General features: G+C 49.7%; 4 protein-coding genes across 5 annotated transcripts; 2 read left to right on the top strand and 2 right to left on the bottom strand.

The window, feature by feature from the left end:
- Window positions 1-2,689: 2,689 nt before the first annotated feature.
- Window positions 2,690-19,203, top strand: Lrrc59 (leucine rich repeat containing 59). The gene is made up of 7 exons (XM_075991039.1): window positions 2,690-3,049; window positions 4,872-4,931; window positions 7,439-7,597; window positions 7,809-7,913; window positions 12,612-12,684; window positions 15,756-15,929; window positions 17,300-19,203. Exons 1-7 carry the CDS (start codon window positions 2,945-2,947, stop codon window positions 17,545-17,547), a joined length of 924 nt encoding a protein of 307 aa, XP_075847154.1. The 5' UTR covers window positions 2,690-2,944; the 3' UTR covers window positions 17,548-19,203.
- A 144-nt stretch (window positions 19,204-19,347) lies between these two features.
- Eme1 (essential meiotic structure-specific endonuclease 1) lies at window positions 19,348-27,166 on the bottom strand. Of its 2 annotated transcripts, XM_075991037.1 has the most exons (9): window positions 26,905-27,164; window positions 25,195-25,978; window positions 24,981-25,108; window positions 22,374-22,460; window positions 22,175-22,293; window positions 21,874-21,994; window positions 21,455-21,570; window positions 19,773-19,962; window positions 19,348-19,581 (listed from the first exon to the last, which is right to left on the bottom strand). In XM_075991037.1, exons 2-9 carry the CDS (start codon window positions 25,964-25,966, stop codon window positions 19,405-19,407), a joined length of 1,710 nt encoding a protein of 569 aa, XP_075847152.1. In that variant the 5' UTR covers window positions 25,967-25,978; window positions 26,905-27,164; the 3' UTR covers window positions 19,348-19,404. The 2 variants fall into 2 exon arrangements, with proteins under 2 accessions (XP_075847152.1, XP_075847153.1); XM_075991038.1 differs by lacking the exon at window positions 19,348-19,581 and having other exon boundaries at window positions 19,811-19,962; window positions 21,890-21,994; window positions 26,905-27,166.
- On the top strand, window positions 26,975-36,338 carry Mrpl27 (mitochondrial ribosomal protein L27). The gene is made up of 4 exons (XM_075991040.1): window positions 26,975-27,051; window positions 29,902-30,027; window positions 30,417-30,484; window positions 32,878-36,338. The coding sequence occupies exons 1-4, from the start codon at window positions 27,012-27,014 to the stop codon at window positions 33,082-33,084; spliced, it is 441 nt and encodes a 146-aa protein (XP_075847155.1). The 5' UTR covers window positions 26,975-27,011; the 3' UTR covers window positions 33,085-36,338.
- On the bottom strand, window positions 36,284-51,997 carry Xylt2 (xylosyltransferase 2). The gene is made up of 11 exons (XM_075991036.1): window positions 51,780-51,997; window positions 44,375-44,867; window positions 43,984-44,159; window positions 43,568-43,770; window positions 43,136-43,216; window positions 42,745-42,961; window positions 42,481-42,657; window positions 41,996-42,258; window positions 41,523-41,718; window positions 40,621-40,954; window positions 36,284-38,943 (listed from the first exon to the last, which is right to left on the bottom strand). The coding sequence occupies exons 1-11, from the start codon at window positions 51,912-51,914 to the stop codon at window positions 38,621-38,623; spliced, it is 2,598 nt and encodes an 865-aa protein (XP_075847151.1). The 5' UTR covers window positions 51,915-51,997; the 3' UTR covers window positions 36,284-38,620.
- Between the last annotated feature and the right edge of the window lie 8,951 nt (window positions 51,998-60,948).

The following is a 60,948-nucleotide window of genomic DNA, read 5'->3' as shown; positions in this document are numbered from 1 at the left end:
TGCCTGCCAATACCCTTAGAAAAAAATTTCATATTTCCAGACAGATAGCCAGAGAAATAGTTAAAGCCTGTTCTTCATGTGTGACCTTTTTATACCCCCCTAATGTTGGGGTCAACCCTAGAGGGCTGCAACCTAACGCGTTGTGGCAAATGGATGTTACCCATCTGCCTGATTTTGGCAAATTAAAATATTTACATGTATCAGTGGATACCTTTTCGGGCATTATTCATGCCACGCCCCTAGCGGGAGAAAAGGTAACTCATGTAAAAACACATTGCCTGGAGGCCTGGGCCGCCTGGGGAAAACCCCTACGCCTGAAGACAGACAATGGCCCGGCATATACCTCCCATGGATTTCGTGCCTTTTGTGCACAGCTCCAAGTGACCCACATTACGGGTCTTCCATACAATCCACAAGGACAAGGTATTGTGGAGAGAGCCAACAGAAATATTAAAGAAATTCTACAAAAACAAAAAGGGGGAATAGCTGAATCTGCTTCTCCCAGGGAAAGAATCTCCCTTGCTCTCTTCACACTTAACTTTTTAAACCTGAATGAGTCGGGTACTGCAGCAGCTGAAAAGCATGCAGCAGGCCCTATGGAACAAAAGGAATATGTGAAGTGGAAAGATGTATTGGATAACAAATGGTATGGACCGGATCTTGTGTTGGCAAGATCCAGGGGAGCTGTATGTGTTTTTCCACAGGGCCAAGAGGCTCCGCTTTGGGTTCCGAGCCGACTGACACGCATGATCAAGGAAGTTCCTAAGGATGGGGCTGAGTCTCTGGAGAAAGTTCCTACAGACATCCCTGATGACATGGATCCAGTGGAAGGCGGAGCACTGAAGGGGAATCCTGTCAGCCTTCCCAAAGGCGATGCCTGTTCGGCATGATGCCACAGTTCTCCCCAGATTTTAACCTTTTAGGAGAAGCACGTAACTTTACAGAGAAAGGGTCCCTGTGCTTTCAGTTGCGTGGGCATGTTTTTTTGGCAAGCTGCCTGGGTGGCCGTGTGTTGTGCCTGTGGTTGGTTTGCTGCCTTCGAGCCCAGACCAATAGGGATAAGGCTATATGGGAATAAAGTTATAATCTCTCAGGCATTAGCTACTCTGGAGTGTGGCTCCTTCCCCCAGATATGGTTGTCAGCACTAAGAGACGCTTAGGGCTTCCATCCTGCACAGCCTTGGCACCCCATGGGATCTGTTGATCCATTGCACTTGGGTAGGTGTGCGGATGTAGGCTCCTTCTGCACAGCCTTTGCACCCCATGGGATCTGTCGATCCATTGCACTTGGGTAGGTGTGCGGATGTAGACTCCTGCGACACAGCCTTTGCACCCCCGGGGTTTCTCGAATACCCATTGCACAGGGGAAGGTGTGTCCATGGAAAATATCTTCCATCCTCGATCGACCAACACATCATGAGGTGGGGGTCAGATTGGATGACGTTAGTCCTGTGCTCATTGCTTACAAACAATAAGGGGGAACTGTAGTGAGCCGGACAGGATCGCCATTACAAGATGGCGCCGACACCCTGTCTTGTTTGTTACAAACAACTCCATATTTGGCTATTCCACTGAGAGCTGCGCTTCCCAGCTTCCCGCATGCGCGGTGGATGTAGATTCTTGAGCCTATCCCGATGCGGTCTGGTGTCAGCTGTTGGTGGCAGCCAATCACAGGGCGACCCGTGTGCCAATTCCCTATTTAAGCGGCTGCCTAAGTGCACCCCCTTCCCTTCGCTTCCTACTCCCCCTTCGCTTCCTGCTTCCCCTTCGCTTCCTGCTGCCTCTCCCCTGTGCTCCCTGCCCCTTTGCTCCCTGTCCCTCGTTTTCCTGCCCCCTCGTTCCTTGCCCCCCATCAATCAAGGGCACTCCAGTAAAGCGTGATCTGAGTGGAATCCTGGTGTGGTGGTCGTTCTTCCGTCACCGGTCAAGAAGTCCGCCGCAGATATGCTTCCAGCCTCTAATCCCAGGATGTGGGAAGCGGAGACGGGAAACTTCTGGAGCAAGCTGCCTAGCCAGACTAGCTGTCCAGAGAACTCTAGGTTCTGTGAGAGACCCTCCTTCTGCATAAGGTGAGTGATCAAGAATACCAACCTGGGTCAGCCTTGGGCCCCCATACATGCACATGTGAGCATGTGAGCTCCACGTATGTGAGCATGCATACATGCACAGGCGCCACACTCATGGTAAAAGTGCTTCATTCATTCATTCATTCAACAGAAACTTGCCTTTTGTTTTTAAATTATATTATTTTGTGTGTGTACATACACGTGCATGCCATAGCACACGAACGGAGGTCGGGGACAGCTCGAGGAAGTCGGCTCTCTCCTTCTACCATATGGGCCCAAAGGATTGAACTGAAATCTGAAATTGGGCTAAAGGCTGTAGCAGTGAGGAGTAAAGAGGAAGTTTATAACAACCAGATTTAGTACAACACTAGGAGAAAATTTGGAGGACATACATAATTTGGCTCCTAATCCAGAGGATAGGGATGCTCTCATAAGGCTAACTTTGGATGCAAACCCAGGCCCTGTAACTTCCATCTCTGTTCTTTCAGTTTCAGACATCTCTGGACTGCCACGTCTAGCCACTCAACAACTACGGGCAAAGGCGGGGCCCTGCAGCTGCAGTACAGCAGCCTGGGCGGCAGTGGGCGCGCCGACATACGCTAGGGCCGCTCTGGCCCGGCCCTTCTCAGTGGCCGCGGAAGGTGACGTGGACACGGAAGTGGTCGTCGTCGCGGCGGCACCGGTGGGATCAGGGCCCGGGGCTGTGAGTGTGGCGGGCGAGCGGACGGGCAGCGGAGGCCTCGCAGCGGCTGCGGCGGCGGCTCAAGGCGCAGGCGTGGTCCGTTGGGTGCGAATCCGCTGAGTCCACGAGCAGCTTCTCAGCCCTCTCCCCTGCCCGTCGGAACCCGGGAACAAGGACCCGCTTAGCCGGCGTCACCATGACCAAGGCCGGCAGCAAGGGCGGGAACCTCCGCGACAAGCTGGACGGCAATGAGCTGGACCTGAGCCTCAGCGACCTGAATGAGGTCCCCGTGAAGGAGCTGGTCAGTACGACCCCACGAGCCCCGGGAGCCCACTTATACTCCTGACGCCTGCCCTACGCGGGCAGGCCCCTCTCTCAAGCCTCAGTTTCCCGATCCTTAAAAAACTAGGTCTCCGGGGAGGCTGCGATCGGCCCCAGTGTTCTTACTGCGGTGTACACGTGTCACTTTGGCACAGTTCCAGAAGATAGGGACCCTCTACCTACCCGACCCTGGGCTTCTTAGGGGCCAGGAGTGAATTTACCCTCGTTTCGGAAGCTCTCACAACGTCCAGCATCCTGCTGGGTCTTAAAATGAGAACCTGCGGTTGCTGGATGTGTTCGAGGATGAATGAATGACCTGGTCCTGGGAAGTAGGCCTTCAGATAGACCTGGGTGTGGCGCCGAACCCAGCTTCTCTAAGAAGCCTGCAATCCCAGCTGGCTGTCGTACCCCGGAAGCTGCCCTCCCTGAAGAAAGTGAAATCTCTCCGAAGGACTGACAAGGTCTCATCCCAGCTGCGCTGAAACTGTCGTGTATCGCACTTCACCCTCCATCCTCCTCCACCCCAACCCCTATTATTCCGGAGTCTGAGGCCCTGGGGACATCACACACCTAGTTGGTTGCCAATATGGAGCTATATCCTCCATCCGTGGGTTTCCTACTCTGTGCTCCCTAGCCCTAAAGTCTCCTGTTGGCTTCACTTTGGATGGCCACACCTTCATTATTGCCGTTAAGGGGCTACCTTTGCCCCTGTCATTTGGCCTAGTCGTCCTTCCACTGTGGCTGTGTAATATGATGGTTTGAATGACCTGCCCAGTTCATATCACAGCTCCATTGCTCAATAACCAAATTTCCAAGTTAACTAACCAGCCTTTATGTCTAGATTTCTTCGTTGATAAAATGGTGCTAACGGTTCCTGTCTCCTACGTTTATGAGTATTAAAATCAATGTCAAATACTTGGAAGGTAGCAAATACTGATAGATGTAGTTGGTGGTTTCCACTCTATGGTATCCAAAAGTTTTTTAGGTGGTCATTTGGACATTCAGGTTGACCTAGGATCCTTAACTGAATATTTGGTTCCTTTCCCACTCTCGGAAGAGGGCCAGACTTATGTGAGCCTGGCCCTAGGACATCCCTCTGAAACCATTTCCTCCAGGCATGTGGTCATTACAGCATTCTCCTTAGGGGAAGAGAGGGCCAGTTTTGCAGAGCTGCTCTTGCCCTGGACACATTTGGGAAGTAGAGACAGGCTGTGAGGGCCTTGCCCTCACTCTGGTGCTCCTTAGCCAGAGCCCTCCCCAGAGAAGGCACTCAGTACCGATACTGTTGGTGGATAGATGACTGAATGAGAAAATAAAATTGTGGAGCTTTATTAGATCCCGTTCCTGCCCTGAAACCTAATAGCAGGCACCAGAGGAAAATTCTCAAGTGCCCTGGGGTTTTTGAAGGATCAGTTTTCTCTGGGACATTCTATGGACAAATCCCTCTTTTGCAGTCCTCCCTGAATCCTGGTTGACTGGCATTTTTCTTCTTACCCCCAAGAACATTATACTTTCACACCTTTCCCTCCTGGGGTCTCACTCTGACCCCGGGCTAGTCTTCTATTTGACATCCCCTTGCCTTCCAAATCCTGGAATTACAGGCATGCGCCGTCCTGCCCACCCCTATCTATCTATCTATCTATCTATCTATCTATCTATCTATCTATCTATCTATCCATCCATCTATCTATCTATCTATGGGCCTTGCTAAGTGTGGAAACATTCTCTGGAAAATGCTTCATTAGCAGATGTCACTGAATCATTCCAGTTGTTGGTTTGACTTGTTTTTCTCTTCTTTTTAGGCTGCACTCCCAAAGGCCACTGTATTGGATTTGTCCTGCAATAAACTGAGCACTCTTCCGGTAAGTCTGGCAAACACCAGTGAATCCTGGAGCCCTAAATGTTCCTCATGTTGCTGGGAGTGAGGGGTGGCATAAAGTGTAATTTCAGGAAAGGTCTACAGACAGGGTCCCGCTAAATCTGAGGGTATTGGTGGGGACCGGTGGAGGAGGGTGGTTTGCCTCAGAAGTACATTCTTTCGAACAGCAGGAGAGGCAGGCTATAGGAAGTCAAGTCAGCAGGATGCTGCTGAATCACTTACGGGGCTCATCTTTTTTCTGCTTTATTTTAGTCTTTGACAAAAGTATTTTACTGCTCTTGCATAAAGGAGATAGAGACCACTGTGTCAGTTTGCTCTGTGTTCTATGGGAAAAAAGTGAATTTGCATCTTGATTTGTTTTGTGACAAGGTCCTAGATAGCCCAGGCTGGCCTTGAAACTCCTGACCTTGCTGCTTCCACCTCCTGAGTGTTGGGACTGTTGGTCTGTACCACCGTGTCTGACTTGTTTTGCGGTTTGTTTTGAGATTATATAAACTGTGTTGTGCAGCCTGGCTTCAAATCAGTGGCAGTCCTCTCATGTTAGCTTCCCAAGAGCTGGGATTTCAGGTCCCAGCACCATGCTGGGTGTACACATCTTTTGATGAGGTTTGATGAGACTCTCCTGCCTTTATCCCCCAAACCTGGACTTGAATTACTTGAGACTTGCTTTCCTTGTTATGAACATACCCAATGTATATCAGGTCCTTTTGATGCTTTTGGTTTTTGGAGTCTTTTTTTGCATAGAAAACAATATGTCATTATAACACTTTGTACATATATAATTGTATCCTGCTCAGATGCCCACTCCCCCACTCTTCTCCCATCATTCCTCATGGTTTGATTTTTCTCACAACTTCTTCCAGTTCTCATTTTTCTGGAGACAGGGTTTCTCTGTGTACCCCAGGCTAGCCTCAGGCTCCTGAGTGCTGGGATTATTGGTATAACGGCACCCTGCTGTTACTTCACCCGTGTAGGCATTGATTCCTTCAGCCTCTCCTCTCCTGAGCAATGGCCTCCTCCTCTGTCGCGGTGCTCCTTTGTCGTCAGGCCGTTCCTTGCTGTCAGATGCCTCTTGCATCCTGTACCGTGGCCAGTCATACCTTGCTGGATTCTAGGGTACCCTCTTGTTGGCTCGGTCAGAAGTTAGCCGTTTCTTCATCGGATCATTAGTCAGTCCCTCTCAGTGTTCTCTTGGGCTTCTCTTATTGTCAACAGCATCTTCTTCCCATAGCTCATTAAAAATGGCTTCTGTTCCAGGAGGTATTGTATATCTAATTAAAGAAGGGTAGCAGCTCCTGGCAGCGTCACACCTGCTACCCACTGTGCCCGGCAGTCACTCAGCACCCGAGTGCACTCTTGAATCTGAGTCTGTCCCGTTGTCTGTCCTAAGAACTTTGCTTTGACTGTACAACATGAACCCCTTGGTGTTTATGAGTCCTCACAGAGCACCAACAGTGCTCGTTAGCCGAGTTGTAATGCCACTGTCAGATGGATGCTTAGCAAAGGTTAGTGTCAGGGACTAAGAATGAGCCTGGTTTGAATAGGACAGGTCCTAGGCATTGAGTTGCTTACCCTAAAACACATTAAGACCTGTTCAAAGTTACTGTGCTAGGTGTCACAAGAAATAGAGGCTAAAACTTAGTACTCAAGTATTGGCCATGTTTATAAAAAACAGGTGTGTATATGTGTGTTTCTTTTCTTGTAGAAGGATCTTGAGGATGGGAATTGAACCCATGGCCCCGTGGATAAGCTATGCACAGCTTTTGTGTGTATAGTGCTGGGAGGTAGACTTCGGGCGTTGCGTATGCTGGGCAAGCGCTCAACCACTGAGCTATCCCTGTGTTCCAATTTGTTGTTTGAGATGAGGTTTTGTTCTTCTGCCCAGACTAGCTTCCAACTGTGCCAGCCTCCCAAGTAGCTAGGAGTACAAGTTTGTCCTACAATGTCCAGTGAGAAATCTTATGAAAGATGGAGACAGGACATCATGGGAGGACAGGAAAAGCCCTGTATCACCTAGCAGCGGTGTAGAATAGGAGCTAATCAACAAGATGGGGAAAAAACAGCATATTATTTTTTGGTGTTTTGAGACAGTTTTTCTGTGTAACAGCCTTGGCTGTCCTGGAACTCACTCTGTAAACCAGACTGGCCTCAGACTCACAGAGATCCTCCTGCCTCTGCTTCCCGAGTGGGTTATATGTGTTTCTAATGCTGGTTTTGTGCTAATGCTGTCCTATAAGCTTGTCTAGGTAACTACTGTAATAGCAGTGTTCTTTCCGTTCCTTGTCATTTGGAGAGAAGTGGTACAAAGGTTGGGATTTACACAGGATACTCTTGACCTGGGGGTTCCTACACCTTTATATCAAAGTTTGTGAGCCTGACCTGGGGGTTCCTACACCTTTATATCAAAGTTTATGAGCCTGACTTGGGGTTCCTACACCTTTATATCAAAGTTTGTGAGCCCTGGGCCTGTCTTTTTTCTCCGGGTCCTAGTCGGATTTCTGTGGCCTCACACACCTGGTGAAGTTGGACCTCAGCAAGAACAAGCTGCAGCAGCTGCCCGCAGACTTTGGCCGCCTGGTCAACCTTCAGCATTTGGATCTCCTCAACAACAGGCTGGTCACCCTGCCTGTCAGCTTTGCTCAGCTCAAGGTAAAGGCACCGAGGTTGCCCAGCCAAGTGTGACCAAGGGCTCAGGGACTAGGGGAGCATAGCCCTGAGCAGGGGAGGGGACCAGAAATGGCCTGCTCAACTGACTGTTCTCTGAGGTGGAACATAGAGTTTTATTCTAGCTCCTTTTATTCCACTTTGAGGTACTGTGTGGAAACTCAGGCTTAGCCAGTCCCTTTTCCCATCTCTGTAGAATCTGAAGTGGCTGGATCTGAAAGACAATCCCCTGGATCCTGTCCTGGCCAAGGTGGCAGGAGATTGCTTGGATGAGAAACAATGTAAGCAGTGTGCAAACAAGGTAAGCATGAAGCTCCCAGGGGCCTTGCTCACATTCTCGCCTGGGACTTGACTCTCTCTCTTCTTGTTTACCCTCCCAGGGTACCAATAGTGCTGTATTATTAAAGCACCCAGGTCTCAGTGAGATGAGCCTGACACGCAGAGGTCTGTGTTGCTGTAGTTACCTAATATTTATTATTATTTAAAAAGACTTATGTATGTGTGCCTGCATGAGTATGTGTACCATATACTTGCAGGTGCTCACATAGGCCATAGAGGGTATTGGACCTAGAGTTACAAGCAGTTATGAGCTGCCTGTAATAGATGCTGGGAACTGAAGCCAGCTCCTGCAAGAGCAGCAAGTGCTCCTACCCACTCAGCTAGGCCTGGTGCATTTCTTTTTACAAGTAGTAGGGCCATCTTTTCTACTACATACAGTCCTTCTTCAGAAACCACTCATGCTCCAGTCTGACATTATGTTTATTTATATTAGTTTATTTTTTAAATGTTATCTTTTTTTAAGGATTTGTTTTTGTTTTATGTGTACATGTACATGCATATATACGTACCACATTGGAGGCCTGGTACCTGAAGAGCCTGCAGAAGGTATTGGGTTCCCCGGCATTGACCTTGAAGCCAGTTGTAAGATGCCTGAATTAGATGCTGGGAACTGAACCCTGCTCCTCTGCAAGAGTAACAAGCGGTCTTAACTATTGAGCCATCTCGCCAGCCTCTTAAATCCATGCATTTGTGGATGGTGGCCAGAGGATAATATTGGTTACATCCTCATGAATGCTGTTCACATCTTTTGAGAAGGGGTCTGTCAGTGACCAATTAGGCAAGATTATCTGGCCAGTGAGAACCAGAGATCCTCTTGTTCCCACTTCAGTAGCACTGGGATTACAAGTGTGTGCTACTAGGTGTTTTTACGTGAGTGCTGAGGATCAAACTGAGGGCCACATGCTTATAGTCAAGGGATTTTTTGTTTGTTTGTTTTTTTCTAACTAAACCATCTCTCAACTTGAAGAGTTGTTTTACTAGGACATAGTAACTCTGTCCTAGTTACTAAAACATGGCTTTATTAGGGTTAAAGCCATGACCTTTCTGAGGCAGCATTATAACCAGTAAAAAAGTCAAGATTGAAGGCCAGCAATTGGGTAAAGGCTCTTACCATCAAGCCTGATGACCATCACTAGGACCCACATGATGGAGGGAAAGAACTGACTCCCCTGGGTGGTCCTCTGACCTCCACGTGTACACCACCCCCTTGGCACATGCATGTCCCCTCTCTTCCCCTCACAAAATAAATAAACCTTTTGAAAGGGGGTTAAGAGGCTGGAGAGAGACTGAGATGACTGAGCAGTTAAGAGCACATGCTGGTCTTTCAGAACATTCAAGTTTGATTTTTAGCATCCACATTGGCTACTCGAGGAGTATCTGATACCTCTGGTCTCCTTAGGCACCTACTCTTTCTCCCTCCCTTCTGTCTGTCTCTCTCTCTCTCTCTCTCTCTCTCTCTCTCTCTCTCTCTCTGTATCTATCTCTATCTCACACACACACTTATTTTTCCCCAAGGTGGTTTCTCTATGCAGCCTTGGCTGTCCTGGAATTCACTATGTAGAGCAGGATGATCTCGAACTCATAGAGATCCGCCTGCCTCTGCTTCCCAAGTGCTGGGATTAAAGATGTGTACCACCACTGCCCGGCTTTGAATCTTTTGAAAAGGGGGTTAAGGTTTAGAAGTTTGTAGCTATAGATAGACATGTCCTGACAAGAGAGTGAGGAAGAAGGGGCATTTGTGCAAGGCTGCCCTTTCTGGTGACCAGGTTCCTTGATGATACCTTATCTTGCTCATTAGGAGCAGTGCTGTACCCTCAGTCATGCCCACTCTGCTAGGGGAACAGATTGCTGCTTCCGCAGCTGAGCACCAAATGGTTTGCCATGTCTGGATGCTGTGGGAGCAAGACAAACTTAGCCTTACCTCAGCTAATATAAGCTAAATGTGTGTGAGGGGTTCCTCTGAGCCTCAAAAGCAATGGCCTTTCCCCCTTAACTACTCAGGGTTTATATAATCTCACCATGATTGTTACAAGAAAGCAAGCTCAGAAGTAAGAACCAACCAGGCAAGGCAGCATAGGAAATCCTGTTGTGAAAACTTGGTGGGACCCTGGGAAGTGGGTGTTTCCCTTTTGTCTGACCTGTGATATCTCAGGGTACACGCACCAGTCATCTCCATTCAGCAGATACTGTTAGACTGTATGGAACCAGTCTCTCCAGAGGGGACTGTGGTAGGGTGCTTGCCTAGTGTGCTAGTGAGCTCTCTGGGACAGCATAAAACCAAGCCTGGTGGCCTAAGGCCATAATCCCAGCACTTGTGATGAGGCAGGAGGACAAATTCCACATCATTCTTGGCTATGTAGTGTGTTTGAAGCCAGCCTGAATGACACTTATTGATAATTCATAGCTTATGACCACAGAAGTAGCCTGTATTTAGTGCAGAGGCCCCTTCTGGTCATATATTTCTTCCGGACATGTTCCAGGTAGCACAGTGCATTATAGATGTGGTAATTAAAGCCACAGTCCTTGGTAGCACAGGCACTACTGCCTCTAGCTGCAGCACCTTCAGGCATTGTAGAGGAGTAGTTTGGCAAGTCAGAATAAGGTCAAAAGTTTCTAGAAAAGCATCTGTCCCTAGGAAGTTACCTTAGGGCATTCTCTCTCATTTCTGAGCTGCCTGTGTTAACAGATAATTTCTGATGGGACCTTGGAGCCAGGGTAAGAATGGACATGTCATAGCCAGCCACACACCTGCTGAAGCCAACTGTACACTTCTTACTTAGTATCCAGTTTGGAGTGAGACAGGAGCTTTGGACACTTTTGGACTCTGCTCACCATCATGTTCACCCATCTTCCAGTGCCTGCAGTTCTTTGTTGGGCTGTGATTTTTATAAATTGGATTCCCTTGAGAGGTACTGATAGGTCCAAGTCCTGGGTTAGCAGTTTGTGGCTTCAAACCAGGCTATGGAACCCCTCTTGTGATGAGTGTGTGTGTGTGTGCGTGCTTGAGGTTGCCAAGAACTAGGTGAGGCTTGAATGCTCAGATCTGTCCTCTGCTGTCTTACTTTAGAATAGATCAGTTTTCCTGTTGCTCCTTATGTCCACAGTGAAGATGGTGTGATTCAGCCGCAGTGTGTATTGAATCCCATCATGCTGCAGATGATGCCAAGTGGCCAGAGCAGGTTACTATAGTAGGTCAGAGAAACTTACGTTATCTCTGGCTTCCAGATCAGAAAATTGGCTTAAAAGAGCCAAATTGCTTGCTGAGATCACACAGAGTGATAGAATTTGGATTGCCAGAGGCTCTGAGTTACACTCAATGGAACACCAGCTTCTAAAAATTATAGGAACTTAAAAAACATGAAACAAAAAGCTGGGTGGTGGTGGCACATGCCTTTAATCCCAGCACTCAGAGGCAGGGACAGGTGAATCTTTGTGAGTTTGAGACCAGCCTTAGCTACAGAGTGAGTTCCAGGACAGGGACAGACAAAGGATGTGTAGAGAAACCTTGCCTTGGAAAAAAAAAAATCACAGGACTGAGAGGGAGAGGTAGCTCAGTAAATAGAGCATGTGTTTAGCATGTAGAAGCCCTATAAAAACAAACAGAAAAGATGAAAGGAATTTGGTTCCTCCTCCTGTGTCCACAGTGAGAACATTTGTGACTCTTTTGGGTAGTGGTCATTCATGAGTTGATCCTGAGAATTTGGAGCCCTGGGTACTGATTACAGGTGGGTGATATTTGGGCCTTTCTCTTAAAGCTGTCTTCTCCTTAGTGGGTCAGTACTCAGGTCTCAGTTTCTTACTTTCTGCGGTGCGCCCTGGGCACATCAGTTTGTCTTGATTTTTGCCCTTTTGTCATAGAAATTCCGTCATGGGTATCCATTGCCTCCAATCTGTCATACCTAGCAACTTGCTAGGAACAAGCAAGTGTTCCTGCCAGTGACTTAGCTGGTGTGCTAGCTCATGCCTGTCAGGACTGCCATACATGCGGGGCCAGGCTGGGATACTGATCACTACTTTATTTCAAGAAATTGAAACCAGGGGGCTGGAGAGATGGCTCAGTGGTTAAGAACATTGCCTGCTCTTCCAAAGGTCCTGAGTTCAATTCCCAGCAACCATATGGTGGCTCACAACCATCTGTAATGAGGTCTGGTGCCCTCTTCTAGCCTGGAGACATACACACAGACAGAATATTGTATACATAATAAATAAATAAATATTAAAAAAAAAGAAAGAAAGAAAAAAGAAACTGAAACCAAAGCCAGAGGGAATTACAGCATATGAACAGGAGCAGAAGGAGAAGGGTCAGGGGAGCATGTTCAAAGGAATGCTGTCTCCCTGGGGATAACCGGGAGCCACTGGGTGGATGATGTGAACTTGTCCCTGTGAGCGTGATGGGAATGACAGAACTTTTCATAGATTCTAGTTGGTGTTCCTTTTTCCTGGAAAGTTTTTTCTGGCAGTCTTAATGAACTGGAGTCACGTGACTCTTCTGCGATGAAGTATTTAAGATATAAAGATAGAATTATCTCCCCTGGTCCTGTCCCACCTTCAGGGCCCCTGATAGTCCAGGATCCTGACATGAACAGTCTCTTTCCTGAGACCTGAACGGCATGAGAACATGAGCTGTGAGGAGTAGCTCAGAGCCTCTTCTCTCCTGCAGGTCTTACAGCACATGAAGGCCGTGCAGGCGGATCAGGAACGGGAGCGGCAGCGCCGGCTGGAAGTAGAGCGAGGTGGGTGGCCATCCTTCTCCTCTTCCCTTTCCTTAATCAGCCAGCAGTCTTAGGTTTCCGGAACAGGATCTGTAGGAGGGTGCGAAGAGTGTGTGTATGTGGAGGCCTGGGCAGGGGGCACACAGGACGGGACAGTATATTGGCATCATGTTATCTGATGCCTTTCTCCATCCAGACCTCTCTGCAGGGCTCCACAGCCAGCAAGCAACTACTAATGTCTCTGCTTTGAGTTGGCCATCCTCTGATGGTAAAAAGGCACCTTCAGCATAGCTGGAGCTGGGCACATGGATGCATACCTATAATCTCACTATTTGGGAAGCCTGGGCTACAAAACAAGACCCTCATCTTAAAAAGCAAAATCCAAAATAAAGAACCAATGAAGTAAATACCAAAATTTCCCCACTACCTCTCAGCTCAGGATCTTTTTGAAACATAGATCAGATACTGCTACGGTGTGCTTAAAACTCTTTCTTGGCTTTCCACTGAATCTAGAGTGGCATCCCAAGTTAGTGGGGTGGCAGCCTCATCCTCCACACAGGCGAGCATGCCATTAAATTAGCTTGTGCGCACTTTCTTTGGCAGCACATAGACTACAACTTAGCCATTGCTTTTCCTGGACACATTAACTATAGTTCCAGGATGTTCAGAGTTATATAGAGAGACCCTGTATGAAACCAAACCAACCAAACAAACAAACAAACAAACAAACAAAAAAACCCAAACCAACTCCAGCAGCAAAAACAAAAAAAGGCAGTGAATGAGTGGAGGTAAGGCAGGTGGAGGCAGGTCTGTGAGGAGTTAGGAGTAGGGTGAATGTGATCTAAATACTTTGTATGAAATTATGAAGGAATTAATAAAAAATCACGGATTTATTTATTATGGGGTCCCTCAAACTCACAAAGATTTGCCTGCTCTGTCTCTGGAATGCTAGGATTAAAGTTAGGTGCCACCACACCTGTTCTAAAAATAGTATTTTTCAAAGATAGCAAGCAGGCTGGAGAAATGGCTCAGTGGTAGCAAGCACTGGCTGCCCTACTCAGGGAGCTGAGTTTCATTCCCAGCTCCCTGGGGTGGCTCAGAGCCATCTGTTATGTGGTTCCAGGGAACTTGACACCCTCTGGCTTCCACAAGCATTGTATGCACATGGTACACATGCATATGAAACTAAAACTAATCCTTAAAGAAAGAAAACAATGCAGCCATTAGAACGTGCCTGTCTTTTCCCCTCTGCATCTCAGCACTCTGATCTTGGCTGGCTGACTTGTAAGCTGCAGTGCGAGAAAGGACGTGCACAGTATTGACTACTGGCAGTTCCTGAGCTCACCGTACGGGAGTTACAGCTCTGCTTGCTATATGCATAGCTGCCGTGGCAACACAACTCACTCCTGCTTTTCCACTCCTTGCCAGCACCAGGTCCCTAGAGGCTGGGTGTGGTCTGCTCTTGGCATTCTCTGTGCCCAGCTGGACACTGGTTGTTTGCATGAAAAGGAGCTACTGTCCCGATGGTACAACTGTTCAGCTCCACTATGGATCCCCTAGGCTTTCAAGCCTTAAAAGGGCACTTAACCACCATTTTGTGGTATTCTGACTTTAGAAACATGTATTTTAGGCTTCTAAATCACTAATTTGAAAATGCATTTTTAGAACCAATAATTTGGAAGTGGGATACCTCATGAACTGTAAAGTCAACCTGAGCAAATCTTGTGTTGAGTTGATTCTTTCTGAATTAAGCTGGTGTAATTTTAGAAAAAGATTGCACTATAACCCTGACATGAGCTCCCCTCACCGTCTTCCTCTCTGTTCACGTTCATCCCACAGAATCAATATCTCCATTCTATCTTCTCTTTATAACCAGGAGGTTCAGCCCTCTGTGCACTTTGGTTCTTTTGGGGGAGGGAAGGTGTTCTCCAGGCTGGTTTTAAAACTCCCAGGCTTACAGTCGCCTACCCTCAGCCTTTTGACAACTTAGTTATTTACTCTGTGTGCCCACAGTATACATACAGTGGTAAGAGAACAACTTGTGGGAGTCTGTTCCCTCCTGTGTGGGACCTAGGGATAAAACCAGGTCATCAGGGGTTGGAGAGATGGCTCAGCAGTTAGCACTGGCTGCTCTTCCAGAGGTCCTGAGTTCAGTTCCCAGCAACTACATGGTAGTTCACAGCCATCTATAGTAGGATCTGATGCCCTCTTCTGGCATGCAGGCAGAACACTATATACATAATAAATAAATGAATATCTTTAAAAAAAAAAAACCCTCAGATCATCAGGCTTCATGGCAGGTGCCTACTGAGCCATCCTGTCTGTCCACCCATACCTTTCTTAGATTACCCTTGTAATACTCCCTAATTTTTCTATTGCTTGTAGCCAGTATTCAGTAATAAGACTCAGTAAACCCTGAGAGAAACTTTGGTTTTTCGAGATGTGATTTCTCTGTAGCTTTGGAGCCTGTACTGGAACTAGCTCTTATAGAGCTGGCTGACTCTGAACTCACAGAGATCCACCTGCCTCTGCCTCCTGAGTGCTGGGATTAAAGGCGCGCACCACCACTACCAGGCTTTTTTGTTTGTTTGTTTGTTTTTTTAGAGATAGAGTTTCTCTGTGTAGTCTTGGCTGTCCTAGAATTCACACTGTAGACCAAGCTGGCCCTGAACTCACAGAGACCTGCTTGCTTCTGCCTCCTGAGTGCTGGGATTAAAGGCATGCACCACCACCACCTGGTGAAACTTCATTTTTAAGGGTAACTTCCTTGACCCAGGCTGGTTTTCAACTCATTTAGCCGAGAGTAGCCTGGACCAGGCGATCCTCTGCCTCAGCTTCCTGAGTGCTGGGAGTACATTTTTCATAGATTCTCCCTTGATAGCCGAGTCTAGCCTGAAACTCAATCTTACACACCCCTCAGCATCTCTCCTACCCTAAGTGCTGGGATTACAGACCTGTGCTACTGTACCTGGATTCTCTGTTTCTGTGTGGCCCATAAAAGAAAAGGCAGATGAATCCACTTTAATCGCTCGCGTAGACAGCTGCTGGGGGTTGTGTGAGAGGAGTCATGTTTTGAATGCAAACTGTTGCAGAGGCAGAAAAGAAGCGGGAGGCCAAGCAGCAAGCTAAGGAAGCAAAGGAGCGCGAGTTGCGAAAGCGGGAGAAGGCAGAGGAGAAGGAGCGCCGACGGAAGGAGTACGATGCCCAGAAAGCTTCCAAGAAGGAGCAGGAGAAGAAGCCCAAGAAGGAAACAAATCAGGCCCCAAGTAGGTTTGCTTTCTGTTAGCAGCATGCAGGGGCGGAGTGGTGGTTTGTGTCCCTGAGCTTATTCTTCCTTGCCTTGAGCAAGACACCTAATGTCAATACTACTTGTTTGCTAAAGATAGGGGCTCTGCCTGTTTGCCAGCAGGTGAAGAGTAAGTGAGAAAAACACTTAAAGTTGCTGCCTAAATTGGGCACGGTGGTACTTGGGAGGTGGAGGTGGGAGGGTCACTGCACTCAAGGCTAGCTTGGTCCGCACAGTCAAGTTCCAGGACAGCTGGAGTGATGGAGTGAGACCCTGTTTCCAAACAAACAGGAACTCCCCCCCCTTTTTTTTTTTTGCCTAAAATTCTCAAGATATTTCTCATTAGAAATTGATGTGTGAAGCTGGGCATGTTGACACGTTTGTACCTTAACAAGTAAGGTTAACTTAGGCAAGTCGAGGTAGGAGGGTTGTTAAGTTTGAGCCTATGCTGTGTGTGTGTGATCTTAGAACAGCCGCCACACATGATCGTCCCGGGAGTGGTCACATTTATAATGTGGTATGTGTTTACCTTCTGAGCTTGTCTCTTTTTAGAGGGTGGATGAGGTTTGAAATAGGGTTTCTTCACATAGCCCAGACTGCCCTGGAACTCAGTTTGTTGACCAGGTTGTTGACCTTGAACCTGGAGATCCACCTGTCTCTGCCTCCCAAGGCTGGGATTAAAGCCCGTTAGCACCGTGGCCCGGCTCCTGAACTTGTCTTTTAGAAAAAGGTCTTGAAGTGTAGCCTAGGCTAGCTTTGAGTTTGTGATCCTCCTGTCTGAGCTCCCAGAGTGTTAACATTCCAGGCATGAGCTACCACCCTGGCCGATCTTTTTTTCTTTTTATAGAGACTGGCATTATTTTGCCAGACCTTGTGCAGTTTTTCCTTTGGAGACAGCGGCACTATAGCCCAGAGTGTCGTCAAACTTCTCGTAATGCTTCAGGCTCCTGAGTGCTGGGATTACAGACCTGTGCCCCAGTATATACTAGTTTATACTTTTTATGTAACAGTGACATTTTTGATATTAGTAATTTGGACCCACCCCCCTAAGTGGGTGGCGGTCTACCCTTTTTGAACACCCCTAATGAGCTTCCTATGCTCCCGAGGACCCCAGATCATCTCCCTGTTCCAAAGAGAATGGAAGACCCTGGGAACTGAGCTGCAGAAGGCAACAGAATGAATCCCATTGTATATAGCGCTTAGAGACCTTGGGGAAGACTGCATTTGCATCTCTGAATAGCAGGGGATTTTGCTCTCATTTCTAAAACATCTGCTAGGACTTAAGAAGGGAGTGGATCTGCATGGATTCTAGAATTGCGCTCTACAAACTGGCTTATTTTGTCCCTCCAGAATCTAAATCTGGCTCTCGCCCTCGCAAGCCACCACCCCGAAAACACACTCGCTCCTGGGTTGTGTTGAAGGTGTTGCTGCTGCTGCTGTTGCTGTGTGTGACAGGAGGGCTGGTTGCATGCCGGCTGACAGGGCTGCAGCAGCAACCCCTCTGCAACAGCGTGAACACCATCTACGACAATGCCGTCCAGGGCCTGCGTCATCACGAGATCCTCCAGTGGGTCCTCCAGACCGACTCCCAGCAGTGAGCTTGTCCTCAGCACCTCTGCCTCCCAGCCTTGGAGCTTGGATTCCTATGGAATTGGGTTCTGCTGGACACAACCTCTTTTTAGCGTCAGACCTACCTGCCATCATCAAATGGCTGCTGATTGGTACTTGCGATCTCCCCTTTATAGGACGTCTTTGTTCCTAGTCAGGGTTCCCTGGTGGAATGAGGAGAAATGGAGAGGGGAGGACGAGTTACCTGCATGCCTAAAGGGGTAGGCTTGGGGCGGGGAGGGAGAAGACATAGGCTTTTCTAATTACACAAGGCTGTGTAAGGCAAGGTTCCTTTCTACTAAATGGCCAACTGTCACTACATTTATAATTTTGTATGTCACAAACCCTTTCATTCCTCCCCGGGTAACCAGGACAAATTGGAGGACAGTGTGTTACTAGGGACTAGGAATACTTGGGTAAATCTAACCTAAGCTGGAAGGGTGGAGTAAAATGTTTCCTTAAAGATCTCAGACATGTGAGCATCTTAGTAACATACAAAATGCCTGGCTGTGGAGATGACTTCTTTGCCATAGGTCCAGTGTAGCACTTGAGGCAGAGCAGGAGAGGCTGTCCATGACTTGCCCACAGTATTCTAGCTAGTCTAAAGCAGAACTCAACTCTCACTCCAGTTTTCTTCCTTTCCCTTGATGTCATTTGGCCTCCTTTACATAATACCCAAGAGAATGGACTCCCACCAGAATCGTCCCAGCCGAAGTGAGTCTTTCATAATAGACAAGTCATGCCACCCGCAAATAGATCTCCTGCTATCAGGGTCCTGGGAAGATCCTGTGGAATTTTGCCTCAGCTTAAATGGCTTCCACAAAATGGCAGCAGGCCAGTCTCCCTGCCCCAATTTAGAGCATTAACTCCCCAATGGCCTGGAAGCACAGAGGCAGATCTCTACAAAAGCTGCACCGGGACAGCTCCACCACCAGGACTCGGTGTGATGAAATACCTCAGAGGCATTTGATTTCAAAGAGGCAGGTTTAGAGTTGACTCTGGGCCTGTAACAGCAGGGAAGGAGCAGGGAAGTGGGAGCCAAAGGGAAACAGTCACATGGTGGTGCTGCATAGTGGTACATACACATATCTAAGCATTAGCACAAACCAGGGCAGCACTGCCCACCTTCCTGCTGCTACAGAAAGCATTTTTGCCCCCTTCTCCTTGTCTTCACAGCAGCTGGATGAAGGGATCAGGAACAACTGTGTCTGGTGCTTATTTGCTAAAAACTCCTGATTGCAAGTTTCTCAACTCTCCCCTAGGGACCAAGTACCCGTCAGTTCAGAGTGGAGCCCTAGTGGCCCATCTGGACAGGCCTGACACTGGAAGAAAGGCCTTTGTCTTCTCCTCCTCCAGACAGCTCTGCCGTGTAGGTCCACACCTTACTCAGAATCACTACACATTCCTTTAGTCTTCCTCCAAGCTCCAGAGCCATTAGTACAAATGCTTTATTGAGAAAAAGTATATACTACATACATGACATCATGAAAACAGGAGTCAGCCTGGACATAGTTCCCTGGCTGGTTGAGGCAGCTCCGTGGCTGAGCCTAGTCTAGCCAACCCACAGGCAAGAGTTCACTCTGACTTCGAGATTTGATGTTTATTCTTTGGATTTCTACAATTATTAAATCCGTGTCTGAGTGGTCTGCCTTTCTCCTTTGTGTTGTGAGGGTCGACTGGGGCAACGTGGGATGGTTGGTTGTCCGTGGAATCTGGTTTGCAGTAAATGCTGGTGGAGGTGGATTGTGGTGTATCACCGTCTCTGCTCCCACAAGGAGACTCCACCCCTAACTGTACCTAGGAGGTACTTTGGCCAAGGATGGGGAAATTCCCCGTTGCTGCGGACGTCAGTCAACACTGTCTAGGATGAGGTCTGGTTGTAGTGTAGTCATATGACGGTAGATCCGCCTGGATAGTTCTGGCCCGACACGGCGGGAGGTAGATGTCACACCTTCTCCACGGCGTACCTGTACGTCAGCCAGCAAATTCTGACGTTCTTGCTCAGAAAAACACCGCTGATAAGCCTGGAAGTGGCAAATGACCTTTTAACCCCATACTACCCACCCACCCATGGCCATCCCTTGGTAGTCAGGTCAATTTGAGGCAGAAGAAAATGTCCCAGACCAGATAACCCACACTGCTGACCTACATTCCTAGCCCATCAATAGAAGCTCCCTCAGGAATTCTGGAGAGTGAGGCCCCCATAGCAGTATACCTGCACCAGGAGCCGTGGGGAGGGATAGGCATCCACAATAGCGCTGGCCATTTCCAGGCTGACTCGGTTCAGCTGCTGAATCTGCCTCCTCCAGATCGCTGCAAGTCCCCTACCAGCTGGGTCCACTTTCATCCCTCCAGCCCAGTCTTTCTCCAGGCAGAAGGAAAAGCTGGTTTGATCCCGGAGCTTCCTGCAAGAGCACCATTGGGGACCTGAGTTCCTCTCCTACTTATTTGTCCCCTCAACTGTGGACTGAGTTCTCCAGTGACCTGGAGGTAGACTTAGTCTTACATCAGGCCAGTTTGCGTCTCTGTTCTCAAGCATAGTGCTGGTTGCAGGTTCCCATAAAAACTGCATTTAGTTGGGGGTGGGATGGGGCAGGAGAGGTGGTGACTCAGCAGTTAAGAGCCCTGACTGCTCTGCCAAAGTAGATTTGATTCCCAGCACTCACAGGGCAGCTCACTATTACCTGCCTCCAAACCCAAGGGCTCTGATGCCCCCCTCTGCCCTCCTTAGGCATTGCTCACACATGCAGGCAAACACCCATAAACATAAAAAGGAAAAATTGCATCTGGGGCCCAGGGGAGTAACTGAGTGGGTAAAGTGCTGCATCTGTAACCCCAGAGCTACAGGGGGGTTATGGGATATGAGACAGGATCCCTGGAATCACAGGCCAGCTAGCCCTACATATGCAGTGGCAAAGGAGTTCCTGCATTTTCAGTAAGACCTGAACCTGAGGTTATTGCCCACAGTCTCATACACGTGCATGCACACATATACACACACGCAAAAAGATTAAAAAACAACCCCTGCTTCTAGTCCTTTTCACTAGAGAAGGTAATAGTTTCTTTTCCCTGATGTTAAGGTGGGGTTGTAGGCAAAGGGGACTGAGTAATGGGCAATTTGAATACTATTTCTGGTTCTCACTTCCCGGGGGCTTCAACAGCTCAATCTCAGTTCTCCATCCCTTTAATATAATAAAGCACCTGAACAGGGTTGTCTCTGAGGTCCATGAGTTTACAGTTCTGACTAGGATCATTCAAGATCTGACCTGAATGAATCCTAGTAATCCAGCATCAACTTATACAATAGACTTGCCTCTAAGTTAAAGAGAATATTTTTAAAAAGGGCTGGAATTTAATGTGTATGAGTGTTTGCCTCCATGTATATATGTGTATTACTTACTTGTCTGGTGCCCTCACAGGCCAGAAGAGGGTCTTACAGACAGTTGTGAACTGCCATGTGGGTGCTGGGAACAGCCTGGGTCCTGTGCAAGAGCAGCAAGTGTTCTTAACCACTGAGCCATCTCTCTAGCCCCCTAGATATGAGGCTTTTGCCAAGGATCTCCAGCATAAGATAGGGTTCTGCCTAAAAATAGGCACTGGGGGCTGGAGAGATTGCTCAGAGGTTAAGAGCACTGCCTGCTCTTCTAGAGGTCCTGAGTTCAATTCCCAGCAACCACATGGTGGCTCACAACCATCTATAATGAGACCTGGTGCCCTCTTCTGTTCTGGTGGCATCCATGCAGAGAGAACACTGTATCCATAATAAATAAATAAATCTTTAAAAAAAAAAAAGGCACTGGGCTGGTGGCAGTTTAGGAGAAAGGCACATTTTCTCTGGCTCTAAGAACCAAGGGAAAAGCGAGACCTAGAGTGGAGGGCATCCTCCCAGTCACTTACTTAAAGGGAGCTTCAGCCACAGCCTTTGTAAATGCACAGGTAAAGTCAGCCAGCTCTTTCCAGCTCTGCACCATCTGAGCCTGGGCTTCTGTATGTAGCTGCAGATCCACCAATGCCTAGGAAGAGTGGAGAGACTGGTTGGAAGCCTTCTCAGTGCTCCCTGAAGCTACTCTGAACCTCTTGGCTCCATTTACCCCTCGTTCCTACTCAATCCAAGGCAGACAGAAGTGCCAGTGAGCCTCTTATTGGTCTCTGTTGGAAACCTAGTTAGACAAGAGTGAGCACTCACCTGACTCGGGCAACAGGATTTCTTTTTTTTTTTTATTGAGATATTTTTCTCTGCTCCCCTCCCTTCCTCCTCTGTCCCCTTCTACCCTCTCCCGCGATCTCCCATGCTCCCAGGCAAAAGGATTTCTTACCTCTTCCATGTCTAACCTGGACATCATGAGCCTTGTGCTAGACTCTTGTCTCTTCTGCTGCTTCTCTTTAGCCTGTTTATTTGCCATTCCTGATTTCCTTTTCCTTGGCAGATTCTGAGCCCTGGAACAGCAGCCCGAAACTAAGCCAGGCAGAAGTGTTGCCAGACTACTGACCAGCACAGCCCATGACTTGTCAGGGACACCATCTTGCAGAATGCCTTGCAGCCAGGGTGAACAAGCTCCCCCTTGATAACCCACGACCTGCCCCTTTAAGGCCTGTATCTATAGGGCATAGCCATACCTGAAGCATTTCTCCTGATCCACTATCACCAGTGACAATGCTTTCCCTGTCTTTGCTGTGACATCAGTTACAAAGCCCCGAAGTGTCTCCTTCCCTTTCTCGGTAATGCTGGTACTTCCCTGCATAAAGTGGCAGAAAGGGCATTAACACCAATTCCTTGGGAAGAGGCTGGCACCATTCTACCCCCAGCCCCGCACACCTGCTTTCCGTTGTAGACCATGGACATGAAGGCCTCTACCAGGAGCAACACCAGGACAGTCGGCTCTTCCACCCAGTCTCCTCCATCCTGCCAAAGACGAAGAACACAGTGCAGGGGAGCTCAGCGGCTGTGGTTCCTGTGGGCGAGCTGGATCTTCCGGGGGAATGGCCCTGTGTAATAGTCTTTCCTTCTTGAATGATGTCGTGGTGGCAAGAAAACCCACCTGTGGTCCAGTCCCTCCCTCCCTCGACCTCAGAGACAGAGTATGAACATGGGCAAGATGATTCGGGGGCTAAAAGTACTTGACACACAGGCTGAGGACTGTAAAGGTGGAAAGAGAGAAGTGAGATGCCATAAAGTTGTCCTCTGGCCTCCACATGCACCATGGCACACATACATGTACACAACAATAACGCATTTTTAAAGTTGGGAGTGGTGGGGAGCTGGAGAGATGGCTCAGAGGTTAAGAGCACTGACTGCTCTTCCAGAGGACCCAGGTTCAATTCAGTTTCCAGCATCCACATGGCAGCTCACAAATATTTGTAACTCTAGTTCCAGGGGATCTGACACCTTCACACCAAAGCACATTTGGAAAAAAAAAAAAAGCCAGGATTGTGGCACACACCTTTAATCCCAGCTCTCAGAGGCAGAGGTAGGCGGATCTCTGTGAGTTCAAGGCCAGCCTAGTAGAGAGTTCCAGGGCAGTCAGGGCTACACAGGGGAACCCTGTCTCAAAATTCAATTTTTTTTAAAAAAAAAAAAAGAAAGAAAAGAGAGGGCTGGAGAGATGGCCCAGTGGTTAAGAGCATTGCCTGTTCTTCCAAAGGTCCTGAGTTCAATTCCCAGCAACCACATGGTGGCTCACAACCATCTGTAATGAGGTCTGGTGCCCTCTTCTGGCCTGCAGGCAGAATATTGTATACATAATAACTAAATAAAATTTAAAAAAAAAAAGAAGAGGAGGAGGAGGAGGAGGAGGAGGAGGAGGAGGAGGAGAAGAAGAAGAAGAAGAAGAAGAAGAAGAAGAAGAAGAAGAAGAAGAAGAAGAAGAAGAAGAAGAAGAAGAAGAAGAGGAAGAAGGGATTGCCAAGCATGGTGGCAAATGCCTTTAATTTCAGCATTTGGGAGGCAGAGGCAGGTGGATCTGAGTTTAAGGCCAGCCAGGGCTACATAGAGAGACCCTATCTCAGAAAAAGGGGGTCGGGGCATTGGTGCTGTGTATATAGGCAGCTCAACAGTAGAGTGTTTGCTTAGTATACATGAAGCCCTGGGCTCCATCCCCAGCACTACCAGGGAAAAAAGGTAAAAAAGAAAACCTCAAACGGACCAAGGGCTCAGTCAAAGCCAAGGTGCTTCAGGGCCTTAACAGGGTAAAGTAACAGGGTGCTGAGGAAGGAATGGGAGCAAGACTTGCACAGTTTTCTCACGGTCCCTAGAACCCAATACACAGCAAGCAGGGTGCAGGTGGAGGAGCTCCAGGGTCTATCTAGTTCCCACCGTGAGCGTTCAACACTTTTTATCCCATTTCCCTCCCTGTGAAATGTGGAGATTTCAGCCTTCAGGACAGCTGTAACTAGAACATAAGAGATGGCAGAGTGTCTTCCAAGATAAACTGCTCTGTCAGTATAAGAGGTTTTGTTTGTTTTGAGACAAGGTCTCAATACATAATGGCCTGATCACTATACATAAACGAGGCTGAATTTCATACTCAGAGATCTACCTGTTTTTGTCTGCTAAGTGCTGGGATCAAAGGTGTGCGCCACCATGCCCAGCTATGAATATAGTTTTGCTATTAACACAAGATAAATGTGTAGGTGACTGTCCTAAGTTACAGAGAGAGGGAAACAAACATCTTAAGGCTTTGTTTTGTTTCTAAACTTCCCTCTCCCCCCAAGACAGTGTTTTTCCAGGTAACAGCCCTAGCTGTCCTGAAACTCTCGCTCTGTAGACCAGGCTGGCCTTGAACTCACGGAGAGCCACCTGCAGAGTGCTGGGATTAAAGGTGTGCGCCACCACTGCCCAGCTCATTTCTAAACCTTGAAGGGCAGAGTGGATTCACAGATAGGAGGAACAGTGGGAATGTAAGTAACACAGAGACCCCAGGATTGAGGATGACTGTGTGCTGCAAGCCTACTGGATGCTCGTGCCAGATTGTCTCACTGAGACCCTCCAACAGGGGCAAGTGATGTTCCGACTCCTCCACTCTACAACAGGCAACTGAAGCCCAAAGACGTGTGACCTGCAGAGTCCAGCAGTAGAGTCACGAGGATTTAAACACAGTTACTCTGATCCCAAAGCCCAGCTAGAGAACTAGGGATTGCACACAAATTCTCTTCCCTGTCCCACTCTGCTTAAGCTATGTCGAGACATCACGTGATCCCCAGGCTCAAGGGAAAGAGAACGAACTCTTTATTTCTCAGGGTTGCCTATAATAGTGTTGGCCCTCTCATCCTTCTGGAGTCTGCTAACCACTGCCTCACCTCATCCCTTCAGACTTGGGGACAGTGACAGCTTTGCCACTCAGTCTCAAGCAGGGGCAGTACAGCAGTTTATCCTGCAATGCTAGAGGACGAAGGGGAAGGAAAACCTTCAGCCAGAAGCTCATACCTCTTCCAGCTCTGTCTTCCTCCTCCAAGTGATACTTCGAGGCACGGCCTGGGCTTCAATCACACAGCTGCACTCCATAGACTGCAGTGCTCCCAGGAGCTGGCCCCCGCCTTCCATCTGTAAAAGCACTGCAATAGATTAGAAAGGGCTGGTCATAGGGGAGTCCAGGACACAGTCCGCTGGGCTCAGGGGAGAAGCTGGAATCTGCGAGAACCTGGGTCCAGCACCACCACAATGTGCTTCATACATTCCTCTGGCCTCTGGGCTTTCAGCCTATTGACCATCGCTGTCCTCTTTTTCTTTTCAGGCTGCGTTGGGGTGTTTTCCTTCCTGCTTGCTTGTCGTGGCTGCCAGCATCCCTGAACGCCACTTCTCTGGTCCTTCTGACTGTGCTTGGTTCTCTTCTGAGGTAGAGGGATGTCCGGAACTGGATTGGTTACTGCCAACTCACTGCAGACTGACTGGTACGCTGGCAGTTGACGGCCCGGACTGTCTAAGACAGAGTCCCCGTCATTTGCTGGGCTCTTCTCTAAGGCATCGTGGAGAGGACCATCAGGGATCTTTGGGAATGGCTGCTTTTTCCAGTCACCCAGTCCACTTATATCACGTTGATGATCTGAAACAGTTTTAAGTGAGGAGCTAGAGTGCTCAGGGATCAGCTGCTTGTGGGTCAAAAACTTACATGAGATCCTCTCAGCCAGGGGGACAAGTACATCTTCATCCTCACTTCCGCTGCTTAGCACTCTGATGGGCCCTGCCTGTGTGAGAGCTTCAGCTGCAGCTAGGACAAACGGTGGATCTTCCAAGCCTGGTGAGGGAGGACAGGAGGCCTCAGAATCTGAGGTGACAACCACTACATCCTTTTCCCTTTGAGGCTGAATCCTGTCAGCTGAAGATGGCTCCTTCTTCAAAAAGGCAAACGTGGGCAATTCCTCAGAATCACTCTCCGAGGAAAGCAGCGAGAGGGATGGCTTTGTTAGCGCCATCAAGTTAATTGCCTAAAAGGAAAGATGAGAACATGCATGAGACCATTCAAGCTGGTCCACTAGAGGTGCTCATGTGGCCAAGCTTTAGGAAAATAAATATGTTAAGAGAATCAGAGAAATAGGACATACTCCAACAGATTGAATAATCTGGAACTCATGGCCACACTGGTATGCCAACAGGATCCCCGCTTTAAAACCAAAATTTCTAGGTCATGGTGAGACTATCTCAAAAGATTCCAGAACCATCAAAAAATCATTGCCCATTCTTTCCCTATCCCAGCACCTAACAACCAAAATAAAGCCTATTATCTCTATGGACTTCTGCATTCTGTATATTTCATATAAGCACACAGTCTTTTGTCGCTGGTGTCTTTCACGGTCACGCTTTCAAGTCCTTCTGTGACAGCACTGCCTTCCTTTTTATAGCGGAATACTATTCCACTGTGTGCATAGACCACATTTTGCTTAAGCATTTATTGCTTGATGGACAGTTTGTGTCCCTTTCTTGGCTGCTATGAATAATGTTGTTACAAACACTCATGTACAAATGTATTAAATGAGTATGTTTTCACACTTCTGTGTATACTAAAGCCTGCCTGAACTGCTGGGTTACACGCAAGAGTCGTTCTATCAGCAAATAGTGACTGTAGGTGTGGCCCAGGATAATCCTTGAAAGATTCCCTTCCTGGATCTCGGTTTCTTTGACACAGTAACAGTAATTTAGGTTTGTAGGAATTAAATGAAAGTGTGCATCTACGACCAAACCAGTTTAGTACAGAATCTGGCTGAGCCTCATCCTGGTCCCTCCCTAGGCTTCGGATGACTCCCGCAGGGGGACGAATGCCCGTTCCTGACATGCTCCCCGCCTCTGAGGCCAGCGGTCCATCGTAGAAACCCCCAGAGGTACTGGCCTCAAAACCCAGGAGATAGGCGCTCACCTGCTACTGCTCCCGCCACTCTTTGAATTGTACGCAGGATCCGGAAGTAGAGCCTCCGGTAGCGGAAGCAGGTTTCCCAGCCCGGAAGCGAATGCGAAGCAGCAAGCATGGCGTCGGCAGTGCTTGCCCTGAGGACGAGGGCAGAAGGTATCTCAGCGCTGTGGTTGTTGTGGGGCGAGCAAGCAGGGAGGCTGGGAAATGAAAACTAGATCCAAGGTGAACCCTAGATGCCAAAGGAGAGAGGGACTCACGACCTTTGGAGGCGGGCTGTCTCCGGTCACGTGGCTCGTGGTGGGCGGTGCTGAAGAAGAGTCAGTTCAAAAAGTTCATCGAGTCATTATTCAGTACTTAGCTTTTGTTTTTGTAATGTAGTTTGCGTCTTAGTGCTGAGTTTTCAGGCGTACATGACCATGGCCCGTGCTCAGGTCTGGTGAGACGCTGTGGAGTGTATCAGCATAAAGATAATAGCCCCTGTGAGTTCAGTGGGTACGACAATAAACACGTAAATACTTAGCTGTAGTTGTGATGAGCGCTGTGGAGAATCCTAGATTAGGTCTTCAAGGAACTCTTCTGAAGGGATAATTATTAAGACCTGAAAGAGAGATCCAACCGTCTGTGGAAAGAGAGCAAGAAAGTGACTCGATCCAGTTTTATATTTTGAGTAGCGAGTTACGAGGGGGCGGGATAGATGCAAATAAATAGCAAGGAATGAAAACGAAATGAGGTAGAAATGAGGCTGCTTGTAATCCCTGCACTTAGGCGCCTGAGGCAGGAGGATTGTCTCACGTCCAAGGCCAGCCCAGCTCGCAGTCCTAAAAACTATAAATAAATAAAATAACCATCATGGCAAACCATGGAAAGCTGGACTAGTAGCCTTGCTATAGGATAATTTGGCCAGGATATTAGTGGTGATGGTCGTGAACTTGGAGGAATGTGGATGAATATGGCATCTGTTCTGAAGATGGACTCCACAAACCTTACTGGTCTGTGAAATGCGGGAAGAGGAGTAACCCGCAGGTTCTCCTTGTTTCTCACAAGAGCAAAGGTGAATGAATGAAGCAATGTAGATGAGCAAAACGTCGGTCACCCATTAAGTCAGTGACTGAAGCCAGGTAGTGCGTGCCTGTAACTAGTTTTTGTGGGAGGTTGAGGCCTGAGGATTGCAAGTTCAAGGCCTGCCTGGGCTACAGAGAGAAAAAATAAACATGGATGTTTAAAATTAGAAAGATTCCAATGGTGAACATTGAACATGTCTCTGTAAGTTCTTTTTTCTTTTGCTGTTATGTATATATTTTAATTGGTTTTTTGAGACAGAGTTTCTTTGTGTAACAGCCCTACTTGTCCTGGAACTAGCTCTTGTAAACCAGTCTTGGCCTTGAACTCACAGAGATCTGCCTGCCTCTGCCTCCCGAGTGCTGGGATTAAAGGGTCTCACTATGTAGCCCTGACTATCCTGCTGGAACGCACTCTATAGACCAGACTGCCTTGAACTCACAGACATCAGCCTCCCTCTGCCTTCTTAGTGCTGGGATCAAAGGCGTTCATGTGCCATTCTGCCCAGCCCCGCTCTGAAAGTTATTATCTCCAGCCCTGTATCCCAGCGAGTTTCTTGTGTTTTCATGAGAACTTGAGCAACCTAGGTAACTGGCACTGAGTTTATGCTTCAAACCCCCATAAAGCCTTTCTACAGATACTGACTGACAACGATCCTGTAATCTTCCCTAGAGAGCTAAAAACAGGCTGCCCATGATAGCTTGCAGTTTATTTTTTTATTTTTTTTTGATTTTTCGAGACAGGGTTTCTCCGCAGCTTTTTGGTTCCTGTCCTGGAACTAGCTCTTGTAGACCAGGCTGGCCTCGAACTCAGGGATCCACCTGCCTCTGCCTCCTGAGTGCTGGGATTAAAGGCGTGCGCCACCACTGCCCGGCGATAGCTTGCAGTTTATGTGTGAGTGTTTTGCCTGTGTGATGTATGTGCACCATGCTGTGCGCCTGGTACCCACAGAGGTCAGAAAAAGCCATCAGATCCCCTGGAACTGGAGTTACAGATGGTCGTGAGCCACTGCATGAGGGAAAGAAATTGAATTGAGGTCCTCAGTGCTGTTAACCTCTGAGTCACCTCTCCAGCCCCGTTAGTACACATTTTAGATAATGTTCTTTTAGAAGTGTTTTTGTTCTTTGAGAATTTTATTTGCCTTTTAAAATAAATGTCGTTGGGCACGTTGGGATAAGGGGAGAGGTCGGATTAGTGCTGAGCTAGGTTGAACATGTGACCTTTCTGAAATGCCCCACTTCCTGTCAGAGGCACCCTGGCAGGCTGCTGTCCTGGTGTACAGTTGAGAGGTGGTCAGTGGGTGAGTAGCTAGCTAAGAAAGTGGTCAGTGGCGCTGAAGCAAAAGCCCCTTTGCCTGCCCCGTGATCTGGCCCTTCCCTAGGGCATGAGACTGAATTTTGTTTTGTTTTGTTTTTCTAAGACAGGGTTTCTCTATGAAACAGTCCTGGCTGTCCTGGAACTAACCCCCTCTGTAGACCAGGCTGGCCTCGAACTCACAGAGATCCACCTGCCTCTGCCTCCCAAGTGCTGGGATTAAAGTCATGTGCCGCTGCCACCCGGCTGAGATTGAATTTTGAAGCAGGCGGCTCTCTGGTGTCCACTTCTTTTTCTGTGTCCAACAGGACTGAATGTGTCGGGAGCCAGAGCACACAATGTTTATTTCTTTCTCCGTTTATGCTCATTGCCTGCCCTTCAACACACACACACCCCTACACACACCTCGCCAAGCTTACCTCTCAGCTTATCTATTCTAGGCATGAATTGCTCCCTGCCCCGCATTCTCTGAACACCATACACTGACCTTAGCATTCCTGTTCCCGTAGCACTTTCAACTCTCTCATCTCCCTTGCTGCTGCTCAGCTTAGCACATGATCCACAGAGGCAAAGAAAGTGCATCCTGTTTGGAGCCCCTCAGCAGTGTTTCTGTTTGCTCTGCATTTACAGCCCTTTTCAGCCCCAAGACAGCTGCAGCTCTTGCAGTCAGATATGCGTCCAAGAAGACAGGTGGCAGCTCCAAGAACCTGGGCGGGAAATCACGAGGCAAGCACTATGGCATCAAGAAAATAGAAGGTGAGGGTGTGCCTTCGTTTCTGTTTTCCAACTGCATCCCATGGATGCTGCCCTGCGCTTTCTTAGAAGAGCGGAACTGCCTTGCGGTGCCTCGCGTGTACCCTCACAGTTCACTGTTGCATGGGCTCACCATTGAAGGGGCAAATGAGATCTAGGGAGGGGTTCGGGCCCCATGGAGTTCTGGTTTCCTAGCCATGCAACCAAAAAGAGACTGCTGGGTGGCGCGTGCGTGTGTCTTGCTATTTATGTAGGCCCATCTTGGAGGTGTTTTCCAGGAGCAGGTTTGGGGGGTTAGTGACAACCCTTGCAGTGTCATGATTTCTCAGCATTTTGCTGTGCTTCTGGGATCACTGGTGCTGAGTCAGCTCAACTGTGGACTTTTATTTTAGGTCACTATGTTCATGCTGGGAACATCCTTGGCACTCAGCGGCAGTTTCGATGGCACCCAGGCGCCCATGTGAGTTGCTCTCGCTCTTCCCCCTTTTCTTTCCCAGGGCAGCCTTTTCATGCTCATCTGTCCTGGGCCCATCCTGATGAGGTGGATGTCATCTCTAGTTTATGGTTGAAATGCCAGAGGCTCAGAGAGTGGTGGAACCCTATTTAAGCTGAGATTTGCCTAACATTAGATCATAGCATTAGATCTGGGCCTCATTTTTCCTTTCCATAGAAAATGGAAGTGGGTTATATAATATAGTATATGGGGCATTTGCAGCTGCCTGAGGACCTAGAAACAATAGGCTTAAAATACAGTTATCTTTGAAAGTGATAGACTTCTTACTGATGCGTGTGCTTTTCAGTGTTCTTATAAATTTATAATTTTAAAACATTTCCCCTCTCATGACTCAAAAGGAAGAAATATTTTTATTCTACTAGAATTAGATTCAATAATACTTTCCTTAAGTTAAAAACAACATCAGACGGGCTGGGAGATGGCTCAGCTTTAAGAGCGCCCGGGTTCAATTCCCAGCACCCACATGGTGAGTCACAAACATCTGTTAACTCCAGTTCTAGGGGATCTGACACCCTCTCTGTCCTCAGTGGTCCAGGCATGCAAGTGGTACACAGATATACATGTAAGCAAAACACTCACATACATAAAATAAAAATTTTAAACATCAAGTCCAGCATGTTGGTGTATGCCTTCAACCCAGGACTCAAGTCAAAAGCAGGCAGATCTCTGAGTTCGAGGCCAGCCAGAACTATGGAGTGAGACCCTATCAGCAACCCCTACTCTCAACCCCCTCCCAAAGAAAGGTATTGGATGTGAATAATAACAGTAGAAGTGGATGTGTTTGAGCTAAGTCTGCTCCAAGTTTTTCATGGTCCTTTCATTCCATCCTTAAGATGACCTTATGAACATAGTAGGGAGTTTATCCACAGTTTGCAGACACAGGAAAGTAACTTGCCAAAGATCACGTGGTATTTAGCAGAGCTAGGATTTGAACCATATTATTATTGTTGTTTGGTTTTTATTATTATTTTGTTGTTTGTTTGGTTAGAAAGGGTTTCATTATATTGTCCAAGCTGGTCTTGAATTCTCCATTCTCCTGCCACAGCCACCTGAGTATTGGGGTTACAGCTGTGTGCCACCTCTCGTGGCTTGTGGACTCATGTTCTGAGTCAGAGAGAGATACCAAACAGTACTAGGCTGGTGCGCAAGACTTGCCACACATATGTGTTCTGTTGTTTGTTTCTGAGACAAGGTCTCCTTGCTATGTACCTCTAGGCCTGGAACTTTCCATGGATGCCCAGCTGGTCTTAAGATTGCAGTGATCCCCTCCTAAGTCCTGGCAAACATTGCAGGCATGCACCACCATGCCTTTCTCTCGCTTTTCTTAAAAAATATGTCTTTCTGGCTGTCTAGCCAGCTAACTAGCTAGATATATGTGTCTGTATGTGTGGATGTCCTAGGAGGCCAGAAAAGAGTATTGGATCCCATGGGAAGTCAACTCAGGTTCCCTGGAAGAACAGCAAGTGCTTCTAGCCGTTGAGTCATCTCTCCAGCCCCTCAGGTTTTACTATGCATCTAATTTCAAGTTGTAAAAGAAAGAAAGTATAGGCAGTTTTTAAAAATCTATATTAAGGGGCTGGTAAGGTGGCTTAGAGGTTAAGAGCACTGACTGCCCTTCCAGAGGTTTTGAGTTCAATTCCCAGCAAGCACATGTTGGCTCACAACCATCGATAATGAGCTCTGGTGCCCTCTTCTGGCCTGCAAGCAAACGTGCAGGAGGAATACTGTAAACATTATTAATAATTAAATCTTTAAAAATGCAAAAATTTATATTAAATATGCTATTTATGAAAACACTTAACTTTGTAGTATCTGGAAAAGGGGTTGGAAATATCTAATGCACTAGGTAAGAAATGAGTTTTGCTGTAATGGTGTGAACGTTTTTAACCGCGGGACTTAACTGTAAGGATTTACGTGGAAGCTCGGTGTGTATTAGCTGATGTCATTATCGTATTAGCAGATCTAGTACCCATGCAGTCTTGATATCTATTCTCCATGGAATCTAAACTTTCTAAGTGTAAACAAAGCATGCTGTCAGGTCCAGTGATTAGTGGCGCCTTTGTGGGCCTGGCTTGGGATCTCCCCACTGTGGCTTCTAACAAGCGGTGTGGACATTACTGCTGTTACCAGTGTCGGGGCTGTTTTCTGTTCCCTCCTCTCTTACGGAGTTGGTGAAGGAGCAGAGGCAAAGAAGTGCCAAGCAGTGGGAAAGAGAAGCCTGAGAGGGACTTCTCAGAGCCTGCTCTTCTGCTCCAGACTTCGCTCTGAAGGGGAAGTCTGGCCTGAGCCTCGGGGTGACCGCCTGTCTTCCTCCAGCTGACCAGGTCTGTGTGTTGCAGGTGGGACTTGGAAGGAACAAGTGCCTCTATGCCCTGGAGGAGGGGATAGTCCGCTACACCAAAGATGTCTACGTGCCCAATCCCAACAACTTGGAAGCTGTGAATCTGGTCACCAGTCTGCCCAAGGGGGCTGTGCTCTACAAGACTTTTGTCCACGTGGTTCCTGCCAAACCTGAGGGGACCTTCAAACTGGTAGCCATGCTTTGAAGTCCCTTTGAGACCACTGGATGGGGACTGGAGCCAGGTCACAGGGCCAGATTGAGGACATGGTCCCCAGACAAGAGGCCTTGGATGGTGACTGCTGGAGACCCTTTGGTAGCGCTGATGTGAGCATCAATAAAGCTCGCTGGAGCCCTGCATCAGTGCCATCTGGGGACAAGTCCAGATGGGGCTGCTTACTGCTCTAGTTCCTAGCCATTTTGTTTGTACCAACTGATGGAAAAGAAAGAAGAGACCTGTCAGCAAGGAGCTGAGGAAGGGAGCTGGTTTAAGGGAATTTCATTAGCACCATCCCTTAGAAGGAGTCAGGAGGACTCTAGAGCAGTTCTCGAGAGCAGTAGTTCTCAACCTGGGGGTCCTGACCCCTTTGGGGATTGAACAACTCTTTCACAGGGGTTGCCTTGAGACCCTCCTGCACAGCATATATTTACATTATGATCCATAACAGTAACAAAGTTAGAGCTATGAAGTAGCAACGAAAATATAATAATTGGGGGTCACCACAACACAAGGAACCGTATTAAAGGACTGAAGCATTGGGAAGGTTGAGAACCACCATTCCAGAGTGTCACTGCTGCTTCCTCCTTGGCCCTGGGGGTTGGGGAGTAGAGGAAGCAACTAGCCATGACTAGCCATGTGGTTCACCTGCTGCTACGGTAAAGGGAGCCAGCTATAGGCCCAGAGACGGCTACTGTAGCTCTTCACAAACGCTGCCTCTGCAAGTTCAGAGCAGGAGCTTGTGGGACGGACAGTAGGCCCAGACATGCCCCTCCCACCCTGAAGTATGAGGAGCCTTTTCAATGGTGAGGCAGGGTAGGTGGCACACAGCTTCTTCTAGCCCACCAAACACGGTGAACCACATATCTTCTGGTTCTTGATGTATTTTAAACTAGAAACAGCGGCAAAGAGTTTGGTTTGGAGATACTCAGTGAAGGCCCAGGCAGGCCTCTACTGTCTGCTCAGCCCAAACCTCAGAGGTCTGGCCTCTAGTACAGCAGGTAAGAAGGCCACTTTGACAGCTGGAGACAGGTGGTAGTGGCTGCAGTCCCAGAGGAAGGCGTGTAAAGTCAGGTGGCTCCTGAACACCTATGACCTGCACACAGGCTATCCAGAGATGGGGCACACAGTCACCTTCCTATTTGGGGGTTCTGCTTTGAACTTGTTATCTGGTACAATGATATAGATTCCCTGTGTCCTCCAAATTCTTGGCAAAGGTGGCCTGGAGTCTGTAGGGATTCATTTTGGCATCCTGTGTATAGAGTTGCAGGTACTGAGGTCAGCTGGGCTAGCGAAGTATGCATGAGAGGCCAGTTAGGCCTATCTCAAGAGAACCAAAACTGTTCTTTTCGGGCCCCTGAAGAGACGGAAAGGGCTATGGTGGTGGCTGCCTCCTGAGAGGTAAGCAAGCCATGTTGGGGTAGGAGTGCAGGCAATGGCCTTGAGGCCTCTCGTAGCTTGGTGGCAGTTGGAAGAACTCGAGGACAGAGGTTTTAGCCATCTCTGTCTCCCCCTGGACACACCTTTTACATGGCTGTTCCAGTGTTACACATTGCCCGTCCCTTTCCTGCCTTCTTGGCCTGGAGTCTGTCCACAGAGGTAAAGTGGGGTTTTCAAGTACCCTGGGGGTTTGGTGGCCTTTATCTTGTCCTGCCCAATGGGCCAGGACACTGTCCAGGCTAAGTAGACACTGTGTAAGAGTAATTTGGGGGAAAGCTGAGTTCTTCAGGCACCCAAAGCTTAGAGGGCTAAACAGTCAGGTCCCCACGGACCATGCAGTCTGCTGGTGAAATCTGCCCTGGCCATTTTGTCAACAGTTGGACACACAGACTGACTGCCGCAGGATTTACTGATGGGTCCCTGGGCAGCCTCATACAGAATATCTCTCTGGGGACACCATTATGACTAGAAAAAGCACAGGGAGCAAGGGAGTCATGCACCAGTTACCCAGCTTCCCTTGCTCTGTCTGACCAATGAGCCCAAGGCCCAGGGCATGTTCCCGCTTCTCCAAGCTTCTGACATCTTTTCCTCCACTGTGTTCTAGCCACATCAGACTCCTTCCCTGGCTGCAGGATGCTAGCAGATACTTCCTCCCCGACTCAGAGGAGGCAGTACAAGAATCATCTGTGCTTCCCTGGGGAAACCTCTGTAGGTGGCCCGGGTGCAGGGCTTGGGAGGAGCTAAGCCTCAGGACGCAAGGCAAGCTGGGACACAGGGCCGTCCTGCAGAAGAGCAGCGTCCTGATGCTTTCTTTATCCTGTTATCCATCTGGTCATTCCTGTTGCTTCTGCTAAGTCCAAGCCCCCGGTGTGCCTAGGAAGCACAGGGGGAAGAGAGTTCACTGCTTTCTGGCCACCGGCTAGCTCATTCTGTCCCTCCCCGTCAGCTCGATGGCCTTTGGAAGGTCAGTCTGAACAGCGTTTTCTGCTCTCACCCCTCCAGCCTGGATCTGGTCCCCCAGAGTTGGAAGTTCGGAGCCTAGGGTCACAGCTCAAATTTATTTTGCTTCCTACCTAGCTGCTGTATGGTGCGCTGTCCCTAGGGAGAGGCCTGGCAGTGCTGGAGTAGCCCCAGCCTGCCTACAGAAACCTGCTCTAGCTTTTCAGAGCTGGGTCCTTAGGGAACTAGGAAGAGAGAGACCTTTGTCTTCACTCAGGGTTGTCTGCAGTTTGTTTACCAATGGCGAGGGAGGGGCCTGACCAGGATGTAGTACAATTCTGCTGCTACTCTGAGCTGGAGGGATACAGGCTCAGGGGATCGCAAAGGCTCCTTTCCTAAGGAACAGTTGCTCCTGGTCAGCACCTATGCACAAAAGCTTTGTGCACCGGTAATCCCAGTGCTGGGAGCTAGAGACAGAAGGATCCCCAAGGCTTGCAGGCTGGCCCACTGAAAAAACTCCAAGCCCCAGGTTCAGTAAGAGAGCTTGTCTCAAAAGGATGAGGTAGAAAGTAGTAGAGTGGGATACCTGACATTGTCCTTGGCCTATGCATGTGTGCACACCCCAACACACACGTACACACACGCTCTGAGGACCGTTGTATTGTAGGCTGGTTAGCCGGGCCTGGCTGTGGGCAAGCCACCTTGACAGCTTGATTTACTGCCGGTGCCTCATCTGCTGAATCCAGCTGGTAATTCTTTTTGTTCCTGTCCTAAGAATTGTTACTGATAAATTAAAACAAAATGTCGGGCAGTGGTGGTGGTGTGCACCTTTAATCCCAGCACTCAGGAGGCAGAAGCAGGTAGATCTGAGATTGAGGCTGCCCTGGTCTACAGAGTTCCAGGACAGCCAGGGCTACACAGAAAAACTGTCTTGAAAAACCAAAATAGTAAGTAATAAAACAAACAAAACAACACCTTCACCATCTGGAGAGCTAGAATAGTGTCAAATATTCATTTAAATGGAGGTCAGAGATAGCAACCATCTCTCAACCAAAACGCCATTCTCTGTGTGTCCTTAGCACCTCCTGGCTGGCCAGCCACACCCTGTGAGAGCAGCAGAGCGCAGTGACAGTGGTTCTGGGGGCCTCCCTGCCCTCTCTGAAGAGTGCTGCACAACCAGCGTTAACCTGGGGCTCCTCATTTCTCAGCTCTGCTTTCCTGACTTGCTCCCTGAAGATGGGAAGTGCCAGACTCCAAAACTGCAAAGAGCCCATCCTGGTACCCTCTCTTGGCACTGGGAAAACGCTGCAGCCTGGGCAGCAATCAGCCACTTACTCCCCAAGCTAAGCCAAGCCGAGCTTTGCCCGGTATGCCAGCAGAAGAAGTGAGTTCTAAAGGTCCAGCATCTTCATTCCAACCCCCACATTATAAAGGCACGAAGGGCCGATACTGAGCCCTACTGACGACAGGAGAATAATCAGGTGGGAAGGCAGAAAGCTTGAGAAAGGCAAGGCAAGTGAAGAACTTAGCATTCACTCAGGTCCTAGGGTGGCGGTTCAGTCCCTGCCACTGGCCATAAGGGGACAAGCTACAGAACTAATCAGTGGGTCATAAACACAACCACCTCCATTACTGAGCGGGCTACAAAGGTGGGACTTGAATAGGTGGCAAGAAAGATGAAGCTTTGGAGGATGGGCCTCAGTGATGCTGAAGGCCCCTAAGCCAGCATTTACTGCAGTCTGGCCAGTGGTGGGGTAGCGTGTCGGGGCAGGGTGCATTTTAGAACTAAATGCCACTAATGCTGGCCTGCTGGGCAGCAATGAGGAATCTAAGCCTCCCAGAGCCCATTTTCCTGCAGAAAGAAGACTGCACTGGAGAGCCATCCGCGGCCTGGGTGGATTTTTCAACTGTTCGTGCTATAGGGATTCTTACTATTTCAAGGCTACCAAAGAACCAGCTAAGATTTCTAGAAAGCTCAGGGATCAGCCACAGCTCCCTCGTACGCAGGAAAAAATGTGGAGCCTCAGTGTGCTGGCTAGTTTGTCAACTTGATACATGCTAGGAGCACCTGGGAAGGAGGTACCTCAACTGAGAAAATGCCTCTGTTAATGGGTGTCAGGAGTCCCGCCACTGTGGGTAGCACCAGCCCTGGGAGGTGTAAGAAAGGCGCTGACCAAGAGACTGGGGGGCAAGCCAATGAGCAGCATTCTTCATGGTCTGTGGTTAGTACCTGCCTCCAAGCTTCTGCCCTGGCTTCTCTTTATGATGGACTGTAAGCTGTAAGATGAAATAAACCCCGCCCTCCCCATGCTTTTAGCCATGGTCTTTAGCATAGCAGCAGAAAGCAAACAAGGACATTCAGCGTGGAGAGATAGAGATATATTTCCTCTGTTGCATATTTCAGACTTCACACTGAGCTTCAGGCACAACACGACTCCCAGTTCTGAGTGCCCTGACAGTCTTCCCGCACTGCCAGTGGGGCTCCCTCTTTCAGGATGCATGTGGGAAACTGCACGGATCTCAGCAGGCTCTGACGCCCTGTATTTATAGGGCAGGGTGTGCTGGAAAGCCTGAGAGCCAGCCTCACCCCTACCCTAGGGTCTCCTGGCTACCAGACGAGCGAGCAGCTGTCCCACTAAAGCCCAGCTCCACAGTAGCCCCCAAATCACCCGTTCTGGCCTCAGAGCCTGATGGGACACCTGTGCCTCTCAAGATCCTCAGCTGGGAACCCATCGGCCCAGGCTGGGGATGGAGGCTCTGGAGGGCGAGGCAGACAAAACCTCTCCAGAGCAGGAGCAGATGGGCTCGGTGTGCTCCCCATGGCCACAGCCCACTTCCTGGGCCTGCTCTGAGCCCTATTGCACATCTTCCTCCCCCTGTCACTCATTTTAAATTTAAAAAAAGTACAAACTAGAGAGGGGCAGAGGAAGTGTCCCCCCTCATGGTTCCGGTGGACCTCTGACCTCTTGCAGGGCCATTAGCAGTAGTGAGCACTACACCCACCAGCCCCGCCCTCGGTGCAGGTTCCTGATGGCTCACACGGGCACACTGCCTGGGCCTCTGGTTCTGGTCTGTGGGAGAGAGGTCCCTCCGTTGTCGATAAGGTGCAATTCCCCGGCTCCTCCGGGTTGTGCTGGCTGGGGCCCTGCTACCTGAGTCGCCCATCAGCTTTGACAGGCCCCAGCTCTGATTTAGGGTCAGGAGACAGAGAGCTCCAGCTCGTCAGTCTGCAGAGCTCCAGGGAGGGACAAGCAGAGGGGCCTATGGCACATAATCCTGCCACAGACCAGAAACTACTCAGCTCCCCATCTGTCCAGGCCTCAAGTGCAGGACCCGTAAGCTCTGTGTGCCTCTTGGCAGCCTCCTCCATGGTCTCTGGCTGAGGCAGGTTCAGGATGCCACTTAGGCCCTGGAAACTCTGCTCCATGTATTCATTGTGGGGTGGTCCCGCGTGCAGCCAGCTGGCATCATCTGCGGGTACAGAACAAGCAGTTAGGCATGCCCTTCAGTCCACAGAGGCCAGTCCATAGGAGTCGGGGCTGGACACACAAGTTCCCATCCTAACCTTACCATGGGGGTCTCGTCTTACAGAGTGGACTGGGGCCGAGCTAAGGAACTTTCTATGCCTATAATAAAATCATCAGTTGTGGCCAGGGGGTGGTGGCGCACACCTTTATCCTCAGCACTCCGGAGGCAGAGGCAGGTGGATCTCTGAGTTCAAGGCCAGCATTACCTACAGAGCGAGTTCCAGGACAGCCAGGGCTGTTATAGAGTGAAACCTTGTCTAAAAAAACCAACAAGCAAGTCATCGGTTGTATAAAACCCAAGTGGTACTGAGCCTGGTCACTCACACTTATAGCTCTAACAAATAGGAGACTGAGGCAGGAAGATTGCAAGAGTTTGAAGCCAGAATGGGCTATTCAGTGAGTTCCAGGCAGCCTGGAATCCATTTTAACACAGTGTCTCAGTAAATAAATAAGCAAAATTAAAAAGTAAGCATTCCTAAATTACTAACTTTAGGATTTTTTTTAAAGGTGAGGTCAGAACCCTGGTCTTACTGAGCTAAATCCCTGACCCTCCAACTTTAGACTCACGTTGAACAAGGCACTTCTTGACCATAGTAGCTCTCAGACCCCTTGGTAGCCTGTTCTCTACACGGGGCTGGCTTGACTTGGCTTTCCTTCCCACTCCCCTCTGTAGTAGCTCCCAGACCCCTTGGTAGCCTGTTCTCTACACAGGGCTGGCTTGACTTGGCTTTCCTTCCCACCCCCCTCTGCACCTTCTTCACCTCTACTCTATCCTCCCGTGCAGACACGAGCCAAGTTCATACCTCGGCTTAGAACATGCTCGACCTTTGTCCTCTGAGGTTTAGTCCCAGGCCTACCTGCAGAGCTGACTGCTCAGCCTGCTGTCTCCTTCCCCAATGGGGAAGTGACTTGCCTGCCCTGTATCTGTCCCAGGCCCTCGTCCTTATATCTCTGGGTTACTCCTGCTCTTCCTCGCCTTCTTGGGATCGGGTGCAGTGGGGAAAGGAAACAGCTACCCATGGGGACGTCACTCATCACCACTCTCAGCCAGCATTCATTCCAGCACCTCCAGAGGTAAGCCCTGCAGGAGGGTGCTCAGCTTCCAGCTGCCCATGGCCTGTCCCTTTAGCCCCAGCCAAATCACCAGGAGGCCGTGTGAATCTGGTCATTCCAAGCTGCATGGGACCGAGCGTCTCAAGGCTGCACGGAGAGCATTATGTATGGAGGAGCATCAGAGACCGGACAGGCTGAGGGACAAGATGCCCTTAGTCCTCAGTGAGAGCGGAAGCATTTTCAGGGCACTCTGAAGGAAAGCCCCACATTATTCTAATAATTTTCCTTTTGCACTAAATCTGGCTTGAATGACTTGTCCCAGTCACCTACGGGTGTCCCATAGTTGGACCAATGAAAAGGCTGAGTGAGTCATTCCCGAAGCCCAGGGCCCAGCTGTAAGGGCATAGCCACATTTCCAACTGCAGTCAGCCTGACTCTGGCTTCCCTTCCCCCACTACCACAATACAGGGATGAAGACCACAGCCCTGCCTTCCCCCTCTACCACTCAGCCACGGGACCAGCACCCTGGGAAACCCTGGTCTGCCTGGGATCTGGGCATCATCCTCACCTTTCCTGAGAGGTAGTTTGCGGTTGAAGGTCAACGGCAGCACAAGGAAGCGGGTCTCACCCAGGGGCTCCCAGAACTGAAGCAAGCGAACAGTCCAGGCTCCTGGCCGCAGCGGCCGGCTCAGTGGGGGCTTGTACTGTGTGACCTCAGTGTCCGCATCTACCGTGATGTCATATGACGTGGCCACGACATAGGTGGGGTCAATCCAGACCACAGTGGCTGTGAGGTTGGGGCCCCGGGCCCAGCGCTGCATAGCTACAGGTTCATCCAGGGGTCCCAGCAGGCCCCCAAAATTCCGGAAGAGACGTTCTTTGGGGTCCCACTCAGTGCCAACCTGCAGGGAGGGAGGCAGCTGGGCAGAAGCCTAGGAGAAGTTCTTCTTCTATCTGCTCTCATGCCGCCTCTTCTGGTGTAACCCCAGGTGAGTCACTACCGCTTTCAGGTTCCCTATCTTCAAACTGAAGGGGCGAGTCTACAACTGAAACCTCTCCCCAGCTCCGAGGTTTATTCCAGGCTGCCACCTGAACCCTTCTGCAATGGTGGGGCCCATAAAGACAGACCACCCCCCACAAAGCCAGAACCTGTAGGAAAGGACACCCGAAGCTCATCTGGACTGTCCAAGCCCCAGGAATCCTTGCACTTTAGGCGATGAGAACCAACAGTTCCATCCCTAGTCCCTGTGTCATCTGAGAGGACCCCTTAGTGTATGCCTGCGAGGGTGGCATGGGTCTATCTGTGCCGGCATCCCCAAGGTTGCCGTGATCGGGAAAGCAGAGCCCAGAGAGCCCAGCCCATAAAGGTCTGATGGAGTCCTTACCCCTCCCTTGGTGTCTGTCCCTCTCTTCCCACTCCCTGCGTCTTGCTGGGGGTCAGGAGAAAGCAAGGGGGAGGACCTGTCCCACCTCCAGACTCTGGAGCCGGCTGGCCTGGTCATTGCGCCCCAACAGTTTCAGCGACCCCTGGGGCATCAGCCACATCTCAAGCGTCTCTGCTGGCCCCTGGGCTGAGGGCTGCACCGCCTGCGTCACCAGGTAGCCCTGGAAATGGTCGTCATAGAAATACAGGTGCACGCTGGACGGCAACCCCCTGGGCTCAAACCTAGGAAGGTTTCAGCAGGGAGAAAGGAGATGCCATCAGCACACCTGACACCACCCTGAGTCCCAGGGAGGGACACTGGGGAGCCCTGGCCCCAGGACTTTCTTTGGTTCCAAATCTCACACCCCATATGGTCCTAGCTCTTTTTTACTCAGGTTTAAAAAAAAAAATTTCCCTGCCGGGGCTTACTCTAAACAGGAGCTGTCTCTGATTTGTGTCCTCCCTTAAGGTACCATACTCTAAGGGCCTGCTATATGTCAGAAGGGGTGGGGGCTCTTACCTGCAGAGTGCAGTGGCCTGTGGGGGTACAGCAGTAGCAGCATGACGCAGGCTGAGACGGGCAAAGGCTGTGTAAGCGGTGAGTAAAACATCGCTGAGTCCACCAGGGCCATCAGCCACATCATAGGTGTTCTCCCAGTAGGCCTTGAGGGCTGGGGTGCTGGGTGGGTAGCTGCCATACAGGTGGAAGTCCAAAATTTCCAGGACTTCCTGATTCACAGTTGACTCAAACTTCCGGGCAAAGAAGGTGGGTCTGGAGACTTGCTGGGGAGGAAGAGACAAAAAGATGAAGGGTTCTGCGGGCCCCAGAACACAGCAGGGAGCAGGGGCTGCTCCCTCAGAACTTTCTAGTTCTGTCCCTGACTTTTCCACATGCTGCTGCAGCCCAGCTCCAAGGAGCTAGCTGCCCCAGGTGGAAACCCACCCTGCCCTTCTGACCCAGAACGCTTGTGGGGGAAAAAGCTGGGTCACAGGCTTCTCAGGTACCTGAAGCCTCAGGAAGTCCTGTGGCTTGAAGTCGTTGGGAGAGCAGCCACACCAGTCCACAATGTGCTTGTACTGGCATTTGCAGCCCAGCTTACGGTTCCAGTTGGTGACACGCAAGTTGTTGTCCACAAGGCTCTCACAGGCCGGGCTATTCTCCAGCACTGTGTGGAAGAAGGACTGCAGGTGGCAGGAGAGGGGGACGGGTGAACCACGGGCCATTCAACCAGTGCCCTCCCTGGCTTTGGCGCCTACTAGGTCACCCACCTCGGCGGGAAGCAACGTGTAGGTATAGAACTGGCGAAGCTGGGCCACGAGGGGATCGTCTGTATACACCACATATTCCACAAAGCTGCGTGTCAGCACGAACCAGTCAGAGCCGCCATCCACCACGATGCCCGCTGGGATCTGCCGTTCACCCAGGCGCCACATGTGGGAATCACACTCGTGGAAAAGCCGGTCCAGGCCTTGCTTCTTGATGAACCTGAGGGAGGTCCCACAGAAAGGAGCCTGAGCCTTCCTTCTACCTGGCAGCCAGCATGCCTTCACCTATGACTGGGTTAGGGACTTTACAACCCAGGGCTGGGGCCATCAGGTGCCCTTGGGTGGGAGGCACTGTGCAAGACATCAGGGCCCCCTTCCCCACCACCTGTCTCACCTGGAATTGTCTCGCCCATGTGACTTGAGGAAATTCTTGTCCCGGTTCTTGGATAAAAATGCCACCAGCTCCTCGTTTGTCCTGGTGAGGGAAGGAATTTGTGTAGCCAGGGCTCAGTCCCTGTCCCCGAACAGATGCCTCTAGCCCGAATGACCTTTACCTCTTTCCTTCCTTTCTCACAGGAGCTACATCACGTGCCTGCCCCTTGTCTGAGGAGTTGATACCTGAGTAACCCAGAGAAGACGCCATCCCTCCTCCACCTTTGCTATCTGACCCGGCGCTCCGGGTCCAAGCCTCTGGCTCTTCCTCTCCATTTCTTATTAATCCCTGATCATCAGGACACCTCTCACTAGCCTCACACCCCAGTTCTCGCCTGGGGAACCCACGGCCCTGATGCCACCAATGGGACTCCACACCCACCCATCCTCTCACCTGGTTGGATAGTCAGTGGCACTCAGGTTGATGAAGAAGTCCCAGGCCCAGCCAGGGATTTCCAGCAGGTCCTTCATGCTCCGCAGGTACATCCTCAGAAGGCTGGCCCCGCCCCAGATGGTGACCATGCGCCAAGGAGTCACCCGCACGTTATCATAGTGCTGGGCCAGCTCCACCACCTCCCGGTACAGGTAGTTGGACCGCTGAGGAAGAAAGGGATGGATGGTCAGGAGATGGAGCTGGGCACCAGGGCTGGAGCCCCCACCCAACATCTGAGAACAGCCATCTTATCCTCGACCAGTCTGGACCTCAACTGTAGTTATCTGAGCCAACCTTTCTCTAGACGACCTGTCTACAACCTCCAGAGTCTATGCTCCGCTCACCCAGATCCTCTGGGTCTCCCCGGCCCACAGTACCTTATCCACGTGGATATAAAAGAAGTGCTGCTCATGGTAGACAGCCTTGAGAAGACGCTTGAGCTGGCGGATGGCACGGCCATGAACCACCAGCATGTAGGCGATGCGGACTGGAGGGCCACCAACAGGCTGCTGGGCCCGAGTCTCTTCCCACTGGATGCCAGGGCTCATCTTGCCTGAGTGGAGCAGACAGGGACATTGGTGAGATGGGGGGAAAGGCTACCTGCCTGCCTCCCAGTAGGAGAAGCCTAGACCTGGAGACCTGGTCCCAGGTCCCCCTCTGCCAACTGACTTTAGACAGGAAGGGCCATCTGGGAAATAAGCAAGAAGACCTGGGCCATATCACCTCCCGTCAGTTCCTGGAAAGGACCAGAGTACCCTAGTCACTCACCAGGCAGCTGGCAGTGCCGGGGCACAGCCTTGGGCATGAGGCTCCCAGCTTGGTGTAGGCACACTACGTTGGCGATCTCCTGTTGGCATTGCTTGGTGCTGGCCCGGGCCAGTGCTGACAGTGCATCCTTGCCCACAATCTCACACTTAGGAGTGAAGCTGTTGTCGGTGGGTTGGGGGGCCCCCTCCACGCTCCCTGTGTCTCCATGTGGTGGGAAGCCAGCAGCTCCCATCAGTGCCTCCCCAGCTGCTGCTCCACTCAGGTTCTGGCGGCCTGGCGCCTCTGGAGGTGGGGCAGGAGGGACCCGGCGGCTAGCTCTTTGGCGGCTGGTTACTGCTCGTACCACCTTGGCTACAGGCACGCCTGGGCTCTCAGCACGGCCCCGCCAGCGCCCATGCCTTTTACCAGCACTGCTCCTGCGCCCTGCAGAGCTGTCTGTGTCCTTAGAGCCCTCGCCAGGGTCTAGTGGCCGTGGCTTCCTCTGCCGTCCTTTCTGTAAAAGACATGCAGATCATAGTTAGTCATTCACCTTTTCCCCGGGCCGCAAGTTCAATCTTGGCCAAGGTCACTTTGAATTGTAGAAGCTCTTCGCCATCATATACCTAGAAGAGTCCTGCTCACTCAATAACTGTACAAACAGCGACACCTCAGAGGCAGCTGGCTGAGGTGGCTTCCATGCTCCTCCCACCTCAGCCATCACCCCTCACATGGCTTCCAGATTACACATCGCATAGCACGGTACTTCCTTCACCCGCTCTGGGCTCACGCCACTTTCTCTTTCAGCATATTTTAAATACATGTCCATGCCTTCTCCAAGAAACCCTGCAGGGGACCCAGGAGTGCCCCCACTGAAATCCATGCCTCCTAACGGGGGCTGTCTGGGAAGACAGCCTCACCGCCACTTGCATCCAACACTCTTCATGTGGGATGACTGAGGCTGCAACAGGGGAGTAGCTCAGGAGGGAGGAGGGAGCAGTCATGAAGCCTGAGACTCTACTATTGGATAGATCTCCAGGAAGCTGAGGCAAGGGGCTTTGCTGAAGGTACCCTGTGAATAACAGGGGGACCCAAGTAGGAGGTGGCACAAAGCAAGTCAGTCAGGCAAGCCCAAAGAGGGGCAGGAAGCTCCATAGCCCCCAAACGCAGCCCTGTGGTCAGCTCCATGGGCTCTCCTGCGTCAGGACTGCCTGTGGCCAGCAAGGCAATCTATCCCTGGCTGGAAACCTGAGGTCCAGCTAGCTGAAGGCCCACAGCTGGAGGCGGTCAACCTCTGTATTTGTGACAGGATTTCTCAGGTGGACAGCCACCTCATCTGCCCCAGAGCAGGGGTACACTGAGCTCGGAGACCAGTGATGTTCCCCTAGCAGACTGTAAACTGAGAAGCCACGTCAGACCATCTCCCCAGGGGCTGGTAGAATAGCTGGCACATGAAGGACATTTGGCTAATGCCTGTGAGTGGGAAGGGACAGGGGCAAGGGGAGTCCCGTGAGTGCTCTGGCCTGCTGTTACCTCACCACCAAGACCCTCAGCTGGGAAAGTGGGGATCAAATGAGACATCAGCTGTGGAACGGCAGCCAGAGAGGACATCGCTCTTGCCTGTCCCTTTCCTCTCGCCATCCTGCCAGCCCCCTGCCTCTGCTCTAGCACTCTGTGCTCTTGTTCACGCTGAGCCCTACAGACACATGCCTCGCTCAAGCAGAGGCACCTGGATCCTTCCCACCCCGGCCACTCATCAGTCTCCTGGCTCCCAGGGCGGACCCTGGGGCCTGTCCTTAGACTCCAGCCTTTGCTTCCTAGTGAGCTCATTCAGCCTCTCACCCTCTACACACCATCCTTACAGCATCCGTATCCCAGGTTTACCTCTTTGGACTGGAATGCTCCCTTGAACCTTCAGGCATGGAATGAGCAGCCTTCTTGCCATCTCCCTCAGAGTCCAAATGCCTACTATTCTTCCCTCCCCACTACTCTCTGTTTTTACATCTCAGCAAATGACAACCTTTTGTGGCTCAAATCGAATGTGCCAGGAGCCCGATGTTTTCTTTGGAAGAGACAGACAGGTGGCACCGAGGAAGAGGGAAAGAACCACATGATGCTAAGCAAATGCTCTACCACTAAGCTACAGCCCCCAGCCCCGACCTCAAATTTGATTCTTCTCTCCCTATACTCCACATCATTATCTCCCCACTGTCCTCACTCTGATCTCCTAACACCCTGGCGCATGCACCTGTCCCTTCCTGTCTCTCCTTATCACAGCCACCAGAATTTCTTTTAGAACTTTTCTTTTTCTTTCGTTTTGGCTTTTCAAGACAGGGGTTCTCTGTGTAACAGTCCTGGAACTTGCTTGGTAGACCAGGCTGGTCTCAAACTCACTGAGATCCACCTGCCTCCCAAGCGCTGGGATAAAGGCGTGTGTGCGCCACTACCTCCTGGCTAGAACTTTTGTTGTTGTTGTTGTTGTAGTTTCTGGTTTTTGTTTTGTCATTTAATTTTTTTCCTAGAAAAGAAAAACACAACCAGAGGCATTTATATGACAAACTATCAGTGTCAGAATGGAAGGGGAAAGAGAAAGAAAAGCCAGAGGAACCGGAAGCTAGTAAAGAGTGGACTCCAAATCACAGGACCAGTCCACGGGTGGAGTCTTCATTCACTTTGGGACGCATGTTTGGTGTCTGGTCTTCCGGCCTGCCCCCTCAGATGCCGCCGCAGAGAGAGCTGGCCACACACTTCAGAAACCTGACAATGATGAGCTCAGGACTTCACAGAAGGGTAGTCTTAATTTAGCTCCTTGACTTTGTGCTCAGGCATCACCTGGCAGCTTTCTTGCCTCAGAGAAGGGTCTGGAAGAATGGGAGAGTCACTCTGGGGCACACTTTGGCATCACAGCAGGGGGCTCCAAGCACATGCTTTCTCACGGGCACACTTGGCCTTCATCTGCACAGCCGTTTGTCCGCATACTCGCCACTCCTTCTGGCCAAAGAATGGGGAGGTGCTGGCTAGAACTTTTTAATATTTATTTGTTATTTTCATGTGTTTTGCCTGCATGTATGTCTGTGCACCACAAGTGTGCAGTGCACAATGGAGGCCAGAAGAGGGCGCTGGATTCCCCTGAGACTGGAAATACAGTTGTGAGCTGCCATGTGGGTATTGGGAATTGAACTGTGGTCCTCTGGAAGAGCAGCCAGTGCTCTTAACTGCTGAGCCATCTCTCCAGCCCCTCCCTTTAGAACTTACATCCCCATGATGAGACCTGGCCAGTGGCCTCTCCTCTCAGGCTCTACAATAGCTAGCCTTCCCACCATCCTTCCCCGCATGTCTACGGAACTCTCTGCCTCATTCCCACCCCCCTCCTGGACCCAGGTAGCGTCCCTCCACCCCAACCACCATTACTGGCTCAAGTTCTGTATTGGCTATGCCTTCCGTCTAGGTGCTCTCCATGGACGCCCCACAGCTCAAACCCTTGCCTCCTCAAGCCGCTGCTCAGACTGTGTTTCTCAACAAGGCCTGCCTGGACTGAAAGCTCTAGCCTCCCTCGTCCCATTTTACTGTCCCCACAGAAATCTGATGATCGTGGATCGTGAACCAACAAAACGGCTTGGCAGATAAAGGCCCCTGCTAACAAGTCTGACAACCTGAGATGGATCTCTGGGACTCACGTGGCGGAAGGAGAGAAATGACTCCCACAGACTGTCCTTTGAGCTCCATGTGGGTGCCAAGGCACAAGTTCACCCACCCACCCATCCACATATACACACAGAACGCAACAGTAATACATTTTCCTAAGAAACACGCTGATCTCTTCCACCATCCTAACGTGAACTTATATATATTTCGTGCCCTTCTGTCTGTCGCTCACATGGCTATAAACGCTGCCAAGGGGTGTTCAGCTTGTTTCTCCAGTGGCATATTTGGAGTCCAGAGGAGTGTGTCACAATCATAAACACTCAGTTAAGTCATGCTCAGATGAATGCCTGTAAAGGTCTGCATTCACAAAGGTTGCTGTCTTTTTCATTATTACTGGGCACTGAGACAGCAATAGTCAACGTGAGGCCAAGGCTTAGGCTGTCACACATGGTGGACTGAGGGTGGAGTACAGTGTGAGCTTCCCCTGCCCTTTTTCATAGGAACAAGGAGGAGCCTGGGAGCTGCCTTCAGGTTCTCCACAGTACCCAGGCCCCCTGTTCAGCACCCAGATGGCTCAGCGATGTCTTCAGAGGTGCCCAGTAGTTGTACATCTGACTGCACTTATGTCTCAATGTCTGAGACAGAGTAGTCAGGAGACCCTGTTCCATGTTCACGTTGAGGAGGGCACCCTGGGCTGGCCAACCTACAGAGTAGTGGCGTCTGACCCAGCCACACAGCAAGCACAGGAAGACATTCCCAAGATTAGGTGGGTAGTGATAGCAAAGAGGGTTCTAGGGGTCAAAGCCTGTATCAGTGCATCAGGAGGCTGGTGAAGAGGGTAGGGCAAAAGGGCACAGAGCCAGGCTGGCTGTGGTGGGAGACAGGATGTGAAAGGAAATAGGCAGGTTGGTGCCCCGCACTGCAGCAGGGAGCTGGCTGACCCTGAGAAGGACAATCCCAGAGGAGGCTAGGGACCAGAAGGCAGCAATAAGCAAACAGAAAGGCCCTGGTGGATAGCCAGCCCTGACTCCTGAACCCTTTCTGGCAGGTCCCAGCCTCAAGCTATGTCTCTTAACAGACTGCTGTCAATAGCAGGATGGTATATAGATCAGGGGGGGGGATCCCCTGGCTGGATGCATTCTGGCCTCAGAGACACCCCCGCCTCCCTGCCAAGGAGGCATATAAAGTCCTCTGCCACTTCTGACTCTGAAAATCCTTGGATCCTCCCTAAGCCATGAAGAAAGCTCACACAGAAATGCTCATCCCCCCCCCCCCCCCCCGGCCCAACATGCTCCCACCCCGGACTTCTCAGACTGCATTTAAAACAAGTGCTGAACGGATGTCCGTGAAAGCTTTGAATGCTATCACATGGCTCTTTGGGGGCTCATGATCATCCCAGGTATCCACTCTCACTCACCCCTCCGCGGGCAGCACAGTGCTTTCCTTAAATGCTCATTGGCTCCCGCTGTGCAGCTTTCCGCAGCACTTACAATAAAACCCACTCAAGTCCCTTTCTGTGGTCTCTTCGGCCATACAGGATGGAACCATCTTTGGGGAAAGTGCCCCACCCTCTACTCATTCATTCCCCAAGGATCCCCAGCTTAGCCCACTCTCCCGAGACCCCTCTGCTCAAACTGTCCTGCCCACCTCTTCCTGGAGGAAGCCGTTCCCAGCCTCCCAAGCTGACCCAGCCCCTCGTTATTCTAGCTTCCCTGCTCCGTCTGCCTCTCCCTGTAGACCGTCTGCCCTGCAGGCCAGGACTTCATCTATTCTTTATTTCTGTATTCCCCGTAGGAGCACAGTGCCCGACAGGAGAGAACTTAGTGTGTGCTGACAGGCTGAATGAATGAATGAATGAATGAACGTACGTCCCAGGGTGCAATGCTGAGACCATGTGTTATGTCCCGACAGCCTGGCAGGTGCTGAGAATTCCCCCAAGCCGTCACAGGGACAGCTTGACTTCCTGGTTTTCATCACCCAACAAAATCGGTGCCAATGTTACCCCCAAAAGAAGGAGAAGTGGCTGGAAGTGGTCCGCCTGACAGCAGAGCCAGGACAAGGCCGTGAAGAGAGCGGGCTCTCTTGCGGGCTTACCTCAAATGCTACACTATGCTCTTTCACAACCCAGTCTGGTGAGGTGGCTGCCAGGGTTCCACAATTTTTAGGCCATTGGGGACCTTTCTCCATTCCAGTCTAGGGTTCCTTTCTTAGCTTTAGCCAGGGGTGTGTGTGTGTGTGTGTGTGTGTGTGTGAGAGAGAGAGAGAGAGAGAGAGAGAGAGAGAGAGAGAGAGAGAGAGAGTGTGTGTTGGGTGGGAGAGACCCCGATTCTCTCACCTGTCTTCAATTCCCATCCCCAGCTATGGGCTGAGCAGCAGCAGGGGCTCAGCTCATGCACTGACTCCGACAACCAGCCACTGAGCCACCCACTTCTGAGAAGGCTCAGATTCCCTGATGTGCTCTTCGGCTCTTCTCCCAGTCCTCACCAGCATCCTGGCTCACACATACCAGGCTCCTCACCTGCCTCTGTGGCCCACTCCATCTGAGGTGTCCCAGTTGCCCAAAGAAACTTCATCATCTGACTGAAACTTTCTACTGGTCTTTATGCCCAAAGAATAAGCTCACTCCCTACACAAGCCAGCTTCCCCATGACTGTTCTCAGCTCCTATTAGGGTCATGGTCCCAAGTCTCTCTGTTCCTGGTCCCCTCACCAGCCCGAAACTGGAAGGGCAGCTCTTCTCCCAGTCTCCACACCAGGTCTTTGGAACTGACCGGGAGGGGAAGGTGTTCAGGCTCTATGCCTTCACCCTGCCAGGTAAAACCCCAAAGGATATGACAACAGAGCCTCTCTCCCAGAACCCCGGAGACACAGGAACAAGAACCCCTGACCTCTGGCCACAGCTTAGGGCTTTGATTAGGCAAACCCTCTCCACTTTTCCAGAACGGACGCCTCCTAACCACACTACAGGAGGGTGTGTCTGAGCCTGCAACTAAAAAGACACCAGTCAAAAGTAAAAACAACGCTGGGATCAGGGGCTGGGGCTCTGATCTGCAGCTGCTGTTCCCATTACCCCAGAGCAAGAGATGGCTGGCTCCCTCCTTTGAAGTCCTGAGGCTAACTCAACAGCTCACCTTCCATTCCCATCCCCTCCTGAAGATTCACCCGGGTTCTTCCCTGGCTGAGAAAGCCACGCCTTGAGGACACTTCAGTTTTTTTTTTTCTCCCCTTGGGGGTCACTCCTGCACTCTATTCCGGGGTATACACTTTGTCACAGGCCATAATTCCACCCCCTAAGTTCCACTTCACCGCCACACGCTGCTTCTCAGGCGCAGCTGAACACAGATGCCCGGGGTCCCTCGGCCCCGACTCCTCAGCCCACGGCGCGTACACCCCCCGCCCCCTCCCAACTTCAGAAAGTTTGGCCTGAGGCTTCCCACCTTCAAGTAGGCTAGGGCCCAGTCGCTCCTCCTAGCCCCGATCCCCGTGCCTGACCTTCATCGCTCTCCGGGACGGAGACCACCCCACCATGACCCGCTCTTCCCTCCACGGCCCCCAGTCCTCCAGCTGCCCCGGCCTCCGGGGTCACGCACCGCTCCCACACGCAGCCCGCCAGGCCGGCCTGGGAAGGGAACGTTGGGGGACGGAGGTCGGGCTCCAGAAGGCTGTCTGCGCCCTGTACGCACGCGGCCCGTGTCCCACTTGCCTGGCCGGGGCCGCCCGCAGCCCCGCCAGGACCCCGCGCGCCCCCGCGCCCGGCCTGCCCGCCCGCACGGCCGTCGGAGCACCTCTCCCGGCTCGTCCTCCTCCAGGCCGCTGAAGCTCCACACCACCAGGCCCTGCAGTAGCAGGATGGCCAGTGCCGTGGCGATCGCCAGCTTGTAGCGCCGCACCAGCTTCTGCACCCGCGCGCTCGCCACCATCTTCCTGCCCGGGACGCGGGGCGCGCGTCCGGCCCTGCAAACCGGCCGCGGGCGTGCGCATGGGCGCGGGGCCGAAAGCCCCCACACCCCGCCCACATAGGCGGACCGGGGGCGGAGTCCTAGGCTCCACCCTCTCGCGGGCTGGGCTTGAGGCGGTGGGCCGGTCTTCCGCTCTTGTCTTCTAGGAAAGGTCTAGGCTCTCTGGGTTCCTTCCGCGTCTCCAAGCCTGTCTGCGTGTGGGATCACCACCTCTTGGCAGCAAAAGCATTGTCCTGGGGTACGGAGAGTCTGCGGCCTAACAGCGCTGATGTCGCAGGACATGGTGTGCGTGGGGATGCGGGGAAGGGACTCAGCGGTCCGCGGCCCTGGGAAATGCTGGCACTCTTAGGTGTGTGAGTACCACCCACCCTGCCTAAAACCTGAAGGCCGCTCCTCAGGACAAAGCGTGTAGCCCCTTGACTGGCTCCGAGGCTCTTCACAAAGCTGACTTGCCACCGTGCCCTTCTAGTCCAAAGCATCCTCAGGCCTCTGCTGGAGGCGTGATTCTCAACTTCTAGCTTCTAGCCAGAATCTCCTGGAAGATGATAAAAACAGAGCTCTAGTTCCCACGCCTGGAGTTTTGAACACCTGAGAATTAGATTCTTCAACAAGTTCCTTCTCCGCTGCTGCTGCTGCTCTCCTGGAACCACACTTGGAGACCCACCAGACCTTGGCTTATGCTGTTCTCTCTCCTTGACAGCCATGCCTTTGCTCCTCTCCTCCCCCCCCTCCGCCCCGCCCGCCCCCCACCAATGGCCTCTTCCTTAGTGCTTCCCTGGCACTGGTTGTTAAGCATCTGGTGGTGATTTCGCTGTGATCCTGCTTTTGAAGCTTGGGTGCATGCCTGACCCCCCACCTTCCCTGCTTCAAAGCTCAGGAAATGTTAGGAGGGAGCTGAGAAAGCCCACCCACTTGGCCATACTCCTTTCTGGCCTGTTTCAAGAGCAGCATCCAACCAAAAAAAAAAAAAAACAACCCGAAAGAAAGAAAGAAAGAAAGAAAGAAAGAAAGAAGGGAGGGAGGGAGGGAGGGAGGGAGGGAGGGAGGGAGGGAGGGAGGGAGGGAGGGAGGGAGGATTACAGGCCCAAGGCGTCAGAAGGGACATATACAGCCTTGGAATGGAAGGGTGATAGGGTGATAGAAAGATCGTTGGAAACACTAAGAGAGGGTTCAGTGAAGACGGAGTCTAATTCTCAGCACCCACATAAAAAGCAGGGGAGTGGTGGTATTTGCTTGTAAACCCAGCACCGGGGAGGTGGGAAGGCGAACCTCTGGGGCTCCCCAGTTTGGGTTCATCATAAATCACACAGTGGCAGACTCGAAGAGCAGACAGATGTTGACCTGTGGTCGGCATACACAGCTGTACAGATGACCCCCACCTCCACCCACACGTAAAAAATGATATAAATTAAAATAATTTTTAAAATAAGCCCCACAATCGCCAGGCGGTGGTGGCGCATGCCTTTAATTTTAGCACTTGCGAGGCAGAGGCAGGTAGATCTCTGTGAGTTTGAGGCCAGTCTTGTCTACAAGAGCTAGTTCCAGGACAGGCCCCAAAGCTACAGAGAAACCTTGTCTCAAAAAAACCAACCAAACAAAAAAACCCAAAACACCAAAAAAACAACAACAATAACAACAACAACAACCCACAATCAACAGGTCTAGGAAAAGAGATTATGTCAGAAAAAAAAAAAAGTCCAAAATATTTAGAGACAAAAGGCAGAGTGGTTCCTTGTGTTGCCAGAGAAGGCGAGTGGAGCTCTTAGTCTTTTGATGGGCGATACACTTTCTTTCCTAGTGTGAGCATGTTAAAAGTGGAAATTGTAAACAATGTTTCAGATGACACTTTGGCTACTTAGGAGATTTAAGGTTTCAAGGATTTGGAAAAACATCAGTTGACATGCCAGCAATTGATATGTTAATTAAATATCGACCTGCGTGCTCATTAAATCAGATCCTGGTGACTGCTATCTGCCAATACTTTTCCCCCCACGAGGAAAACAACTTTCTTTTTCTCGGTTATAGAAACAGTCTATTGTCACGCAGCATTTACTGTCAAAAGTCAAAAAAAACGCCACCAAAGTAATTGCTGTTCCCACAATGCTGTCCCGACTCTCTGGGAGCCCGCCTGCACATCCGGCTTGGTTTTCGTTCTGGCTTTCCTGAAGCAAGGTTTCATGAAGCCCAGGCGGACCTCAAACTCTCTAAGTAGCCCAGAATAACCTTGAACTTTTGATTCTCCTGCCTCCACGTCTGTCCCAAGTGTCAGAATTACAAATGTGTCATATCATAGACAGAGTTCATTTTCATTTTTTGAAGGAGTCATTATTTTTATTTTGGGGGGCAAGGGTGTTCTGTTTTTAAAGTTAAATCATATTACATTTTTCTGCATTTTGCTTTCTTTCCCTACCTAACATAAATCCATAGAGTCCCCTTAGTTGGGTAGAGCAGATGACCTAATCATCTTTTTTTTTCTTTATTCTTATGGTTCTGAGAATCTAAATCAGAGTTTTATTCCTCACACTTGCTAGGGAAAGGCTGTACCACTGAGTTAGAACTAATCCTACTTCATTCTTTTTCAGTGGTTTCATAATAGTCTACCCCCTGAGGTATTAACTAGGTTCCCAAGTCTTGCCAGTGCCACAAGGCTGTAATAAGCATGTTTCAGGTCTGGCCCTATGCCTAAAGCATTTATTTCTATGGTATATTCCTGGGAAAGAGATTACTAGAGAAACAGGAAAAGAAAAATTTACTAAATATTTCTATTGACTATCTTGGGATATAGCTTAGTGGTTAAGTTCTTGCCTAACACATTTAAGGCTCTGGGTTTAATCCCCTAAGACTGGGAAAAACAAAAACAAAACAGGCACCTTTATTGTGAGGGACTGGAGAGATAGGTTAGTAGTTGAGAGCTACTTTTGCAGAGGGCCAAGGTTCAGTTTCCAGAACCAACGGATGGCTTAAGACTGTCTGTAACTCCAGCTCCAGGAGACCTGACACCCTTAACAGTGTCTGAGAGTATTATTTTCTGCCTCCCCTCCATCAGCAGGAGTTATTCTGTTTTTAATTTTAGCTATTCAGATAGGTGAGAAGTGACTTCATTGTTTTTTAATTTACAATTCTCTTCTGTACACTCTTGTTAATTGGTTCTGCCCCTCTTAGAACTGGTCATTTGTGGATGCAGAGTTGCTTCCTTCCTATTGTAGTCTTTATCTTTTCATATATGTATGTATGTATGTATATAATTTTTGAGACAGATTATCATGTGTCCCAGGATGACCGCAAACTCACTATGTATGGAGGATGACCTTGAACTTCTGATTTCCCTGCCTCTATCTTCCAAGTGCTGAGGTTAAAGGTGTTTACCACTATGTCTGGTTCGATTCAGTACTGGGGATGCTGGTATGTCTGCCAACAAAAAAAACAAAACAAACTACTGGGTAAACACCTGCTAGACATAAAGAACTAGAAAGCAAAGTGGTGAATAGAGCCCAAACCTGTAGGCTGATGGGAGCTAAGATGTTACCTAGGGAAAGGAGGGAAGGGACTGACTGGTAAGGCACCATTCACTATGGGGGAAAGCTAAACATAAGGGAAAAAGCTTGGCAGCTGAGCAGACTGTGGAGCTATGGCCAAGGGATGTGGGAGGACGGAAACATCTTCCTAACTGCAATGGTTTGAAAGAGGGTGGCTCCCGTGGGTTCATACATTTGCATTCTTGGTCTCAAGTTGGTGAACTGTTTGGGAGGAATTAGGAGGTGCAGCCTCATTGGAGGAAGTGTGTGACTGGGTGGGCTCTAAGGTTTCAAAAGCAGACCCATTCCAGGTTAGTGCTCTCTCTCTCTCTCTCTCTGTCTCTGTCTGTCTGTCTTTATCCATCTCATATTCTCTCTCTCTCTCTCTCTCTCTCTCTCTCTCTCTCTCTCTCTCTCTCTCTCTCTCTCTCTCTCTCCCTGGTACTTGAGGCTAAGGATATAAGCTCTCAGCTCCTGCTCCAGCACCATGCCTGTGTGCTGCTACCATAATCCCTGCGGTGATGGTCATGGACACCAACCCTCTAAGACTGTAAGCCCCAAGTCTTAGTTAGGGTTTCCATTGCTGTGAAGAAACACCTTGACCACAGAAACTCTTATAAAAAAATTTTAGTTGAGGTGGCAGCTTACAGTTTCAGAGCTTTAGTCCATTATCATCATGGTGGGAGCATGGCAGCGTGCACACAGACATGGTGCTAAAGAAGGAGCTGCTACATGTCAATGTGCAGGCAGCAGGAAGTAGGCTAGGAGTAGCTTGAACATAGGAGTCCTCAAGCCCACCCCGACAGTGACACATGTCCTCTGACAAGGCCACACCTACTCCTAATAGTACCATTCCCTTTGGGGGCCATTTTCTTTCAAACCACCACACCCCAAATAAACTTTTTTTTCCTCTCTAGTTTGCTTTGGTCATGGTATCTCTTCACAGCAATAGAAAAGTAGCTAAGACACTAACCAAGAATGACCCAAGCCTTTCTTCAGCAACATCACTGGGTCTTCAACCCTCCAGGGTCAGAAAAGAGCACAATACAAGTTCTGTGCTAGACTATAGGAGTGGCAAGCAAAAAACTAAACCCATGAGAGGGGAGAGGAGAGAGAGAGAGAGAGAGGAGAGAACAGCAGAATGCAGAGCCCAGATGCCCATCCAAATGAACCTGAAACCCCAGGTTCCAAGACATGTGAAAAAACTGAATACTAAAAAATGTAAAAGCAAACAGAAATACAGCCAGTCTACTAACAGTAGTTGAAAGACTTGAATAATAAGAATGTTTAAAGAAATAAGTGCAGGCTGGGCAATAGTGGCACACACCTTTAATCCCAGCACTGGGAGGCAGAAGCAGGTGGATCTCTGTGAGTTTGAGGCCAGCCTGGTCTACAGAGCAAGTTCCAGGACAGGCTCCAAAGCTACACAGAGAAATCCTGTCTCAAAAAAACCATAAAACAACAATAATAAATAAACCATTTGCTAAATAAAAAAAATTATGGTAGGTTTATGTTTTAATTGATTTTTGTTTTGTTTTGTGGTGCTGGGAATAGAATCCAGGTGTTTGTGCAAGCTGAAGAAATGCTGAATCACTGAGCTACATCTCTATCCCCAAGGAAATGATGAACTATACACATGGAAATGGAATGAGGATAAAGATGTGAAGTGTAAACAGCTATAAGTCCCAAGAAAATTGTGTGTGGGGGTGGGTGTGTGTCTGTGTGTGTGAAGGGGCCAGCAAGATGGCTCACTGGGTAAAGGTGCTTGCTACCAAGCCTGATAACCTGAATTTGATGCACGAAACTCACATGGTGAAAGGAGAAAACTCACTGCATACAGATTACGTAAGCTGAATAGTTAATATGAATAGCTGAAAAATAAATATTTAAAGATATTTAAAGGATTTGATAAATGTATAGTGGAGCTAGTTAAATAAAAATTAGTAAGTTGGAAGATAGTTCTAAAGAATCCTGATAGAATGTAGCATAGGATTCCCTGGGAACAGCAGGCCAGGAAAGCAGGTAGGCTAACTGTGGCTCTTCACCTCTCCCTCCCCTCCCCCAGCCTCCTCCCCACCTCTCTACTGTGGCCTCTCCTCACTCCCTGCTCTCAATCCCAGGGGACTAAGCAGATGCTGGTGGAACACCCTGCTTTCCTCCCTCCTGTGGACTCCCTCAGCCTCTACCCTCCTGGCCCATGCTCATTCCTAAATGTCAGCTCCCAATGCCTAGCAATTCATTTTACCCAGGATCCTCAGTGGCCACACATAGCAGGGAGAATTCCCCACCAGACAACACAACTGCCACATCTTCCTAAGAATCTAAGAGGGAGCAGAAACCAAGGAACGAAACACTCACCCAATAAGGACAAGACCAGATATCAGCACTTAGAATTATAATCATCCCAAACCCAGATGCCCAGTATAGAAACACAATCAATAACATTGAGGACAGTTTGTCTCCCCTACAGTCCAGCAACTTCACCCCCAAAAGCACTGAGAAGTGCAAAAGATATTTGACACACAAGACAAACACCTTAAAGTAGCCTTCATGAATGTGATAGAGGCCCTTAAAGAGTAGATGAATACATTTCTTAAAGAAATCTATGAAAACACACACAGTGGAAGAAAAGGAATAAAACTGCTCAAGACCTAAAAGTGGAAATAGATTAATAAAGAAAACCCAAACTGAGGGAACACTGGAACTGAAAAATTTAGGAACTCAAAGAGGAACCTATAGTAAGCCTCCCCAACAGCGTACCAAAGATGGAAGAGAGTATTTCAGGCACTGAAGACATGATAGAAGAAATGAATATCTCAGTAAAATAAAACGTTAAATTAAAAAAAAATCCTAAAACAAAGCATCCAAGAAACCTGGGACACCATGAAATGACCAAATCTAAGAAGAGTTGGAATAGAGGAAGGAGAAGAAACCCAGGTCCAAGGCACAGAAAATATTTCAACAAAATCATAGAAGAAAATTTCCTAATCTAAAGAAAGAGACAACTTTTAAGGTACAAGAAAGAAACAAGCAGAACACCAAATAGACTGGTCCAGAAGAGAAACGCCCCACAGAACAAAATAATCAAAACAACTAAACATACAGAGCAGAGAAACCAAAAAAGGTAACAAGTTTATTAGATGATATTGGTCATGTTCAGGCTGGTATGACTATTGATAAAAGGCCTATTAGAATAGCACCTGACTTTTCAAGGGAGACTCTAAAAGCCAGAAGGGCCTGGACCAATCTTCTACAAACTCTTTATATGCCAGTCCAGACATTTTAATTTTTTTTGTTGTTTTTTTCAAGACAGGGTTTCTCTGTGTAGTCCTGGCTGTCCTGGAACTCGCTCTATAGACCAGGCTGGCCTCAAACTCAGAGATCTGCCTGCCCCTGCCTCCTGAGTGCTGAGATTAGAGGGGTGTAGCACCATACCTGGCTGCTCTAGCAAAACTTTTAACCACAGTAGATGGAGAAAATAAGATATACTACCAAAAAAAAAAAAACACCCCTAAATTCAAGGACTATCTATCTACAGATCCAGACCTACTGAAGACACAAGAAGGAAAACTGCAATCTAAAGAGGTTAACCACATCCAAGAAAAGACAATGAATAAATAATCCCAGACCAGCAAATCAAAAGAGAGGAACCCCACACACACACCACAACAAAATAACAGGAAATAACAAGCAGTACTCATTGATAACTCTTAACATCAATGGTCTCAATTCCCCAACAAAAAGACACAGACTAACAGAATGGATGTGAAAACAGGATCCATCCTTCTGCTGCATCCAAGAGACACGCTTTGACATCAAAGATAGACATCACCTCAGGGTGAAAGGATAGAAAAAAGTTATTCTGAGCAAATGGACCTAAGAAACAAGCTGGCATCACCATTTAATATCTGCCTACATGAACTTCAAATCAAAACTCATACAAAGAGAAATGAAGGACACTCCATACTCATCAAAGGAAAAATCTACCAAGTGGGCATTGCAATTCTTAACATCTATGCGCCAAACACAAAGCCACCCAGGTTCATAAAAGAAACACAAGCGTGGCTTAAATCACGTATTGACCCTCACACACAGACAGTGAGGGACTTCGGTGACCCACTTTCACAGAGACAGGCCATCCAGGCAGAAGATAAACAGAGATGTGCTGAAGCTATATTATAACCAAATGAACCTAACAGATATTTACAGAACACTTCACCCACACATGAAAGAGCACACCTTCTTCTCAGCACCACATGGAACTTTCTCCATAACTGACCACATACTCAGAAAAAAAGATTTGTGTTTTTATGAGATTCCTGAGCGTGTGAACCAATGAGTCTGTGTCGACATTGGTTTCTTGGGCCTTTCCTTGGGCTCTTTTCCTTGTGTTTGTCTTGTCCTATTCCAGTGTGCTAGTTTTTGTTCTATTCGATTACAATGTATTGTATTTTATTGCTCAGAAGCCTGTTTGTTCTCTTAAGAAGGATGATGATGGTGGGTTTTGTGTTGCTGAGGACAGAACCACTGCTTTGTGCGGCAGGCATTGTACCACCGAGCATGAGTCTCTGAGTTCATTCCCCCAGTACCAAAATAAACCGAGTGTGGTGGTGCAGCCCTGTAATCCCTGCACTGGGGGAGTGGAGGCTGAAGGATCGGGAGTCCAGGGTCATTCTCGGTTACACAGAGAATGTGAGGATAAACTACATCATCCCTTGTATCAAAAATTATTCTCCCCCCAAGTGGGGCATGATGACACTTACCTTTATTTCCAGTACTCAGGAAGCAGAGGCAGGTAAATTGCTTTGAGTTCAAGGTCAGCTTGGTCTACACAGCAGTTACCAAGTCAGCCAGAGTTACACAGTGAGACCCTGTCTCAAATAAATATATACACACCCCCAACCCCCAGAAAGTAAGGTAATAGTCAAGTCCCTCCCTTTCTACTCTGCGGCCTCACTCAGGCTAAAGCCTCCGCTGTTTCCTTTGTTCCTCACGCATTATTTTGCTCATATTAAAATAGTCGGGGGGGGGGGCATCAGCTTGGTTAGAATCTGCTGGCTGCACAAGCATGAGGACTTGCGTTTGATGCCACACCTTAAAACAAACCAAACGAACAGTGCGGCTGGAGAGACAGCTCAGCAGTTTAAGAGCGCTTGCTGCTGGGCGGTGGTGGCGCATTGCTCTTCAGAGCACCCGAGTTTAGGTCTCAGCACCCTTGCCGGGAGGCTCACAACCTCCACCCCCTGTAACTCCAGCTCCAGGGTGATCCAGGACCCTCTTTGGGCATTCTGAGGGTACCTGATCCCTCATGGTGTATGTTCACACAAACACACACACACACACACACACACACACACACACACACACACACAAATAAAAATAAATCTTATAAATGGTAACTGGTGTTTGTAATCCCAGTGCTGGGGAGAGGGAGACAAGATCTCTGAATCTCATTGGTCAGCCGGCCTTCCTGCAGCATC

The sequence above is a fragment of the Microtus pennsylvanicus genome, chromosome 11 (genome assembly GCF_037038515.1).
Source record: "Microtus pennsylvanicus isolate mMicPen1 chromosome 11, mMicPen1.hap1, whole genome shotgun sequence".
In the NCBI taxonomy this organism is placed as follows: domain Eukaryota; kingdom Metazoa; phylum Chordata; class Mammalia; order Rodentia; family Cricetidae; genus Microtus; species Microtus pennsylvanicus.
Note: the sequence above shows the minus strand (reverse complement) of the source record. Positions and strands in the feature narration are given on the sequence as shown.

What these genes read in the sequence shown, in the direction of transcription:
- Lrrc59 (XM_075991039.1), top strand. Translation starts at nt 2,945, where the DNA reads ATGACCAAGGCCGGCAGCAAGGGCGGGAACCTCCGCGACAAGCTGGAC. An exon ending in GTAAGCAGTGTGCAAACAAG is followed by an intron (nt 7,914 to 12,611) that starts GTAAGCATGAAG and finishes TCTCTCCTGCAG; the next exon opens with GTCTTACAGCACATGAAGGC. An exon ending in CCGGCTGGAAGTAGAGCGAG is followed by an intron (nt 12,685 to 15,755) that starts GTGGGTGGCCAT and finishes AAACTGTTGCAG; the next exon opens with AGGCAGAAAAGAAGCGGGAG.
- Eme1 (XM_075991037.1), bottom strand. Translation starts at nt 25,966, where the DNA reads ATGGCGCTAACAAAGCCATCCCTCTCGCTGCTTTCCTCGGAGAGTGAT. An exon ending in CCAGGTTAGACATGGAAGAG is followed by an intron (nt 21,571 to 21,873) that starts GTAAGAAATCCT and finishes CACTCTTCCTAG; the next exon opens with GCATTGGTGGATCTGCAGCT. An exon ending in CCCCACGGCTCCTGGTGCAG is followed by an intron (nt 19,582 to 19,772) that starts GTATACTGCTAT and finishes TGCCACTTCCAG; the next exon opens with GCTTATCAGCGGTGTTTTTC.
- Mrpl27 (XM_075991040.1), top strand. Translation starts at nt 27,012, where the DNA reads ATGGCGTCGGCAGTGCTTGCCCTGAGGACGAGGGCAGAAG. An exon ending in CCTGAGGACGAGGGCAGAAG is followed by an intron (nt 27,052 to 29,901) that starts GTATCTCAGCGC and finishes CTGCATTTACAG; the next exon opens with CCCTTTTCAGCCCCAAGACA. An exon ending in TGGCATCAAGAAAATAGAAG is followed by an intron (nt 30,028 to 30,416) that starts GTGAGGGTGTGC and finishes CTTTTATTTTAG; the next exon opens with GTCACTATGTTCATGCTGGG.
- Xylt2 (XM_075991036.1), bottom strand. Translation starts at nt 51,914, where the DNA reads ATGGTGGCGAGCGCGCGGGTGCAGAAGCTGGTGCGGCGCTACAAGCTG. An exon ending in AGGAGGACGAGCCGGGAGAG is followed by an intron (nt 44,868 to 51,779) that starts GTGCTCCGACGG and finishes TGTCTTTTACAG; the next exon opens with AAAGGACGGCAGAGGAAGCC. An exon ending in CCGGCACTGCCAGCTGCCTG is followed by an intron (nt 44,160 to 44,374) that starts GTGAGTGACTAG and finishes TGCTCCACTCAG; the next exon opens with GCAAGATGAGCCCTGGCATC.